Source organism: Chanos chanos, chromosome 9 (assembly GCF_902362185.1).
Source record: "Chanos chanos chromosome 9, fChaCha1.1, whole genome shotgun sequence".
Classification (NCBI taxonomy): domain Eukaryota; kingdom Metazoa; phylum Chordata; class Actinopteri; order Gonorynchiformes; family Chanidae; genus Chanos; species Chanos chanos.
Window position 1 is genome coordinate 20,374,993 of NC_044503.1, and position 72,089 is coordinate 20,447,081.

The window sequence follows — 72,089 nt, forward strand, 5'->3', positions numbered from 1 at the left end:
CTTTTCATAGATAGGTTAATTAAATCTTACAAGCCTCGTGGCAACGTGCTTCATACCATGGCGGCATTTTTGACTGCCAACACCCCCGCCTCCTTGAAACACACACACACACACACACACACACACACACACACCCTACCTTAGCCCTTTTTTGGCAAATTAATCGCACATGTGACTAACACATTTTGCATGTCTGTCCGTCTGTCTGCTAACTCCCACCACATCTGAACGCCTGGGTCCATTCAGGTAACCCGCATCGCGTCGTGTGAGTCACTGCTAATGATGACCAGACACCACAATTAAAATCAATATGCATGAATAACAGTAAATTCAATGCCTTATTCTTAAACATATTAAAAATAATGTGTTCTATAATGCACAGTTGATTAAAGTGTTGTAAAGTATTGTGTGTAGTATTCAGTAACATTACGGTAAACAATTATTCAATACTGAACAGAAGAACAAATGAGTAAATAAATAAATAAATATCATGTCACCTCAGTAACGTATTCCCGAGTCGTTCTTCTCTGAATGGCTGTTTGTTTCATGAGACAAATCATGAGTGATGATCTGTATATTATTACTGTCTTAGCATATTACCACTGACATTGGATATCACTACAGAATTCAGCAGCGCGTGCTTCGCATACACCTGTAGCCTCTTAAGCCCAAAAGCAATCGAGACTTCAGGATTAAAAATCAAAATCAAATCGAAGAAGCTCATTTCGAGACATAATGAAGGATTAGTCTGAAAAAGGTTCAAATGGGGTTTAAATTCTCATGCCGAAGGATGAACCAACACAAGAGCAGTCACAGAGAAAAGATGAAAGTGCAACGACATTTCTCGAAGAAAGAGTACAATCTTATGCTAAACCGTTTTATTCCCCTTCAAGACACATTCTCAAAAAACAACAAAACCACCATACAAATTTGATTTCATGTTTGAGTTCTTTTAAGGAGTTCTTTCTGTCAAGATGGAAAGATCATTCGTTTTCGCTTTGCAAGATGTCAGTTACCTCCATAAAAAAAAGGGGGGGTGGGGGGTACAAAGACTCTAATCTAGGCGCACCATTAAAATGTTTGTGCAACGCAGCTTTCGTCATGACAGACTCACTAAGTGGAACCAGAGGGCTAGTCCTTCATGCGAAAATAAATCAATAGCTCCGTCCATTTGTAACTGCCAACAAGATATGGGACGTGTATTGCTTTGTCATTACAGACAGGTGACTTTCCCATTTGAAGAACTGTAATGATGGGCGGCTGGGCGGGTGGGGGGGTCTACAGCCGAAAATGAGATTTGGCCGCAAGCCGCGCTGATTTCCCCATTTTTCAAAGCTCGTCTGTTTTTATGGGTTGACTGCCTGTTTTGGGAACCTAGTCATATATCAACATCGTAGATGCCTGGAAAATGACTCCGACATTAAATTTCCCACGTGCAATCCAAAGCTTCTTTGGAGATAATCAATATTCTCCAAAAACAATGAAATATCATGTTAATGTTATTCGAAAAAAAAAAAAAAAAAAATTGGTGTAATTTTTAGACTAATGGAAACAGACTTCTATCTCACACTTTGTACTACTCCTCTAAGTCACACTTCTTGTTTTTTGTCTTTGTCTGGTAACCTGTTCATTTGGCCAGAGAAGTGCTAGATAATCAAAAACACCACGTGGCCCAGTACCATATTCATTAACATCTAACCAGAGCTGACATCAGACAGACTTTAATACAGACCCAGCCCCAAAGTGCCTGAGAAACTACTCACAGAGCAAAATGTAATGAACCGCCTGTCTGCCCAGTCCACATTCATCCGCTCGGTGGTCTAGACCAGGACGACTGATGGCTCAGAGTCAAAACAGAAAAAAAAGAAAAAGGGTGTGTTAGTACAGCGAAGTGTGTTTGGGTTATTTTGAGCTTTATGGGGGAATAAGTAGGAGTAGTGCTGATTGGTTGGATTTCCACAGCTGACCCCCTGCAGCTAAGTAAGACTCATCTTCCCAGCCCCCCTACCCTTAACACACACACGCGCACACACACACACACACACACACACACACACACACACACACACAAAGAAAAGTTTCAAAGAAGGATCCACAGGCATGTTAAGAAGGATGAGGAGAGAGAGAAAACCATTCTTCACCAGTGACCCCCTCTTGCCCCCAATCCCAGCATTCTCCCCGCCCATCCTGACTGATTGCCCTCTCCTCAGAAAAACGCTGGACCTGATGAAAAGAAACGCTGAAAACAATTTTCTCTGTCTTCACCGATGATCCAGCTCCTTTGTACAGTGAGGGCTCTGAGGAAGTGGAAGGGGAGGGTGTGTTTACAGCCTCCAGTCTCCAACTGTAAACCCCCACATAAGTGATGACAGCATAGCTTAGGGGTAAGGTGTTAGATTTGGGATGAGCATGTATCATCTGACATTGAAGGCCAGCATCAGGATGAGGAAAAACACTGAGGACAGTGGAGGACTTAAGCAGGTGTGTGGTTTGTGGCAGAGCTGGCAGGGTGTGCAACCAGCTGTTAGAAACAGAGAGGGAATTAAACTGAACAGCATTGTAAAGGAAGAGCCAGTGTGAACTACAACTCCCGTAAACCCAATGGGCACGTGGATCTGACAAAAGGAGCGCCGCAAATTTCTGAATTGTAAAATTGTCAAATTCTTGAGGATCATTTTCTGTATGCTCATTTCTTTAAGAAAAAGCATTGGTTTGAAAGATGCGAGCAAAGGATCTTTGGATCCTGAACCTGTGCCTTATGAAAGAATTCCCATTTGACCCATTCCCACACAATTCTCAGAAACAACTGACCTTCACAAATGCATTTATCTCTGCAAAGCAACAATATTTTCACAACTTTAATTTTCTCAGTTTGACTTTGCGCAAACCAGTATTCTCAGTGAACAACGTTAAAGCAGTCTGTCCATAATGAGCTTTTAGCATGCAAAATGGCTACATTTTTATCTGCAGACTTCAAGCAGATACATATTTCACAGTAAACCAAAGTGATGTTCTCCATGAACAGGACTGGAGGGCTGGATGGTTGGCAGGGGTAAGGCTGACCTTTCGGTGACCTCCCTGTATGCCCAGCTGTGATGGGTTGGCACTGCCAGGCATGTCCATCCACCCTCAGTGACCCGCCTAGCAGGTGGCAGATGTGCCATTCTGAAGAGCCTCGTGCCAAGGTTTCCCCTTATGCCAGTGGAAAACTGTTACATGTTTGTGATGGGCAATTTTGGCTGTCCCCTCCACCATTCATTAAGAGCTTGACTGGTAATGGGCACATCTGATAGGCTTCTCAGATGTCATTAGCAGCCGACGCCCATGGCCGATAGGCTCTTCAAATGACATTAGAGGACTAACACATCATCTCTGAGAGTCAGGGCCTTTACACAGCCAAAACTGTGAAAAGACACATCACTGTGAAATTCCACAGGCGGTCAGTCCACTCTACAAGAAGGCCAGAGAGAAGATCTTACCAACCGAAGGCTTACATATTCAGTGTCTCCAAAGAGGGGAACATTTTTGAACTTATGACATTTTTTATTTTTTTGTGAACTGTGGTGTCTCTGCAGCAGCCCTCTTTGGAGGTTACATCTGACTGAGGTATGCACAGTGAAGGTGTATTTTCCCCCCTCTCTTGGGAGGAAGTTTTGGGAATGGCAGGCTTTGAGAAACCCGAGGCCGCCACTAGGCAGCAGGTGCATAAGGAGAATTTTGCCCCTGGGTTAACAAGAGGCTGGCGGCAAGGGGCTGGAGCTCTTTACAACACAGCCGTAATTAAAAGCTACAGACAGAAAGGCCTGCGGGGGGGGGGGGGGGGGGGGGGGGGGGGGGGGTGTTCCTTCCCCACCAATGTTAGTGCAAAACACTGTAACAAAACCTTGAGAATACTCAAGGGCTTCAGCAAAACATTCAATTAGCTATTGATTTCTACCAACTCACACAAACACACACAGAGGAGAGAGAGAGAGCGATAGAGAGGACACAACACACACAAGCTTTGAGAAAAAAAAGAAACACAGGCAGGAATAGTAGATTCAATGCAGTTTTGTCCTTACATAGCATTGCTCTTCTCACCGAGTTTGCACTGCAGTGGAACTACTGAGTAGCTGCTGTACGTGCGGGTATTTTTTACATTCGTTCACCAACATTGGCAACATTTATTCTCAGACTGGACGATGTTCACATGCTGTTGTCATATTTTAAAAGTGTGCCATACAAGTACAGTCCACTATACAACAAATACTTTTACAGCGAACATACAGCACAAACACTTACTGTATAAATCAGAATTAGGTAGGATATCAAAAACAATTTTCCACATGTATAAGGATATGCATTTGAAGACAGTTTTCCAACTGTATATAAAGATATCGATTTGAAGACAATTTTCCACATGTAAAGGGTGTGTGTTTGAAGACGATGTTCCGCGTTTATAAGGATATGTATCTGTATCTGAGGACAGTCTTTCGGGTTTATAAGGATATGTATTTGAAGGTGATAAAGTGGCCCAAGCCTTAGTGTCTGAGTGATTTTTGTTCCTTCCTGTGACTCATTTGTTTTCTCTTGAATTTTTGATGGATGGAATTTCCTGAGATAATCAGTCAGAGTAATAATCAGATACGACACGACAAATAACACCGTGTAATTATGAGGTCTAATGTAATTTCATGCTTTGCAACTTGGAATCATTTTTTTAACAAACTAGGATGTCAGTGAGAGAGAGGAACTGCATCTCAAACTCATAAATATCTGAAACTGTCCCTTAGTAAACAAGTCATTAAAGTACATAATCTTCCCCTCACACTACAGCAAAGTCACACAGAAATCTGCTCATCTGCTTATCAGCTATCCCAAACAATGGAGAGTGTGTCACTCAAACCAGCCAAGGAACTGCTAAGATAGCGGACTATAAACACACCTTTAAATTACTTCCTCCCCTTCCTCTTCTTCTATTTCTTCTTCTTCTTCTTCTTCTTTTTCTTCCTCGAAAAAGCAACTTTAGCACATTTCCAAATTACTTTTTTTATGATAAATGGGTTCTCCTGACATATCATGCAGTACATTTAGTTTTCCAGTCGACTGCATCCCTAATCAGAAATTACGTCACTATTCACCTCGTCTAACTAGACTTAATCGTATTTAGTAAATATAGCTCGTCTAACTTAACTTCATCGTATTCAGTAAATATAGCTCGTCTAACTTAACTTCATCGTATTCAGTAAATATAGCTCGTCTAACTGGACTTCATCGTATTCAGTAAATATAGCTCATCTAACTTGACTTTATCACAGCTAATCAGACATTACAGTACCATTCATTCAGTTTTCCTCTCAAAGTTTCTAAAAACGGTTATGTGGTCAGGGCCATGTGTTTAAAAACCTTCAGTCATATCCACTCAGGAGAAACAAGCGAAACTGCCTTATCTTTCATTTATTCTGAGTCTCCTCAAACATTTAGTTTTTCCCCATTATGTGACATTAAGAGATTTCAACCTACATTTCAGCCAGGGGCACAGATGGCGGCGGGGGCCCCCTAGTTTCATAGGGACTCTGATCCGTCCCTGTGTAAGCTTAAAAGTTGAGACCTATTGCTTACAGTTTGGCCTTCCCAACTACAAAAATCTCTCCTGTGTTGCTGGTTTCAGCTGTCATTTCTCATATGTTCAGATTCAGCAAAGCAGTGATTAATACAACCTCAGCTTCCACCTGTCTCAATTACACAATTAGTACCTAACTTGAGTGTTTTAAAGGCAATCATTTGACCAGTGGGGAAGAGAATTCCCATATCTCAGCTCTGCTTTGTGTTAACTGCTTTTATAATGCACTGGACATGACTCTTCTTTTTAAAGTTTTTCAAAGAAAGGAAAGCTAGAACCCTCCAAACTTCCAGCAGGCTACCTGTGTGTCCATGTAGTGTCTGGGCCCCAAAATATAGCTGAATTAAAACGTGACCACGTCTGTGAGTATTGATTGTGCTTAATTAATAGTAGGCTAATGATACAGTCAACTTTAGTGACCAGGGAAGTGCAATGACATATTTGTGCAACAAGTTGTCTGACGAAATCTGCATCGCCCTCTTGATGTTAGAGGACCTAATGACATGTCATAAAAAAAGAGGCGACAAACTTGACACTGTTCTCATCGATGCATAACATGCATGAAAGGAAATGGATAAAGACCTTTCTTCCTTCCTTGTGGAGTTATTATTTCAGAGAGAGTGTTCACTCTCTCTCAAGTGTTTTCCGACCTATTATTCTACCCTCGGATACAGGTGGAGACAATATGGTAGCATATGGGCCAGTGAATGAAGGCCTAAACAGTCAAGATCATAAAAAGAGCTCATACATAACTTTGAATATTAAGCCAGGACAAAAAAATATGTTGTCTTCCCTTCTCACGATCAAGACTTTATGCAAAACATGACCATTATAATATGCAAATGAAAATTCTCCGGCCATTTAGCACACAAGCGTCTGCCAAAGGAGAAAAAAAATACTCATGGAATGATTACAACTTGGCACTGGCGGACCATTAGCGTATGTAAATGACTTTCACAGGCAGCACGGTGAAACTTTGGTAATGAAACGATCAGAACCCATCCACACACTTTACTCAAACTACAGCCGCACTAATGACTGCCGTTTCAACACACCTTGATCATGCATTCCCTAAAAAACACACACAGACCAGAGGGAGAGAAACTTCTGTTAACAAATGGGGCAAGTGCTGACTTCCAACACTCCCTTTACTAGAACGGCCTGTCTACAAACTACATCGCTGAATGACCAGATGTTTATTTTTGTAGGTCATGCAGAGTGAAAATCACATGGTGTCAACTTTCCATTCGAAACCGCTGAAATATTCCATAAGACAGACAGGAGGCCATGCTGTTGCCTGGAGAGTCCTTCATATCTGAAAATGTTTGATGCACAGGGGAAAAGTGTTGCTAAATCAACGCCTGTCTGCCTATGTGGCATTCAAACATTTTTGCAACTAGCTTTAGTACTATGACATGCCTGACTTGATTTGTCATCCAACTGGTTGTGCTGAACAAACAGCCGTGCTGACTGGATGAGTATCAGTAGTCCATATCCTGGGTAAGGTGAAGACTGAATGAGTGGCAGTACTGAATAATGGGAAGGGCTGAGTGTATAAGGAAGAGCTGTACTGTACTGTACTGTGTGATCAGTAGTATCAAGTGAGTGGCTGTAATCTGGGATCAGTAAGTGTGTGACTATATTACAGGATCAGTAGTGTTGGGTCAGTTGCAGTACTGAGTGATTAGTTGTGTTGCGTCAATGAATGGTAGAGCTGCTGGATCAGTAGTGTCAAGTGCATGACAGTAAAGGCTGATTGATAACATTGAGTGAATGGGATCAGTACTGTTGAGTGGATAGCAGTACTGTGCAATCAGTGGTGTTAAGTGAGCAGCTGTATTATTGGATTAGTTGTGTTAAGTGAGTGGCTGTATCATGGGATCAGTAGTGTTGAGTGAGTGGCAGTATTGAATCATCAGCATTATTCAGTGAATGGTGGTAATGAGTGATCAACAGAGATGACTGAACAGCGGTGCTAAGTGATCACCAGTGTTAAGGAAATAGCAGTATCTAGTGATCAGTGTTATTTAGGGAACGGCAATAATTTGTGTAATCAGTAGAGTTAAATGAGTAGCTGTATCATGGGATCAGTAGCGTTGACTACTGAGTGATCAGTGGTTTTAAGTGACCAGTAGTCCAGCACTGCAGGATAAGTGGTGTTGAGTACTGAGTGATAAGTGGGGTTAAGTGAAGTGCAGTAATGAGTGACCAGTTGTCCAACGCTGCAGAATCAGTAGTGTTGAGTGAATAACAGTACTGATAATTAATGCCATGTGAAATGCAGTCCTGGATGATTATTAATGCTAAGTGAATCTTGGAGCCGAATAAATGATAGTTTGAAGTGCATTAATTGATGGAAGTGGTGTTTGAAAACATGCAGAAGAGAGGAGACAAGGGAGAAAGAGACACACATACCATTAAATAATTTATGAGACGTTCTCCTAAGGTTCAGCGGTCCACTTTACCCGTTTCCATGGGGACAAGAGAGACAAAGAGCAGTGCGGTGGTGTCCGCTGTACCACCGGAAATCTACTCGTGGGATGGAAGGTTCCACGCCAGTGGGATGTGGAGGGAAGACGTGTGACGCTGGGTGTAAATCCTGGATTAGTATTTAAGTGCTCATTCTTCCCACAGATCAGTCATTTTTCAAGTCCTGTCCAAATCACCTACTGTCCTTATGTGTAGTTTTCCAACCAAGCTCTAACCGAGAGCAGCTGGACATAATTACTCCAATCAGTCAGCCATTGTCAGGACAAACACAGGGACAGAACCGATCAGGGCTCATTTGGAGAGAAAAGAGTCGGCATAGTGGAACCAGCGCAGGGGCTGGACATGAAAATCTGTTGTGCTGAGCCAGTTGGCCATAGAGCTCAAAAACACTCCAGTCCTCCAAGTTCACTGTGAGAGCAGCTTAAAGGGAAAATCTGACCAAACCTCAAACATCTTTCACTCAACCCACGACTCATTTACGTAGGAACCACAGGACCCATCATCATCTAATATAGAGACAAAACCTGCAAATTTTATAGCAGGCAAGCAATAAAATACTTCATATGGAACAAATCTCCCTTTACATGAAACATATCTCCAAGGACACTTGCATCAAAAAGGAGAGATCTGTAGCAGCATTCACACACACTCTTGTTGCTGGAACGGAGCAGTGAGAATACTTGAGTGGTTACACCATATGACAAGTTCTGTCACTTGCATGCTAATCTATGTGACTCTTATTACTCCATATGACACATCCTTAAATGCCAAGAGACTGCACCAAGTTCAGGTCTTATTAAACGTCAAGTAAAATGTTCAGGGTTTTTTTTCCAAAATGAATGAGGGTTATTGTCTTTGGTGAGAGGGTTACATTGAAAGTGAACATACAAGAAGAGATTTGATGGTCATGTGGTCTTTGATGAGTCAGTCGGTAATAACTATTGCTTTGAACTTTGTGAAGAACAAAGCCAACAGATCTATGAGTAAAATATGAACTGCTCATTTTTTCACTACTGCGTGTAGCCTTTTTAAATGCAAGTGTAAAACATTTCATGAACAATTTGGCTGAGTCCTCAGTGACCTTCCTTAAGGTTTTTTTTTCTGGGAAAGGAGAATAAAAGCTGATTTTGCAAGTAGAACACTGCAACAGTTCACTTTTAAAGCAAGTCTCTGCTTTAATGAAAGATATGGGTCTAGACCGAGGAGTTCAGTACACAGATAAATCTCTCAACACATCTGACTCCACGTTGACTTCCAAAAAGCTCAAATGTCTCTGTGATAATGTGGGGGAAGCATTACCATTCCAGATCTACCACATTTTTCTCTGTGAGATTGAACTGCCCAATCAGATCAGCTTCTGCAACTGCAGCCCATGCCCCTGACTCTCACAGAAAGCTCCAAGACTACACACTGGGCACCGTAGTTCAGACAGCCACTGCTGCACAGTAATACAACTGACTATATCGGTACTTCCTGTCTCTAAGAGCAAACATTACTTGTCTTCATTCTGGCTCATCAAAACAGTGATCCATTCAACAGTTTGAATCAAATCTAAGGCTGTTGTGCTGACTGAATTGGACAGTGCCCAAAGCATGTGTGTGTGTGTGTGTGTGTGTGTCTATTTATGTGTGTATTAAAATCACGTGGAATCACATCATGTGAATTATGAACGCCCAGGAGTCTAGTGAATATATTCATTTATTTACTCTAAAGTGAAGCAAGAAATGTTAAAGTATTCTCTCTCAAGGTATAAAATTCTTTTCTTAAATAAGCCGTCTCATTCATATGTAAATGCATTAATCATTTGTTACAAACCCTGCAAAGAACAAATCCCTTACAACCAACAACACCATAAACAGACAAAAAAAAAAAAAAAAAAGACAGTTAAAAATACAAATCCAGCAGATTGCAACCTGAAGTTCCTGGAAGTTCAAATAGTATTGCTCTGTATTTGCCTTTATAAAAAGAATACTTAAATTTTCAAATTTATTGACACAAAATAAGCAGTGTTCTGAATGATATATATCAATATGTACATCAGAAATATGCTATAGTCAAAAAAAGGCCTTGGTTAAAGCTATTTGGGAGAGGACACGACGTTTGTGCATTGGGTCCGCTGATTCTAATGTGGAGATCGTCTCCAGCTCATCCACAGCAGGGCGAAGTCTGAGGCCAGTGCATAGAGGACTGTGAGTACAAAACAGAAAGCATGTCAGAAGAGCAGATGGACAACCCAATATTCTTCATACCTTGTATCTTATTTATTACACAGCTTTGTTGAATACTCTGTTCTGATTGGTCAATTACAGCATTCTACGGTCTGTTATTTCTGTATAGCAGACCGCTTCTATGTATAACAGACCGTAGCTATGGAACGATTTTTTTTAGCGGAAGCAATAAAATCATTTTTAAATCAATAAAATCATTTTTAAATAAATATTTTGGGTCAAATTATTGATTTCTTTAGTAAGTAGCCGTCTAATAAGCGGGATAATGTACAGCTTGTCATTATAAAACCCTTCAGGGTGATTCAAGACCCCTCCACTTTGCGTCGGGGTCTTGCTTCACCCTGTCGGCATTTATTTCGTGATAATGACCGGCTCACTGTACATTATCCTTTACATATGTGTGTGTGTGTGTGTTTGTATGTGTGTGTATGTATTTATGTATGTGTGTGTGTGTGTGTGTGTGTGTGTGTATGTGTGTGTATATATCTATATCTATCTATCTATCTATCTATCTATCTATCTATATATATATCTATATATATATATATATATACACACACACACACACACACACTCATCTTATATATGTGTGTGTGTAGTCTGTTTCTCTAAAATTAAAATCCTATTCTACCAAATGCCTGAAGGGAATAAAAATCTTTTTCAGTGAGCAGGAAAATACACTAAAAGGGTGACCTTTGTGTGTGTGTGTGTGTGTACTGTGTAGTGTGTTTGAGGGAGCGAGAGAGGGAGTAAGATATATTCCTGGCCCTTGAAAGTGAGATCATCATGCTGGAGGGCTTTGGTTGATACACATCAAGCAGAAGGGGTTCTATTCACACCGAGACGTGAGGAGCAGTTATTTAAAAAAAAAGAACATCACACATCAGCAGAAATCATTAGGAGGCCTGCAGGAGTCTCACTGGAACATGAAACAGGGCAAGAGTAGTCCACAGTAAAAAAAAAAACCACATAACTAATGAACACACACACACACACACACACACACAAACAGGTGGCCATCGTCCACAGTGTGTATATATCTGGACCATGTGATCAGAAATGTTCTACATGTTGATATATGTACAGTTATTTGATATCAGAATAACAACACAGGTTCATTTTATTGTCTCAGACTGAGATGATCCAAATGACATGATTCAAGAGTTTATCTGAACATCTATGGCAATATGAGCTGTATCCAACCCATGGGATCTTTGTCTGCATCTCATGTATGGCCATCGAAAGATAATTTGCAAGTAAAATTAAAATAATTAGCTCTTAACGCAGTAGAATGGGCGGATTTACGGGCAAACAAATCTCAACCTCATCAATCACAAATGCATTTTTGACAAGCATCTAAAATCATAAATCACCAGGCGTAGTTGAAATTATAATGGGATTGACAGCAAAAAAAAAAAAAAACATGCGCAACAAAGTGGCAGGAGCAAGCATTTTTTAAGTGCCCTAAACCGCATCTTCCAACCAAATTTACAAATAAAGCGCCGAAAAGTAGTACAATCAATCTAAGACTGCCACACGGCTAATTTGCATGTCCATTAGCAAAAGCTTTTCACTTAAATCGAATTATGAAAAAAACGGGTAATTAGGACAAACTGCAGACACAATTTAATGGTCTGCCTCTAGCACAAACATTAATTATACATACTTAGAGACAATAACGATGCAGCGGGGAAAAACGGATTACTTAAGGAATCAAATATTAACAAACGTTAATCATCTATTGAAAGGCCCCTGCTGAAAACACGCACAGGTTAACAGGGGAAAGGCACAACCGCGCACTGGGGGGGTGGGGCAGTGGGCACGGGAGGATACTTTTTTTTTTTTTTTTTTTTTTATCAACATTGCAAGTTAAACAAACCCCATTAGAATGAGTGCTTGCAGTAATGTTTCTCTGATTGCAAGGATGCCTTTGTATTTTGCTGAGACATCCAACAGCCAGTGTAAAATCACAAAGGCCACTGAACTATCCTAATATGGCGATATTACGGTCTTGTTAGTCTGTTTGTACTTCCAAATCCGAGACAGACACAACTCACTGCCCTGGGACATGGAAGAACGCACAGACACAAACACACCAAAATACCCCATTTTTAGGTCTTTGGACAATGGAAACTCAAGATAAAATGTGCAGTACCAGACTACCACCAACGCCATTCAAATGTCACACACAAATACAAATGTCAATAACATTTTTTGTCACAGGTTACTTGGCCATTTAGAGAGAGAGCAATGCTCTACAACGTTCAGAGAAAAACCATCATACCATTAAAACTATTTCTGTACTTCTCCTCCAGCCCCATGTTCTAATGGTGTTAAAATTGTCTTAATTCGGTCTTAGTAATTAGCTTTGCATTAAAATGCATTATAATCTTATAATTAAGCCTATTCTCCTCTGTAAAACAGACCCTGGAGGGGGGAGGTTGGGTCAAACTAGAGCACCCATTTCTACTTTCGTACTCACTCGCCCTCATCACATTTTCTGATTACTTTCAACCCCTTAATATGCGTGTCAAAAATGACTTAATTAAGCCGAAGTACAAAAAACACGGCCCCAGTCGTCTTCGTCAGCAATTATACGATAAAACTTTAACATCACTACGGTAACGAAAAAAATAACCGGTTCTTCCTTTTCTACGTCAGCTCTTTCAGATGCGCTTTTTCATAACATTGACGCAAACAACTGTTTTCAACCATTTGAAGGACGTGCGATCGTTCACCTCAATATTCATCTGCTGTCTGTTCTGGTTGAGGGTCAGAGTACGCAATAACAACAGTGTATACTAAGGGTAATTGGCGCTGGACTTTTGTCTGTTGTAGTCTATGAGGGATAATCAAATCTATCCCGTGTTTATGCGCATTGAGTCAATTGCAGGCTGGGGTTGCTACTGTGGAGTTGAAATGTGGCGAGGTGAGATAGCAGGCACGTGCCGGGTTTTCTGGGTTTGGGAAGCTCTGTAGTAGCAATGTCCGATCGATCGGCATTGTAAATCCTGACCTCTGACTAACTGCAAATGCAATAGCCCTCCCTCCTCACTGATCACCTTTCACACAGCACTAAATAAGGAAAAAATCCGATTTTAATTGCTTCCTCTCTCCTCTGTATGATGCCAGGTTTTTATCGTTCTCAATACTACGTATAAATAAGTACATCATTTTGATAACAGAGAGACATCAAACCAGGTTACATGATGCTCCGGTCTTGTTGCTTGAAAGATTATGGTGCGCGCGGAGCATTTGTCACGCTGACAGGAAAACGCCGTGCAGCCTGTGGCACGGGCTGGTTTTAAAGGCTTGACTCAGAACCAGCCCCTGCTGAACCATCGATGACCACGGTCCATAAATTCAACTGTGGGGTGGGCATACCCACTAATGCCAAATGCACCACAGGGAATCATAAAACAAAGCGCTTTCTGAAATTCAACATCAGTAGCCTGTACGCTAGCTTTAGCATCATGGACCTGCGGCACTCCACCGCTGCCAAGACGACCATAAAACACTTTAATTTAACTCTTAAACTATGAAGATTAATATAAACAATCTCAGGGAAATCTACACATATAATATTTTGCTCAACCATATGCAGAAAGGTCCTGAAACAAAATACGCGTTTTCATTCAAATTGGAGGATACAGCCTACCGATAAATTAGACAGACACATTTATCTTAGAGGTTGGCTGTGACCCGGCACTGGAATTAATGCAAATGCTATTCACTTTGCTGCCACTGGGTAATTTGTATTTAAATTGTGCTTTGTATTTCGCACCGGTTTCTGCGCCTGCATTTAAAGGGGGCAATTCCTTTCCCCTCCATAGCAGGGCAAACCCATCATAAACAAATTAAACCCAAAGAGCGAGATAAGACGTTGTTGCCATGAGAAATACGTCGTTTGTTGGTTCTGGTTCAGGAAGAAAAGTCAATCAGAAATAGACAGTGTCCATCAAAAGTTAAAGAATAATAAGATAAAAGCTATACCGTACCGTACCACCTGACGCAAAACAGTGGGATGGATTATTTGGAAAAGAAACGTTTAAGTCAATGTACTTTCAGTCTGCCTCGCTGCTTTTCAATCAGATTAACGGCGCAGTGCGTTGGCATTAAAAAAAACGCCACCTGAGGAATTGTTACTGGGAGTTCTAATATATTTTCAGAAATCGAGGTGAGATCAGGCATATAAAGATATATGCCCACACGCTCTCCCTATCGCCCGTCGTTTTGGGGGTGTCTCTTTGATAGCAAACTGTGATTTTGGGGGAAGACGCAATGAAATATGAACTATTAATTTCCTTTAAACATTTATTACAGTCCGATAAAAAAGAAAGAAGGAGAGGACGAGGCTGGCTGAAGCCACATTCAAATCCCTTAATATTAATGAGAAATTGAATATTTCATGGCTTGATTCGCTCAGCTAACGCTATAAGCGGATACCCGCCCCTCTCTAAGACTCCATCGCCACGGCAACCAAACAGGCATATTTCCGAGCAGAAATACGTCCATTACAAAATCGCAAGTGGGACATGCTCTGGTGTGATGTTGGTGTCACGGTTTAATTTTAATGACACGTGGATGGCTAGAATACCAGTGTGCTATTTTAGTAGATGCCTTGGCCTCAGAGAGGCGCTGGATAATGTTTCTCCAGTTAGCGTACCCAGGCACGGGGTCTCAGCCAGCTGCCGCCCGGGCAGCGTGCCAAAGCTAATGAGAGTAGGCGCTTAAGGACCGCAAGGATCCATATTTACGCGATTAGCGCACCGCCGATATCTCATATTCGTACCTGCTTTCTGCTATTGTGTTCACCTCTTCGAAAAGAATCACCCCGTGTCCATATGATTTCCATGTGTATCAATCAAAGTTAACTTGAGCCTGTCCCTTCATTCATTCGTTCGTTTATTTGTATATTTATTCATTCATTCATTCATTCTCTTTCCCTCTCTCACCTGCCTAGGATCCCTATGCGGCTTTCCCCTCTATATCGCGTGTGGTCTCAGCTGCTCTCGCCAAACCATCGGCTATCAAAGCCTCCTCCAGACTTCTCCTGGCCTGGTGTACCTTCAGCTCCTGCTCCCTGAGAGAAGAGGAAAACAAAAGAAAAGAGGATGAGAGAGAGAGAAAGAGAGAAGCCACAGACCAGAGGGGAAAAACAGAGCAAAGCAATCTATTCCCCAATTCACCTGACTGTGGAATCAACCTCACAATCCATATCATATTTCATACGACATTTCATTTGTGTACTGTCTCTCTCCCACTCTCTCTCTCTCTCTCTCTCTCTCATTACTGATTGTCAGGCTGTTGGCACCGTTCCCATGACTAGAGGTTAATGAAGGGAGAGCAAAACAAAAACAAAACGGGGAAAAAAAAAAACAAAACGGTGAGGCGACGAACGGAGGCCACATCCCCTCTGATTTGATGCGACCTTTAGTCCGAGCGCAGGTCTCCTTATGGAGTTTCTCTCTGCGACTCATGATCCCAGATCACAGCGTGTCACGTAAACATCACAATAATTATCAAACACAGCGAGGAGAGGCAAATAAGTCATGCGCGTCACGTGTGTTCGTCTGTCGAACGCCACCTTGTCCTTACGCTACGCAGCACAGAAAACACCTTCCAGTACCAGGCATTCATAGCGTTGTAATCAAATACATCAGTTTCATCTGTCAGTTCTATGGTTCGTTCAACGCGAAAAGGCAAAGGCACTGAGACAAAGCTTTGACATATCAGACTTTTAGACAAATAACAACAAATAACAATTAAAGCATTTCTTTTATGATATAGACATGGTTTACGGCTGTATGTGTAATACATGCCAGGCCCTCCTTCTGGAAAAAATTGCTCTTTTCATTTTGGGCTTCTGCATTCTGCTTTTTTTGGACATGGAATTTAAATGCGTGCGAGTGTGTATGTGTATGCACTGCCATCTAGTGGTCAAAAGGAGTTCATCAACTAAAAGAAAAAAACCGAAGCAGACGATCTTGCGTTTGGTTATGAAGTCATATCGTGAGGAATGATTGGTCTGTATCTAAATCTCTTTTTATTTGGTACTGAAGCCCTAACTGCTCTGCTAGACCTTGTGCAATGCTATGTAAATGCATGCAGTCGTTATCATTAGGCCTTCACTCATCCAACACATTCAGTCAGATCTGTAGAGAATGTAGGAGGACGTGGGGATTCAGAACCGGGTCTGGGCAATTAGCGTGCAGCCCACTTAAATCAGGTCGTCCATTCCCAGTTCCTTCTGAACCACCACAGTGAAACCAACACCAACCTCTCCACACATTAAGCATTAAGTGCCATGATCCTGTAAGCATTTTCTAAGGCACTTATGGTTTTCCCCGGCTGCCAGTTCTCATTTCTGACTTAAACGTGAACTGATGGATTCATCCCCTCCATTTTCAGAGGAGTAATATGCTCAGGACACGCTGAGGCGCAAATCTTTACACATACTGTGTTGTAAACGTCGGCTGAGCTGTTAGCAGTCAGAGACAGCGGGATTTAACCACACAAAAAGAGAAGAGGAAGGTTTTTCTTTTTTTTTTTCTTTTTTTTACAGGGAGGATGAGCTCATCACTGGTGTTTTTGCCCAAAAAAGTGATGATAGCTCCTGATACAACCAAGAAAAAAATAAATAATTAAAGACAAAGCTTAATTTGGCTGAAACACTAAAGCATTTTTTCTTCTTGTCTTACACTGTAAACCCTCAACACTCCCAGACTATTGTGATGGACAGAGTTTGAGTAAGAGCCAAAAACTGAGATCCCTATCCCGAATCTCATTATTTCATAAGGAGAGAGAGAGAGAGAGAGAGAGAGAGAAAGAGAGAGAGAGAGAGAGAGAGAGAGAGAGAAAGAGAGAGAGAGAGAGAGAGGGAGAGAGAGAGAGAGAGAGAGAGAGAGAGAGAGAGAAAGAGAGAAAGAGAGAGAGAGAGAGAGAGAGAGAGACAGAGAGACAGAGAGAGGCCACGTCTAAAGAGGGACCCCAATAGTCCCTCCTCTAGGGAAAAGGCCTGTGTTTTGAAAAGAAACAATAAGACAAGAAAAAAAATAAATAAATGAATAAATAAATAAAAAGCAATACAACTTTGATTAAGCCCCAACCATAACTTTTAAACTGATTAAACATTCATCAAAACAGGTCTGACACAGCAGAACACATCAAAGACACACTTCAAAATGGAAATGCCAGTGGATACTAATGTATATGTTAACACACAAAGCTGAGACAAAAACCGCCTGTAGCTGTTAGCTTTCATGTGAGTATACCACCCAAACAACCTCTATATTCTATACATCAGTTCACACACACTCACACACACACACACACACACAGACACATGGGGACACACAGATACAGGACACACACACCTAATGTCATCGTCAGTAACGATGAAGGACTTGCAGAGCGGCTGGGCCGTGTTGAGCCAGATGGCCGGGTTTTTCTCCGCCGCTGTAGACGTCTGACCCGTGATCGGGGCCGAGCTCATGTGTAGGGCGCTGGCGATGGCTGACAGCAGTGTCTCGTCTGACGAGTCTGGACCCACGCCTAGGGCAAACACACACACCCCAAACACAAACATGCGTAGAGTAGTACAGTGTAATTTAGCATAGCATAGTTTGGAGTTTGTAGAGTAGTGTAGTGTAGTTTAGAGTAATGTTGTGTAGTTTCAAGTAGTGTAGTATACTTTAGAGTAATGTGCAGTTCAGAGTGGAGTAGCATGTTCTTACCTTGTAAACCTTTGGGAAGCTCCATTGTCCTGAGGACTTGTTCTGTGACATCCAGTGACCTTAGGCCTTTTAACCTCTTCTCCCAAAACAGCTGCAGGCAGAGCAGGGAGAGAAAAGAGAACATCTCCATTTAGCAGAGAATGAGAACGATAACATAGTTTTACTGGTTACATAGTTCGAAGGCAAAATCAGTTCTTGGCTGTATTGATGCAGAGACCTTGTCAGTAATCCAAAGTTTTAATGTTAATGTTAGTTTCAGGGCTGTGGAGTCAGTACACAAAACCTTCGACTCCAACCCTGACTCCGACTCCTCAATTTATGGTACCACCAACTCCGACTCCAGTAACCCAGTTTTGTTTCTGACTCTGACTCTGACTCTGATTCCGACTCCATGACTCCATGACTCCAATTCCACAGGCCTGGTTAGTTTTTGGCCAGTGGATTAGATGCTATGGTTAGCATTAACATCGTGTCCAAGGTCTGAGAAATAAACTGTTTTGCCTCCTCTCTCCTCCATCTGTTGTACCAGTCAGGAAGAGGAGGTGGAGGTAAAACTGGGTTGGAGCTGTTGTTGAAGAAGGATGTGCATTAACTCTAAAGGACACCCTCAGAATAACGATATAAACAACAGACGAGACATGATAAGTCATGCATCAGGTCTGTGCAGGGTTGTCCATTCATTAACTGGACTGAGACCCTGCATCCTCTCACAACCAGACACAGGGTTTCCTTACCAAGGCCTTACATGTGAGGGAGACACAGACTCTGTTACACCAGTAACCCAGCACGGTGACCAACCGCCACAGCCAGGGCAATGGTAAGATCAGCCTTGTCGCCTGTGCTAAATGCTAATGCTAAAGGTGTGAGCCGACCCAGCATGGGGTCACATGTAGCAGTAACGCTGAAACTGTCAGAGGGCCCGTCCATAGACTGTTATAAAGTGGTTCCGCTCTGAAGCCAGTTCACCAAGCCCTGGGCCGGTGGATCGTAAAACAAGGCAAGGATTTATTTAGAAGACTGTAAGACTTCAATAAAATCCCTAGTCCATGACTGTTGTGGGGCCCATTCAAATGAATCCCCCCTCTATCTCTCCCTTTCTGTCTCTCTCTCTCTCTCTCCCCCTCTCCTTCTCTCTCTTTCGCTCTCTCTCTCACCCTCTCTTTCTGTCTCTCTCTTTCTCTTACAGCAACAACTCTACATTTAAAGGCAAATAAAGATCTGGGCTTTGTGCCCAAGTCCACAGTGAATTAGGAGGTAGCTGGGAGACTACGAAGACCTAAACAAGATCTACTGTGGTCTCGTAACATTATTTAAAAAAAAAAAAAAAAGAAAAGAAAAAGAAAGAAAGAAAGAAAGAAAGAAAAAAGAAAAATAAAACACAGGGGCCACCCTTGCTCTGGTGTTTAAATTTTGGCAGTCCACCAAGAACACAAGTCACATCGTTATAACGAGAGGCAATTCTCTGAGGTTCGCATCAGCCCCCCACCACCTTCAGTTTCCACTGAAACAGCACCGCTCAATTGTCTTTCCTCCTCTGTCCCTGTGCATGGTTCTGGTCTCGGGCCAAATATAACACACTTACGACACATGAGACCCACACGGTACACACTCTTAGACGCGCAGGCCCCAGACGTCACCAGGAAAGTCAAAATGGGTTTGTTTTTTTATTGAACTGTGGTCAAACAAGGGATTATCCTTCCTTGTCAAATCAGATTGACAACATACTGTAGATAGATCACGATTTTTCTTGAAAAAATGGTGTATTATTTTTCCAGGCAAAAAGACCGCAGATGGGTTTTTAATGATGCTGTTGAAGTCCACCACCCTATGGGTCTATGATCTCAGTGACATAACATTTTTCGCTGTCTGTTCAGACCACTTTGGATAGAAGTTTCTAGGCATTTTCCACTTGCCTGCTACTGCTGGCTAGTCCAAGGTTTTTTGTTTTTTATTTGCATTGAAGTGGCCTTGATGTAAGTAAGAAATCTGCCATCTTTCTCTCGGGTGGCGTAAACTGATCTGACAGGAGGAGAATGGTCTGCTAATTTAACCTGGGAGATGTCGTGTCAAACACTTGACACCTGTCAGTGAGTTCCACACAGCTTTTCATTAGCGGCACGTCTCAGCAGACCATCATATAACGGAACTGACACATTCTTTTGAAAGGAAGGGAAAAAAAAGGAACCCTCTGTTTTCTACCTGACATCTGACGACACCATTTAGTTCAGTTCAATACAAACTCAGTTCTAATTGATCTGCATGGAAAAAAATGGGAAAGAATTAAAGTGGATAAAAGAATCAAATAACAACCTTCTACTTAGTGTTTTAACTTTGAAGCACCTGACTAAAATACACTGAGTGGGAAACCACTCTGCAGTATTCCAGAGGAAAATGTTGACTGTTAAACCCCCCGTGGGATGTAAGGGACTGAAACATCAGTCCAACGCTTTTTAAGGTGAGTAGCAGTATTTTATGATCAATGTTAAACTTTACAGAGAGCAAGAGGCGAGAGGATAGCATTGAGCTAATTTGTTCATTTTTTTCCTAGCAATAAGATTGGCTGCTTTACATGGTATCAGAAGCTAATGTATACATTTAGCGGAGTGATGCCTTGAGGCACATCAGTAACAATAGTCTAGAGTCTAAAAGCATCAGCTGGTTTCCTGCATCCTGCAGAGAGAGAGAGAGAGAGAGAGAGAGAAAAACGAGGGGTCTTTCTAAGCATAGCAATATTCTGACATTTAGAAAAAGCCTCTTCACATAGAAGTGCCTCTTCTGTGAGCATCAAACGACAGATCTGATTGGTGGAGAGTAACTACTGCGGATTTTATTAGCTAAATGCCGTAGAGAAACCATTAAGGCTGAAGGTTAAAAATCAGCTAGGTTTTTTTTCTAGGAGTCCTGAATCATAGAGTGTCATATCTGAGTTTCATTTACAGAAATCTGCTTAGACTTACAAGAGCTTCTGTTCCGTCCGGATCTAACAGGACAAGCATGGACACACAGATGCTCTTTGACGGCCGAGTCTGGATCTAACAGGACAAGCACAGACACACAGATGCTCTCTGACGGCTGAGTCCGGATCTAACAGGACAAGCACGGACACACAGATGCTCTCTGATGGCCAAGTCTGGATCTAACAGGACAAGCACGGACACACAGACTCTTTCAGGAGGCTGAGTCTGGATCTAACAGGACAAGCACGGACACACAGACTCTTTCAGGAGGCTGAGTCTGGATCTAGCAGGACAAGCACAGACACACAGATGCTCTCTGACGGCCAAGTCTGGATGCAATAGGCCAAGCACGGATACACAGACTCTTTCAGACAGCCGAGTCTGGATCTAACAGGACAAGCACGGACACACAGTGGCTCTCAGACAGCTGAGTCTGGATCTAACAGGACAAGCACGGACACACAGACTCTTTCGGACAGCCGAGTCTGGATCTAGCAGGACAAGCACAGACGCACAGACACCCTCAGACTGCTGAGTCATTCATTAGAGCTGTCTCTGTTTTACGGTTTGCTCATTAGCCTCAACGAAATATTTCAAACCTATTGTTTCTGTTCGAAAATTACCGCAGTTGCTAAGCAACAGTTTTAAATAAATTTTTTTAAAAATGTGGGGATGAAGAGAAGAATGACAGATAGGTCTGTAATTTGACACATCACCTCGATAGAGGTTTGATTCCATAATTAGAGGTTTGACGACGTGCTTCAAGAGTTTGGGGGGGGGGGGGGGGGGTGTTCGTGCGCCGTCAAACAGATGGGGAACGGTTCTTTACGTCAGAATCAAACATGCGCATACACCTTTTTAGCATACACTTATTTTCCTAAAATAGTGGTTTTGTGGTACATGAGCTGAGCGTTCAAGAGGTGGAGAGTGAAAACGAAAATCACACACCGTGATGTGACCAAAGTCTGAAAGTGTCAAGGAAGTGCAGTACAACTGTAATACTCACTCATTAGCTAAACCGCTTATCCTAATATTTTGTTATATATAAATATTGCTAAATTAAGTATTGTTGATTTTCCTTATTCATTCACTCACTCACTCACTCACTCATTATCTAAGCCGCTTATCCTAATTAGGGTCACGGGGGGTGCTGGAGCCTATTTCAGCGCTCATAGGGCGGAAGGCGGGGAAACACCCTGGACAGGTCACCAGTCCATCGCAGGGCAGACACACAGAAAAACACACTCACACACACATTCACACCTAGGGGCAATTTAGTGTCTCCAGTTCGCCTAACCTGCATGTCTATGGACTGTGGGAGGAAACCGGAGCTCCTGGAGGAAACCCACGCAGACACAGGGAGTACATGCTCCACACATGCTCCAAACTCCACACAGAACGGACCGTGGCCGCCCGGCCAGGAATCAAACCTGAGACCTTCTTGCTGTGATGGCAACAGCGCTATCCACTGCGCCACCATACCGCCCACCACTGTAATAGTAATAATAATAATAATAATAATAATAATCACCATCATCATCATAATCAGAATCACAATAATCATAATAATAATAATGTTCTACCATTACAGTATCCATGTGTCCAGTCCTGAGAGGCTGGTGGCTTATGGTCCTATATGTCAGTGTTTACCATGCATTGTGTGGACTGATGACAGAAATGTGACAAACTGCTAGAGTTGTCTTAATGAACCTCCCATTAGAGTACACTGCATATTCTCCCATCGTGGCATTTCTTTGACATTAAAAGCAGTGAAATTTCACGAGACTCTTCCTTAATACACCCTCCTGACGTTCGTCCTCGGCTAATCTCTTTAACCTTCGGCTGCGGCCGTTAGATCATTACACAGAATTCCTCTAACGTTTGGATCAGTGGCTCTGGCACACAGATGAACTGCAGACATTTCGGAGCGCCGCCGTAGCCCGGCTTTTCCGGCTGATGGCTGACACTTTAGGACCTGGTGAGGATTACCTGTGATAATGTCTTGACAGGTAATTGGGTGTTTCTGTGGAGAGAGGTTAAAGAGGGAGGGCCGGACTCAGGGGAGAGCCATTATCCTCCCCGCTCACGGAGTGAGGAGCAGCCAGGCAGTACCCTCATTCTTCCCCAACTAATGACTACTGAAGCCTCCCCCTCACACATCGCACAACACCTCCTCTCTCTCTCTCTCTCTCTCTCTCTCTCTCTCTCTCTCTCTCTCTCTCTTAATCTCTCCCTCGCTCTCTCTTACTCTCTCCCTCGCTCTCTCTTACTCTCTCCCTCGCTCTCTCTTACTGTCTCCCTTGCTCTCTCTCTCTCACTCGCTCTCTCACTCTCTCTGTGAAACTTCTGGCACACAGCAATCCTCTTCTCTTCTCCCTCTCAATTACCGTTCCTTCCTCCCTCTCTACTATACTCACTCACTCTCTCGCTCTCGCTCTCTCCCAGACTCCCTCTCTCCTTAATCTGTCTCTTCTCCCACGATTCCATTCTTTCCTCTAACCTCACACGCCGACTGCCGGGAATGAGTCCAAGTGAAATGAAATGGAAAAAATAAGAAAAAAATTAATTGAATGCAACAGAATGAAAAAAGTTTAGATAGATCACTCAACCTGAGGGCCTATCTGAAAATGTTTTGGGAGGAAAGAAAAAACTCGGCTAGGTCCTTGTTTTCAGTGTAATATTACTGTGTTTCACAGTCGGCGCTTTAGTGTAGGGCTTCACTTGCTCTTCACACCGCCTTAAAGTGTGTTTGTTTGTTTGTTTGTTTGTTTGTTGTGACTGACTGACCTTGTTCTGAGCAGCTGTAAATGAGTTTCAGTGGGTTTGGTTTCAGTGCAGGAAAAACCATTCATGCATGACAACTGGACCTTAAGGTCAGAACCCCGCCTTGAGCTTTAAAAACGGATCCAGCTGAGCAGCACTGGAGTGTTCCAGTGCTCCACAGAATGTCTATCAGGATCGGTGAGAAGGAAAAAGAGACTCAGCCAACACACTCAGAGCCCACCGTGTCTCCAAACCTCAGTTAAATACTACATTCGTGTGTGTGTGTGTGTGTGTGTGTGTGTATGTATATATGTGTGTGTGTACTCTCTCTAGAATGACTGAAATTCATAGTCTAACTTCTGGCTCTCATGTCGTCTTACCAAACCATCCACTGTACAATATATAGACATATATAGGTATAATAACATTATGTAAATATATACATATATACACACACACACACACCCCCACATATATGTGTGTGTGTGTGTGTGTGTGTGTGTGTGTGTGTGTGTGTATGTGTGTGTATATATATTTACATAATGTTATTATACCTATATATGTCTATATATTGTACAGTGGATGGTTTGGTAAGACGACATGAGAGCCAGAAATTAGGCTATGAATTCCAGTCATTCTAGAGAGAGTAATGTGTATGCAATACATCAAACATCTTCCCTCCATCAAACATCTTCTCTGATTTGGCAAAAAGCATGAGAGTATTGTCACATCTATTTCAAGTATCTAAAATGCGTATCATCCCATTCAGTGGATAAAAAGGTAAGAGAAGGGGTTAAAGAACGATGGCTTTGTGTCACGGTCATGTCCGCACATGTCGTCTGGGTCTCGGCGAGTTCACCACTGACACAGGAAGTGCAGCTACGGGAGTCATCGCCTTCTCTCCTTATTTAGCGTTTGCTTTTCAGCCAATCAGCAGTCCTGCGTGACGCCTGTACGCTGTGTGTCACAAGTAGAGAGTGACCTGTGTACTTCCATTGCCCTCCGGTGGCAGATATAAGCAACTGCACTCTGCCCTTTTACACAGAGCTTATGCAAATAGCTTATCTCCAGTCAAGCCAACTGACTAAAATTTACTGAGACTAAATCAGACTTTGAATTGTGTAATTTGTCTGGACGGCCGACATCCTATGACCTGTCAAGCATAAATTTCACCCATCAGTGAGTGTGTCTAATGGGTTTCCATGTTTGAAGAGTACATGCAATGCCGTGTGTGTGTGTGCGTCTTGGAGTGTGTGCACCGGCATTTGGCATTTGGTTGTGTCTGTAGGGATCTAAGTTAAGGTTATAGAGAGCACTGTGAGGATGAAAGAAAAAAGAACAGAACAGCAGAGAACAGCAGAGAAGAGAAGAGAAGAGAAGAGAAGAGAAGAGAAGAGAAGAGAAGAGAAGAGAAGAGAAGAGAAGAGAAGAGAAGAGATCACCTGTCTAGGTTGCTCCGTTGCTCTCTGTAAATCTGTCTTGACTTTGTTGTTGGGATGGTTGACCACTTTGGTGACAGGCTGTTTGAATATGGAAGCTGTTTGTCTGATTGGAAGTGCTGTGTTCAGGTCAGGCTTACCCTATAGGACAAAAAGATAAAAAGAGGAGAAAAAGAGAAGGAGAGATTAACACCATAGAATCAAACAGACTATTGAAAACTAGTCCTCAAAAGACAAGCGTTAACTAGAGGACTGCCCTTCATGCTCCTAACTGTACCCAGACCAGTGCACTATGCTAACTGCACAATGAAAGGCAGTGACTCAGAGAGCTCTGTTGTCATCAGGTCAGTGAGTATGACTCCTTCTTCTTCCCTTTACTATTAGTCTAGTTCATATCCTCCTGCACAAACCACACAGCAGGTTGGGGCTGCCAGCATTTCCACACAAATAATCACATTAATGGGAGGTTAGTTTTCAGCCAACAAAACAAAAGGCAAGATTACAGTAAAGATGAAACAGGCAATTAAGTGTCAAAGGGGTCAAAAAAAAAAAAAATAGGAAAATAAAAATGTATTTATACAAAATCATTGTGAACATGGGGAGCAGGGCATAACAAAAGTGAGCTACAAAGACTCCGCACTCTCTCTCTCTGTCTGTCTCTCCCTCTCTCTCTCTCTCTCTCTCTCTCTCTCTGTCTGTCTCTCCCTCCCTCTCTCTCGCTGTCTGTCTCTCCCTCTCTCTCTCTCTCTCTCTGTCTGTCTGTCTGTCTGTCTGTCTCTCTCTCTCTCTGTCTGTCTCTCCCTCTCTCTCTCTCTCTCTCTCTGTCTCTGTCTGTCTCCCCCCCCCCCTCTCTCTCTCTCTGAAACACACCGGATCACATCACCCGCCCACACAAACGCACGTACACTCTAAAAGCAGCGGATGAGAAAGCGAACGCGGTTAATTTCACAGCTGGAGGGTGATACAGTCAGAGGGTGGAACTGGAAAGTAATGAACATGGGCCCAGCGTGGTGGGAAACGTCGATGGTTTTTATCAGTAAAATACAAAACGACGAGAGCACTCTGCCATCTCAGAGACGCAAAGGCACAAAAATATTAAATATTAATGTCACATTGAGCTAATCACCACAACTCTACCAGACGCAGACTTCGAGGGAACTCGGATGAAGTACTCGACTGAATTTCCATGCATACGCGCCGTGAGAAACGAAACGAGACAACACATCAAACAGACCTGAGAAAGTCTATCATCTTCATCATCATCGATTCGATTCCTCCCACACACACACACACACACACACTCCAGTTCTCAGCGGCATCACAGGCCAACACTTCAGAAACAAATACATTTTCTCTCATGAAAATGCTGCCTGTGCACCAAAATCACTTTTACTGCCATTAATGTAGCACAAATGACTCTTTACAGGAGATGTTTCAGTTTAGCAGCAGTGAACTGTCAGAAGGTACAGCTTTCATTCAGCATTAGTGTGAAAGAATATGAGAAAGTAATGAAAGTGGCTGTGTAGTTATCTCCACAGGCCATCTGCCTGGACTGGATTACATCTCCATGTTAGGACAGAGATTATATCGTCAAAGTCTCACCTTACATGCAACGAAGCAAGAGCAGAAGCAAGGAAGAAGTAAACCTCAGCTTTGACTTTACATACAGATAGAGTCAGGCCTGTGTATCAGAGTGCGCACATGCGCACGCACACACAGAAATAGACACACACACACACATGCGCGCGCGCGCACACTCACACTCACACCCACACACACACACACACACACACACACACACACAAAGACACAGGCTTTGGCCTTTACAGCTACTCATAAATCATTCCTCAGTGACGGACCCTGTTCTGGGAGTCAGAGGACCATGGCTATTAGTGCTGGAGGGATCAGATGGGCCCTTTTCAGCTGATTACGCTCCATTCATTCAGCTCATCTGGATTCTGCTGCGTTCACACGTCTGTCACATCGCATGACAACAGCCCTGCAGGGGGCTCTGTGCCACGATCTGATCAGACGTCATAAACAACGTCACCAGCATCCCAGACTGGTGAGAATGATTTGAGGAGCACACGTACGGTTTGAGAAGCATGCATATGGTTTGAGGAGCATGAGTGTAGTGGTAAGGAGAGCGTATGTGGTTTGAGGAGTACGGATATCGTTTGAGGAGCGAGTGATGGTTTTAGGAGTGTGAGTATAGTTTTAAGGAGAGTTTATGTGGTTTGAGGAGAGTGAGTACAGTTTTAAGGGGAGTGTATAAGGTTTTAGGGGTGTGAGTATGGTTTTAAGGAGAGTGCATGTGCTTTGAGGAGTGTGTGTATTTTAAGGAGAGTGTATGTGGCTGAGGAGTGTGGATATAGTTTGAGGAACGAGTGATGGTTTTAGGAGTGCAAGTATAGTTTTAAGGAGAGTTTATGTGGTTTGAGGAGTGTGAGTATAGTTTTAACAAGAGTGTACATGGTTTGAGGAGTGTGGATACAGTTTGAGGAGTGTGTGATGGTTTGAAGAGTATGGATACAGTTTGAGGAGTGTGTGATATTTTGAGGAGTGTGGATACAGTTTGAGGAGCGTGTGATGGTTTGAGGAGTGTGGATACAGTTTGAGGAGCGTGTGATGGTTTGAGGAGTGTGGATACAGTTTGAGGAGTGTGTGATGGTTTGAGGAGTGTGGATACAGTTTGAGCAGTGTGTGATATTTTGAGGAGTGTGGATACAGTTTGAGGAGTGTGTGATATTTTGAGGAGTGGATAAAGTTTGAGGCGCGTGTGATGGTTTGAGGAGCATGCTGGTTTAATCCTCATCAGTCAGTGTGTGAAACATGTTGTGTTGACGCAGGCCGAAGTCGCCAGGGGACAGTCCCGGTTTATTTCATGTTATTTTAGGCTGTGCGGCCCGTCTCATGACAAGACCAGAATAAAGGCTTTAGCAGGAGTGGGCTTCCGGTGTCAGGACTTCAACAGCTCAATCAGAGCAGGAAAAAAAGCAGCTTAAATCCTGTGAAATTTCCTGCCTCTCATTCCCTTAGAAAAGCCAGCTGATAACATGAAACACGCAATTCATCCGTGACTTACGGACCGCTTGCTGTATGACCACGTAAACAACTCAAACAATCCCTTTACGCTGTTGTTTAGAGCACCGCTCTAAACATCAGTCTCAAATGGTTTAAATCAATTGAGAACATCTCAGGCACTGAAACCTCTCTCCCCACATCTGCCACCGCGAGCTGTCCTCCCACCACGTCCTGCAACCTGACGAGTCAGAGATGTTGTTCTGTGCTGGTCACATGACACTGGTCACATTTACGTTCAACCAACACCGAAGAGGCAACTGGTAACTCTGACTGGTTTTGCTTAGAAGACTCTAAGAAGGATCGAGGTGCGTTTTACACAAGCTTGGAATCTCACCATTATTTCAGACTGGGAACAGCGGTTCTATTCAGAGAGATAATCCCACTCAAAATTCCCGACCGAGCAGTAACGAGGACAGGTCCAGAGGAGCCAGCAAATCAAGTTTGTTCTCATGTTACCAAATGACACCTTCAGACAAAGGAGTTGTTATCAAAACAGGAAACGATGACTTCTCCACCGCACAAAAACAGCACGTTAAAACAGATGTGGTTTATCAAGAAGCTCGAGCAGTCTCAACAGGGTGGCAGGAAAGACAGAAATACTGTACATCTGCACACAAACCTCCATCTCTCCAGCTGACTTCACTCCCTCAACAGTCATTCTGGTGATGAGAGAATCAAAGCCCTGACTCCTGGGAGATGACCTGAACTAACGTCACTGCTGTTATTGACACCGCGTCGAAAAACTGACCGTCACAGAGAAGTAAATTAAAGCAAGAACTTCAACATTTTTGTCACTAATTATATATGTGAAGAGTTTAATAAATCTTTCTGATAATTTATTAAATAAGTTTTGAAATTACAGGCCTTGTAAGGTCACAAATAATACAGAGGGAATTTAGAGTGTTTCGAGTGTTTTGAGTCTGTTGATAATGGTTCTACAGGCAAACTGTGGTTCTGCAGCAGTTTGTGTGTGCTCTCTTTAAACTGTGTGGAGAAGAAACTGAGTTCTGTCTGAGTATCTCTAACTTTCCCTGTCTCTCTCTCTCGCTCTCTCTCTCCCTTTCTCTCCCTTTCTCTCCCTCTCTCTCTCTGTGTGACTGGATGTAGTCTGGGGAGCAAAGGTCCTGTGTACAGTTATGCATTCTTCAGATGTTATCTGAGTACAGACTGGCCCTCTCTGTGCTGCTTTAGGACTGATACACACACACACACACACACACACACACACACACACACACACACAAACATACGCGCATGCAGACGCACGCACAGGCAGAGGGGCACATGGGCACACACACACGCACGTGCGGTTCTAAACCCACACAATAATATACGCGTGTGCACGCAAACAGACACAGTAACATACACGCATGCGTACATACACACATTCACACAAGCACACAAACACAAGGAATTACGCAGAACAAACAACAAAGCTTAGCACATCAAATACTTTCTCCCCCATTAAAACTGGGGGCTGTCTTTACAAGTCACTTTCAACTATTCCATTAAAACACCCACTACAGTAAACAGTCAGTTTGGGACGAGCAAGTGGAGGCAGAGTGTAAACACTGTGTGTTCGCCTCAGACAGACAGAGAGGACCAACAGTAACACCACACACACACACACACGCACGCGTGCTCACACACACACACACACACGCGCACACACACACACACACACAGTCAGCGCTTTTCAGCTTCACAGGTTGTGTCTTTCGAGAAGGTTCCAGATGGTGACTTTCAGCCATGTCTGTCTGACTGCCTATTCCCTGTCTGTCTGACTGCCTATTCAGTTCCACGCGGCCCCAGTTTGTTCAGCCGTTATCTGCCCTGCCAGCCTGCACTGTGACACCACCATTACCATTCCCATGCTCCCTCACATGTAAACAAGCCCACACACACACACACACACCCCTATACACACATCTACACACACACACACACACACGCATGAATGCACACATGTGCACACACGCGCAGAGTAACGAAGCATCCAGTGAGTTCCAACTGTGGATAAACATGTAAAGGCAGCGCAGCTCTGATGCAGACTGAGCTAAGCTAACGATTCTATCACACAACTTAAACACACCTGTCTGGAATACCCTCCTGCATTTTCATACAGTTTCAGAGTAGGCCTAAATGTTTCACATCTGTCCACAGCCTCAGTGCATGTCTCATTCTGTGCTCAGCACACTAACATTACTAACGCTACCTAATATTGTCTAATATAATCTAACATTATTCACTGTAAAGTAATATTGTGCTAATGTTCCATCAAACTGCTGGTTCACGTCAAACACCCAGCACGGCCAGCAGAAAACCGCTGCTGTAAAAATCTCTGACCGCTTTCCTTTTGGATACGCTCAGTGTCAAAAAGATTTGTAAACATGTACTGAAGCCATCAAAACAAACACTGAAAGATTTTCCACAAATTCACCATTGCACCATGCTATTTCTCCAGGACCGTGCCATTCAAAACACAGCCCCGCAGTTCAGTTTTCTCTGATAAAACAACACCACGATCCTGCCAAGGTTTTTAAAAAGCACCATAATAGAACATTTAAGACTTTGATTAGCACAGTGACCTCACAGTGGCGTATTTTAGTCGTCCAGTGAAGTTCTCATATGGATAAACTCAGAGAAAGAGCATAACATTGTGCAGTGTAATCCTAAGGCTAGTAGAAAGATACCTTTGACAGGCTGAGGTTCTCACTGCATAGAAAGAGGTGTGGCATTGTGCAGTGTAAGGTTAAAGCAGTGTAACGTTAAAACTGGCGGGAAGATACCTTTGACAGGCTGAGGTTCTCGCTGCGTAGTCTCTGCTTGTTCTTCTGGAGCTTGCTGGGCATCATCTTGCCCGTACGGAAGTCGAAACATGCTAGGTCCACTGTGTTGCCAAGGTAACGGGAAAGCTGGGGTTTGCTCCTGAATTTCTTACCTGTGGGACTGGGGAGGGGGAGCGGGGCAGAGACAGAAACACAACACACATCAGTTTAACAGGTGAGGTAGACAAACAAACCACTGTCAGGCAGCCCAGGTACCAACCTCAGCAAACCTCGCTCATTCAATTTGTCTGTAAACTGGCTGCCAAGTTATGCATCTCCCTCGGTGAGGCACAGGGTCCAAAATTAGCACCCACCACTGACCAAATGCAAATAAAAATCTACGTTGGCTAATAAAATAAGAGGTCATTGGAGGGTCGCTGAAACAGGCCTACTTCTTTACAAACTTTCATCACTACGACACATAAGTTGATTGACTATGTTTCGCAGTTCTTTGATTGACCCTCACAGTCCACCGTCACTATAGCTTGTGACGACAACCATAAGAATAATTCTGAGTATATGGAGTTGAGCACACACGTGTTGTTTGCAGAGTGTGTGTATGAGATGTAATATCAATTAACATTTTAGAATATAAGTTGAGTCTCCTCACAACAGCATCTGAAATTTTCATTACTACAGTTCCCTTTAAAAAGCTCAATTGATGGGTGATTAGTAATTACATTGTTCTTAATGAGATTGTATCTTATGCAGTTCTATGGCCGGTTGAAAGGTATTTTGGCCAGTAAATTTTTTCAGTTTACCAGCCACTGGCAGATAGACCAAAAAGTTCATTTTGGACCCTGGTGAGGGAAAACACTATCTAGATGTGTTGTTTTTTTGTGTGTGTGTTTGAGTGGCCTGAGCACCTCTCCTTAAAATGACACAACACACAACAGGGTTTCTTTACACAAACAATACGTGAACACGCTCGTACTTGAAGTGCAGCAAACTTCAGTCTAGTCGAACTGAAGTCTTTCCATCGGTGGGTGGTCAGGTCTCCTCAGTTACCCTCTGTTAGGACTTTGCTCCAACTCTAATTGAATACATCTGATTCTCATACTGAGACCAAATTAGCTAAAACCAGGAATCTGGGATTTGGAATGTAATCTAGTGAGTGGGCCAAATCCTACAAGGGACGTTCACCACTTCTGTTCTACACGAGGTCTCGCTAAATGTCGACAGTGACTCATCAGCGCTGACAGTGACTCATCAACCAGTATTACAGCTCTTCAATTTGTATTAATTCTTCCCAAAGCACAGTTTAAGGAACGCCAGTGTGTTCCGGAAGGGTTAAATTCCAAAAAAAATAAAAGGAAACAGCTATTCAGAATTCCTCAGAATAAAGTCAGGTGATCAAAAGGTGTTGTCCCATATACCACCAGTATGCAACTGAGACTCAAGGTAATGCATCGACTCTCAGGTAAAACCTCTCTTCTGTTTTCAGACAGGTGTTGCTAGGACCCTGAGGTCACGACACTGGGTGACCTCTCATTAAACTGACCCTTTTACACCAGTGGTCCAAACCCAGCATCTGTGGTCAGCAAATCAATTCATGAGACTGACTGCCACATGGGCCCAGATTAGACAAACTGGAGCCTTACTGAACACCTCCCCTTTCCATCTCTATTTTTCTGTGATCAGCGTAAATAGTATCAGCACCACTACAACACTGGGTATATCAGTGACTTAAACCCCACTCCTGTGGTTTAAAAGCTTTTTTTCATAGTCTAGAGGTGGTTCTTTCACTAATAAGGCCTGATATCCTTCTTCCACATCCTGTGAGTGTCTGAGGGCATTCAGTCAGTAAGCGGTGTTCTCCGATATTAAGCAGGCTATAATCTCTTTACCCTGATCACGCAGGCTGACCACATGTGGAGTGGACCTTGAACGGGCCGTGACGTGTCGTAATCATAACTGAGCCTAATACGGTCTTTAAAAGATCAAGCCAATCCACAGCACCCTCCCTCCACAGATAATCATCCACTAACCATCTCTAGCCTTCACTTTCCTCTCTCTGTTCACGCTCTCAGTTCTCTACACAGTCACAGGGAGGAGAGGAGAGGAGAGGAGAGGAGAGGAGAGGAGAGGAGAGGAGAGGAGAGGAGAGGCTGGTCAGAGACAGTGGGCTGGAACTGGAGATCAGCTGAGGACAGATCAAAGAGTGATCCATTGCGTAATCTGTTTGTTTCACGTACGTCCTTCAGGGCCTGTATCAGAGCGTTCCCCTTTCTCCACTACTTCTCTAATGTTCCCACTCACTCGACCCCATTCTCAACACTCATGGTGCATGCAGAACACACAGGAACACGGAGATCACGCCAAACGGCCTCATCACATGTTCACACAGGAACACGGAGGTCACATTACAAAGCCTCGTCACATGTTCACAGAGGAAGACAGAGATCACGTCACACAACCTCGTCGCACAGGAACACGGAGATCACGTCATACAGCCTCGTCACATATTCATACAGGAACACGGAGATCACGTCATACAACCTCATCACATATTCACACAGGAACACGGAGGTCACGTCATACAGCCTCGTCACATATTCACACAGGAACACGGAGATCACGTCACACAACCTCGTGACATATTCACACAGAAACACGGAGATCACGTCATACAGCCTCGTCACATATTCACACAGGAACACGGAGATCACGTCACACAGCCTCGTCGCACAGGAACACGGATATCACGTCATACAGCCTCGTGACATGTTCACACAGGAACACGGAGATCACGTCATACAGCCTCGTCACATATTCACACAGAAACACGGAGATCACGTCACACAGCCTCATCACATATTCACACAGGAACACGGAGATCACGTCATACAGCCTCGTGACATGTTCACACAGGAACACGGAGATCACGTCATACAGCCTCGTCACATATTCACACAGGAACACAGAGATCACGTCACACAACCTCGTGACATATTCACACAGGAACACGGAGATCACGTCACACAGCCTCGTCACATATTCACACAGGAACACGGAGATCACGTCATACAGCCTCGTGACATGTTCACACAGGAACACGGAGATCACGTCATACAGCCTCATCACATATTCACACAGGAACACAGAGATCACGTCATACAGCCTCATCACATATTCACACAGGAACACGGAGATCACGTCATACAGCCTCGTCACATATTCACACAGGAACACGGAGATCACGTCATACAGCCTCGTGACATGTTCACACAGGAACACGGAGAGCATGTCACACAGCCTCATCACATATTCACACAGGAACACGGAGATCACGTCATACAGCCTCGTGACATGTTCACACAGGAACACAGAGATCACGTCATACAGCCTCGTGACATGTTCACACAGGAACACGGAGATCACGTCATACAGCCTCGTGACATGTTCACACAGGAACACAGAGATCACGTCATACAGCCTCATCACATATTCACACAGGAACACGGAGATCACGTCACACAACCTCGTGACATGTTCACACAGGAACACGGAGATCACGTCATACAGCCTCGTGACATGTTCACACAGGAACACGGAGAGCATGTCACACAGCCTCATCACATATTCACACAGGAACACGGAGATCACGTCATACAGCCTCGTGACATGTTCACACAGGAACACGGAGATCACGTCATACAGCCTCGTGACATGTTCACACAGGAACACGGAGAGCATGTCACACAGTCTCGTCACATGTTCAGATCTCGAGTAAAAAACTCATTGTGACTTCTCTCAGAAATCGGCAGACCTGGCCCTGTTTACACCTTGCATTAAATCCAATTTTGGTGATCCGATCACAAGTGGACAGCTCTAAAGTACGCCCGTTTACACCTGGCTTTAGAATCCGTCTCCACATGTGTCTTGAGTGACCACTTGCGATCGGATCTCACTTCCCCACTCTATAAGCAAAGAAATACACACATCATTTCCGTTTGCAAAGACCAAATCCCTTTACAGTACATTTGGCTAACTGAGCCCATTAATAGAGATAAGAGATGCCTTGCCTGTATACCTCGGCTCAATAAACTGTAGATGACTTGACAAATTGTAGATGACAAGACGATACAAGATAATGTCTATACGAACAGAATTATTGTAAAAAATCTGCGTATTGGCTGCATTTACACCTGTACTTTAGAGCTGTCCACTTGTGATCGGATCACCAAAATTGGATCTAATGCAAGGTGTAAAACAGAGCCAGAGAGCTCTGGACAGAGAGGTTTAGTTCCGAAAAGAGCACACACTGGCTAAATTCTCACCCATTCCAATCATCTGTCAGGCTTTTAATGGCTTTGACACCTGAGCGAGAGCAGTCTTTTGTCAAAGCTAAGAGGAAGGATTGTCTGATGGGAAACTAAAAGCCTACTTTGCGACAATGAGAGAACTATCCTCAAGTAGCAACAAAAATTGTAACACAAAACAACCCCGGATATGGCAGAAACACAAGATTAGTGGAAGAAAAAAAAAAAAGAAACAAAAATGCAGCATCAATTTGTAACTGCGTGCCTAGGATGTGAACAGACCTCACTTTTTTCACAGCACTCTTAATTTGGACAGGCAGGATGTGTCATTAAAGTGAGAAAGCCTTAGGAGCACTGCAACGCTGTGGGGTAGACAGTTGATCTGGTGGCTAGATGCCTATCTCTGGCACTGCTGAGTCTTCCAACTAATTTTCTCCAGCTGCAGCAGTCCTGTGCTTCAGCCGGTTAATATGTGTGACAGAGTGAGAGAGAGAGAGAGGGAGAGATGAAAAAAACAATAGTCAAAAGAACTGTGGGTTTCATAGATGACATGGCTCAAAGATGAGTCAAAGCAGAAAAACACATACATACATGCGCGCACACACACAGACACACAAACACACACACAAGAACACAAACACGAGGCCTTCCCAACAAAACCAGCAGTGCTCCCACAAACACATAAAAGCAAAAAACACACAAATCAGGCCTTTCCAGCAAAACAAGCTGTCTCTCTCTCTCTCTCTCTCTCTCTCTCTCACACACACACACACACACACACACAGGAGCATGGCAATCTATGAAAAACAATCAGGTGCACACATTTACTCACACTCACACTCACTCTCTCTCTCCCTCTCTCTCGCTCTCTCGCTCTCTCGCTCTCTCGCTCTCTCTCTCCCTCCCCACTCTCTTTCTACCCCCTCTCTCCCACACATATATGTGCACACCCAAACACATACACACACGCGCGCGCACACACACACACACACACAGGGCAGGGCAGGGCACGGCCTATCTCTCCGTACCACACACCAGCCAAGCCGCAGCCAAGGTTGGACCGCTAGGCCGAACACAGCCTTCAGCTGAGAGCTATCTCCAGCCCTGATCATGGGTGAAAACTCCGCACACGGGGATAAGACGGGGATTGGGGTGGGGTGGGGGGTGTTAAAGCTTTGGTTTCTTTCTTATGACAGAGCCGTGTTTGAGAGAAAGAGGAAGAGAAGCTGTGAAAAAAAAGCTGAGATGGCTGTTGCTGGGTAGCTGCTGCTGGGTTACATTGGCTCTTTATTTTGAAACAGGCCTGTCTTCCCAAGGCCTGTCTGAGTTTCCCCTGCCTCTGTGAAGCTCCTGTCGCTCTGTTGTGACACAGAGGTGCATGGGTCTGGAGGAAACGTGGAGTTAAACGAGGGAAGAAGGGAAAGAGTGAGAGCACAAGGAAGACTCTCTCTCTCTCTCCCCCGCTCTTTCATGTTTAAAAAAAAAAAACATGCCACAGTTCACCGCACCTGCACACGCACACACTTGCACACTCTCTCTCTCTCTCTCACTCTCTCACACACACACACACACAGTCTGAAAAAATACACAGCTTATTTAAGACACAAAGGATTTGCTAACAGTCCCAATCAAAAGTATAGTTTGCCACAATGATAAACATGTTCAAACATGCACAAAACACACACACACACTGACAGGTTTGTCTCACAATACAATACGTATTTTACAATGACTACTGTATTACAGTACCTGTATTACTGTAACCTTAGTCTAACCAAGAAACATCTATATTTAGGTAAGTTCTATCATTTTAACTTACATTCATTTTGTGGGGGCATGCAAAAATGTTCTACAAGACATACATATACACAACCATACACACAGGGCTCTAAAGTGAAAAGACACTGTGAATTGGCCCTTATGAAAGCAGAGGCAAAGAGAAAATAGCACACAGAGATGGATGAGAGTTTGGTGGGAAAGCACGAGCAGAGCTCTCGATAACGTTATGATTCTCCAGTCTCTCAGCCCGAGCTCATCCCCGGGATCCAGTCTCTCAGCCCGAGTTCATCCCCAGGATCCAGTCTCTCAGCCGGAGCTCATCCCCATGATCCAGTCTCTCATCCCGAGCTCATCCCCAGGATCCAGTCTCTCAGCCCGAGCTCATCCCCGGGATCCAGTCTCTCAGCCCGAGGTCATCCCCGGGATCCAGTCTCTCAGCGCGAGCTCATCCCCAGGATCCAGTCTCTCAGCGCGAGCTCATCCCCGGGATCCAGTCTCTCAGCGCGAGCTCATCCCCGGGATCCAGTCTCTCAGCCCGAGCTCATCCCCGGGATCCAGTCTCTCAGCCCGAGCTCATCCCCAGGATCCAGTCTCTCAGCCTGAGCTCATCCCCAGGATCCAGCGGGCTGAGGATAAGAGTGATCCCAGCAGACAGTTCCACTCTCTTACCTCACAGCATGGTTTAATGCCTACTGATCTCTACACTGATCTCTACAGCCTTGATCGCTATGCACTACAGCAGTATGTGTATACGTACACAGTGTATGTATGTATATGTATACACACACATACACACACACACACGGGAAGCCCAGCCTCCTCTAAAATGTCATGAAAAATGTTCGTCAGTTCAACGTGTACTAGTATATTTACATTACTTAACTCTCTTATTCCAAATCAATGGCACTTTTAAAACGTCATTTCCGGACGCACAGCTTCCATGGGAGTAAAGGAGACTGTTGAAACGGATTTTTGCATTGAAAAAAATATCTGCACGTTCACTGGACGTTCATTGACTTGATTTTGTGCCGCCCGGACTCCGGGCTGATGTATGATGATTGGAGGAACTCTCTAAGGGGTTGGTCCTCTTTTAAATGTCATGGCAATGAATATGACTGACAGTGTTTTAAAATTATACACTGGCATCGTAGGAATTCAAGCTCAGTCTATGCGGAGTGTTGGTGGATGAAGTTATGAGACATAAGCTTCTGCTCTTTTTCTCTGTTATTTGAGTTTGTTACTTGCTTTCGTTTCACTTTAGTGGGAAAATCTAGCAAGCTAGCTAGCTAGCAGGTGCACAATGGCAGATGTTGTTAATGTTGTCAACCTGATTTTGGCAAAGTCCTTTGATGTCTTGCTTACGAGGACAGACTAAGAATTAAACGGCAGGACAGATCATCACCCAACATTAATTTAGGTTAAAGGTCAGGGAGCAAAAAGCGATAGTTTCAGCTCTCCTGGTTTGACAAAGTGAACTGTGAACTGGCGGACTGGAAGTTCTTTGACTGTGAGAATGTTCTGTTGGCCATGTCTCTTAATGAAACCATCTCAGGGATGTATTGTTTGGTCACATATGAAGAACAACAAATGTAATAACTGACTAATTTTATGACATAGGTCTAAACTGTGATTGTCCTATTTCAAAGACAAATACATACGCGCACACACACACACACACACACATATATATATACACACACACACACACACACACACGCACACACACAAATATGACTCCATCTCCTAATTCCCCATCTGGACAGGACACTCTTCTAACTTCCACTCTAAAGCTTTCTCCAACTCAGTAGAGACTTAAAGAGGAAGCTCGTTGTTTCACAGACACACACACACACACACAGGCCCAAACGTAACACTCAGATGGGTGTTCACTGGCGTCGTTTTACATTCAGTACCATTTTTAGCTCTCTCTTTGTCAATCACCAAATGTTAATTTTTCCATTTTGAGAACGTCTGTCGGTACAAACATCATAGGTGAAACTGAACGACTGAAACAGTCCCTCTTTCCTTCTTCCTTTTATGACTAGTGATGGAGCAATAAAACCGTGTCAAAGACCCAGGCTGTTTTCTTTTTCTTCATCATGCGACTCTGAAAATGTCGTGAATGACAGTAAAAGTAACCATGGAACGGTCAAATCACAACACTTGGGAAACACACTGCAGAGTGGCAAATCATCAGAAATGGCTATGCAAAAGTATCCAGAGGACAGAGTCGCGTAACACCACCCTGAACTTAACTAAACTTCAAACTACAGTACAGACTGTAACACTACTAGTATCGGCAATTGGTATCGGTATTGATATCGGTATCAGCATGAAGAAAGTCAGTACAGACTAAATGACAATCATACCCTCATTACTGTCTTCAGCCCAAGCATTGTCATTTTGGCGCATTCCCGATATTTACCATGCTATTTACAGAGACGGACACATCTCTACGGAATTCTCAAAATAAATATTTATTGGATGCCTGAGCGGTTAGCGGCGTCTTTCATTTGTCAGTGAGACAAAATGTAAATCTTTTCTCACTTGGTCATCTCAGACAAGTCTCACACTAATGTGCTTGGTGGATTTCAAAATGTAAACAGCAATAAACACAGGTAAATACTGGTGAGCTAGAATCAGATATTAAGACAATAATTCCATTACTGGGAGCCAGGCGAAATAATGTGGAAAAAATGGGTGAATTTCCCTTTAAGAATTTTCTGAGTCACAAACAGGAAACTTGGCCTTTCGTTTTCTCTGTCCTTAATGATTAGGCGATTAGCACTGCAGACGACAAAGTCTCCTACTTCTGCCATTCGTTATGTATCATACACCACGTGCAAAAAGTCCAGCACAGAAATCCACTGGCTTTTTTTTTTTTTTTGCCAAATGAACAAGGCTACAGTTTTCTTTTGAGAACGTTAAGCAGAGAAAATACACAATCCCATTTCATTAGTTATCAAGGTCATCCTGACCAAATAGCTGTCTGGAACCATTCTTAGGAGCAGCGCTCTATTTAATGCGACAACTGTTACATTCACGTATGATGTCTAGACCTTTACGACATATAGTGATTAAATGACATAAAGGGAATAAATAGATCTTTTGTATTATTTGGCTTAGTTGGTTTGATTCATCCAGTAATTCTCCCTCTTCCACCCACAGCGAACATTTGCGATGGTTCATCCTAGCCGTCAGGACAAACAGTACGAGCCAAAGACTCAGGACTCAAATCATTCTCCAATCGGTCAGCTGATGTCAGAGCTGCTCTCCCAGATGGGACAGCCTACTGCAGTGTGTGTGTGTGTGTGTATTTAGGAAGCCAGGATTACTACAAAAGCTTCTGGTAAAAACAGCACGTCAGGTGACCTTTGACCTCTGCAGATCAAGATCAAGAAATCTACAACACTCTGCATCTGAATTCTGTCAAGCACACACAGACACACACACAAACACACATACACATACAAAAGAAGAAAAGCTTAACAAAAGGAGACTGAGCCATTCTTTGAGTATTCTCTGTCAGGTTTCCACTCACTGCTTGGGCTAAGGGGAAAAAAGGCACAGAAAAACACTCAGAGCAGCTCAGAGGAAGACGATAATGAAAAAGTGGTCGTATCAGCTCTTTACACTCACTCAGACTACGTTTTTTACTCCCGCCTAAGACAACAGAACTGAAAACGTTGATTCCAGTCAAGGCCCTGAAAAAGGACTAAAAAAAAAAACGTCATTTACACAAGGCCTTGCAAATGAACAAGCTTCGGCGAGGAGGACGGTGGGAGGGAAACTGTGTTGGTTTGAATGAGTCAAACGGTGACTCAGTCAAAATCGCTCTCTGAGGCCCTGTACAGACAGCCCTACACTGGACTTCTCCGCTGCGGACCACTCTGCCGGGAAACCGGCCTGTGTGTATGTGCGTCTGTGGGAAAACCCCACGGAAGACCACACTTCTACTGAGAGACCATTTTTACAGGAAGTGCCTGAGAGACCAGTCACTCAGAGACCAGCCACAGGGAAGGCGAATTTCTGCAACCTACATACTCACAAAGACGCTCATATAACTTCACATTAAATTCAACTCAAAGATTCAGAGGCAGATGAGAACTGCTTTTTACTAAAATCCTCACTGACATTTTAAAGCCTGGCCTTACTTAATTCCAGCTGAAGCTGTGTGTTATACACAGTTTAATATTGTAAAAAGCCATGGTGTGGCGTTGACAGAATCCCCACACCATTTATGGAGAAGCTGTCAAATGTTAAACTGATGAAGTTTAATTTAGGCTGGGAATCGAGGGGAAGCAGATCAACACTTAACTGAAACATATATGAAACGCCACCGAGGTGAGCTGTTTGGTGAAAGCTGCAGTTGTGAATCAAACGGAGATATGTGGCAACCCCGATGTGTGTCACTATGGTCGTGTGACTAAGAGGCTCTGACACATTCATCTAGCAGTCATGAACATAACACAGAAAACCAAATGACCCTAACCATGGAGCAGAACACAGAAAACCAAAAGACCCTAACCACGGAACGGAACACAGAAACCAAATGACACTAACCATGGAGCAGAACACAGAAAACCAGATGACCCTAACCACGGAACAGAAAACAGAAAACCAAATGACCCTTACCACGGAACAGAACACAGAAAACCAGATGACCCTAAACACGGAACAGAACACAGAAACCAAATGACCCTTACCATGGAACAGAACACAGAAAACCAAATGTGACCCTAACCATGGAACAGAAAACCAAATGACCCTTACCACGGAACAGGACACAGAAAACCAAATGACCTTTACCATGGGACAGGACACAGAAAACCAAATGACCCTAACCACGGAACAGAACATAGAAACCAAATGACTCTAACTACAGAACAGAACACAGAAAATCAAATGACCCTGATGAACTGAACAAAACGCAGAAAACCAAACCACCAAAGTGACATTTTTGTCAAAACCACAAAGTTCCAGAGAACACTGAGAGCCAGAGTCTGAGACAGATGCCAGAGGTGTATTACCAAAAAAAAAAGGCCAAAGACATGTCAGAGAAACTAGTGATGTATTAAAAAAACACACACACACAAACTATATCATGGAATGGAAAAAAACATGCTCAACAAGTGAGAGAAACATCCCCAAAAAACAAAAACAAGAAAAATAACCGAAAACAGAAAAACACCGCACACTTCAGTAATCACAGTGCTGAAACGCCCAGTTACACGGCTGGAACATACCACTCCCAAACATTCTGTTAAAAAAAGGGGGGAATCCAATCAGGGTTTACATACTGATATGTGCCCACACTACTGTTAAATACATTAAGCTAATTTAACATTCTCATAGCATTTGAAATCTGTCAAATGGAAAAGTTTGTTTTTCTTTTTCTATGTAGTCAGAAGACAGAGAAATACCAGACTTGTAACGATGAAACACTTATCCACTGTCAGCCCGTGTGTATAACAGTGATGACAGAGCTGTTGATGTGTTGTGAGAACAATACATCAAAGAGGAAGAGTTACAGACATTACAGTCAAAGGAAGAGCAGAGAGAGACAAGATCAGAGGCCCAAACTGACACAGAACACATACAGCCTCTGATGTAATTAACCTCAATCCAAACACCAGCTCCTTGTGACAAAAGTCAGGAGTTTGGTCTGTGCACAGTGACGGAGAAACAGAGAGGAACACGCAGCAAAACTGGGGCTGCGTAGAAGGGAACAGTTGGAGAGAAAGTTTTATGCTTAGCTTTGACTAATAATTCTAAATTCTGCACGTGGACAGTGTACAAGACCTTCAATGCAAATTAGTGAAGTTTTTCATTCTGTCTCCTACAAGCCGTTTTCATAGAAATAACTTCTTTTGTGGTAGAGTTGTGAGGCGTGCTGAAATTCATGTTTTGTATGGTTTCATGTCTGAATTGTTCCTGTGAAGAGGACTCATTATTTTACATTAAAAGCCATCCCAAAAGCGAAGAAAAAAGAACTCAGCCATATCAGCAAGCACCCTAACACCAACATCATAGTTAGACTTTGCATAGTGTTTTTTGTTGGTTTGTTTGTTTGTTTTAATACAATTTAGCCTCCAAACCCCTCCCTGAATAGTATGAGTCGAAGCGAACCAGACCTCAGCCAAGCAGATCAAACCAACATCCAGCCCGAGTCAACCGGACCTAAGCAAAGCAGATTAAACCAAGCTCCCTGAATGAACAAGACCTAGGCAAAGCAGACCAATCCAAGCTCCTCCCTGAGAAGCAGGCCTGAACCTCAAGGAGTCTGACACCAAGGGGACTGGGTAATGCTTCTGTCTGACCAGCTGTGAACGTGCGAACGATGAACAAAACCATGAGGACGTTCTCTCGTCCTCCTCAGTAACGGTCACCAGAGAGCTGGGAGTGATAAAAGTACTGATTCTAGCCCATGTTAGAGTACATATCAGTTTACAAGCCAACACGGCACCTTGAGCAAACCACAACCAAACACCCCTCCCCCACTACGCGTGAAACACGTCGTGCATTCGGAGAGCTAGGAAGAGGTGGGGGGCGGGGGCTGAAACGACAGAGGAGAGCTTCACAGCTTTTGTTTTGCATGCTGCTCTGTTGTTAGGTCAAACATCAAAAAACAGCATCATAAATCTGTCCATAAATCCAAACACCCCCCCCCCCCCCCCAAAAAAGAAAGCCTTTCACGTATCTGATAATCTGACAGACAGGAAACTATTTCTGTCATAAAAGTGATGCTTTTACTGGACGAACTTGCGATCTCAAATTGAATTTTGACAGTGCCTAGACAGCTTTGGAGGGAAGGTTAAGGCAAGCTCCTATACTTTTCATTACTGTAGATATGACAGAACGGGCCTGTTAAATAAACGACACCGAAAACATCCAGACCGGGAAAGCTCTCCAGTGTTCACCTCCACTCCACTGTGAATGCACCTATCTCCATGACACAGAGAGGAGCAGTGTTGTGTTTTCAAAGGCCAGCAGAATGCTGTTCGGCATTCCACGCAGACAGAACAATATGACCTGAGGTGACATGGACAGAGTCAACACCGCTCGGCCGACCTGCAGCTTCAAGGTTAGGTCTCTAGAGACTGAGCTAAAAAACTTCCTCATCGTTTTGTCCAGGAAACTGGGAAGCACACGATCAAGACTAGTTCATCTGGAAGACTAAAGAATCATTTTTTTCCACAAGCACCACAACCAAGTGCTTTGAGAAGTAATTCGTGGGTTGATTTGTAGAGTCATAGAGATTAGACAGCATGTTAGAGAGCATGTTACTGGACGTGCTTTAAGTGACGTCTCAGCAAGTTCACACACATTCAACCTCTGATCTAGATATGAAAGGAAAACGCCAACCACACGGAGCTGAAAATGTCTAAACCTCCAAGGATGTTTCAAATAATCTCGTTTGAATTTTTTTATCTATTTATCTACCGGGAGGCAAAGCGCCTCTTTTGATGAATCACCACTTTCATTTTCCAAATGACTTCGCCGCTCAAGTGAAGTTCCGAGGATCTCGCTCCGTTTATCTTTTTACGAGGACGCATAGCAGGTTAATGACAGCAACAAGAGTACAGGACACCCTATTGCTACTAATAAAATTCACAATTTAGAGGACCGGGCTGTGCGCTCAAAAGCAGATTGATTGGTACGCGGTTAAGAGGCCACGCTGTGACGAGGTGGCTCGATCTGCCACTAGCGTTAGAAAGTATACAGCTAGCACGGCGAAATGCACTTGCTCCCAGTCAAGTTGGAAATCGCGACTAAACTTGCTCCCTCACAAGGTACTTTGTATCTCTTTCACGCAACACCCTAGTTTAATGGCGAGTGGATAAGTATATTCACTTTGAAGTGTAAAAGTGCTGGCCTTTCGAATGACACTTCTGAGAGTTCCGTTAACTCCAGATTTGAAGAGAAACACATGCGCCAGCGAAGCGTCACTGAAAATAAATATTTATACAAATGTTAAAGAGAACCATTCTGTTACCTGTAGTAATAAACATCGCTCTTGCCAGCACTGAGACCCGACTTCCGGATCACCTCTTCTTTCTTCCAGCCCGGTGGAAGAGCCGGGCAATCCATCCTCTTCCTCTCCATTATCATAAAGCTAAGTAGTATCTGTTTAAAAGGGGAGCTCCACTCCGACTGATAACACACTCAGAAATGTCTGTTGGAATATCCACAGCCGTTATATGATAACTACTTAAAGCTAGCTGGCTCCTCTAGCCTTGAAGAGTAAAGTAGCTAGATGACAATCTAAGTAAATCCTCTAAGAACTACGTTAACTTTCGCGATGTAGTCGATACAAGCCGGTAAAATCCACGGTTTATCTTTGTCTTCTGATATGTAGAGCGGGTCTTTAATCGATCATCAGTTATGTCTGGCTACATAACCATACCCACGGTACCTCTTGTAATCCACGGCGGTGGCAGAGTAGAGCTGTGACGCTATGAAATTTCAGCACTTCCCACACACTGACCGAGCGCCTGGCAACCGCACAGGCTCGAGTATCGCCCCGCCCCAATGGAAGCCTCCCGTCACTTCTCGCCACACAGGACTCGCTCTGCTCACGGTATGCTCGTGATGCAATACCACAGAGCAGACGTAGTGTCCCGGGCCAGAAACAAGGACCTAGAAAACTAGACAGTTATAATAAATAAACAAATAATTAAATAAATAAATAAAAGTTGGAAAACCGAGAATAATGTTCAGACAGTTTATTTACAGAAAAGTACAAACAAAGAGCGGCCTGGATATGAACAAAGTTGTGCGTGAATTTTAGTTTATTTTTGTTTTTGTTGTTTTACACATTTAAACACGTAAATGGTGCCTTTCCGAGTACAAATATGACTAACACATTCTCCATAAATTTTGTTTGACTTTAACCCACATAATTTTCATCTTCTGCATTAATGTTACCTGTTATTCACACTGAATTTGAATTATATTAACTTCAAAATGTTTAACTCAGCTGGCTGTATCTCAGACACTGTTAAGACAATGGAAGTGTATTTCTGCCTCCTAACATCCGTACCTTACATTACCTGTTTTGCTCTGCTGAACCTGTGTACAGTAGCTTTACTGTACATAAGCCCAAAGCAGAATCAAACTGTTAGCTATTTCACTAGACCAGAACTTCTCAAAACTTTGCAGTCAGACTTTAGGCATAGTTAATTGTTGTCTAACTTCATGTATGTCCACAGATTGCATGAGAAATCATATGGAAATTGTGCTTTGCTCAGCACTGAATCAAACTTAGCATGTTTGAAAAAGTCCCAGGGACACCCTCTGTGAGAAAAGCTGACATTATTAAAGGTTAGCAGTTAGCTTTTCATGCCGCAATCCATACTCTTTGTTATCGTATAATCTCAATGTGGTATCTTAGACATGGTATCTTGTGTCATTTTTTATTTTGTAATGATTAAATATTACATCCTGAAACTAGTCACTACTAGACAGCATGTCACCAACATAATTGTTGCAAGTTTGACATGTCGCCGCCAAGTGTTGATACGGTGACATTACAACCTGTGAGTAATGATAAGAGGGGAGCAGCCTGATTACTCTAAATTCGGGAATTTTGGAATACCCTCTCTCTCTCTCTCTCTCTCTCTCTCTCTCTCTCTCTCTCTCTCTCTCTTTCTCTCTCATGGTTCTAATTTTGTCTTTCTATGCTTCTATCACAGTCAATTTAGCGTATAGGTTTTATTCTGTATGTTTTTGTATAATCACCTTAAGGACTTTTTAAAGGGAATTACAATTAACTTACTGACAATTTTCACATAACAAAGCTTTTTTGAAAATGTTGTGACTAAAACTACACTTTGAACATTATTAGGATTTTTTTTATGTGCAATCAGTTAATGAACACATCACTTTGTATGACAAACACTTATTTCAGTTATTGTGACTTGTATCCTCCTTTTTTGACAATGTTGTGTTTTTCTGTGTTCTTTCCTTTTTTTTCTTTTTCTTTTTCTCCGCTCAACAGATAACACAATACAGACATATTTAAGTTCTAGGCTGAAGAAGCAGAAGAGGTAAAGTACTTTTCATATCACTACTAACTTCAGTACACATATTCCACACTCATTCAACACATATTCTACACTCATTCTATACATATTCTATACATGTACTACACATACTCCACACTCATTCTACACTTATTCTACACTTATTCTACACAGTTGGGGCACAGATGACTCCACTTATAGGCCTAGTGAGAACTCCCAAAGTGATCATAAGCCTTATGTCAGATGAATTCATTCTCATGCTGTTTACAAGTTTACAAGTCCTGGTGAATCCCAAACATCCTACACAAGTTTGTAGGCAAGCAACCAATCCAAAAAAACACACCTATTTCAAAACATCTGATTATAATCACCAAGCACGTGGTTGGCTGGCTGGGATACCTACGGAACTGTGATGTCCTGTAGGTTCTCTGGAGACTGGACAAGAAACACCACTAGAAGTCAGTTAATGTGTTTGATTTTTTATACCAATATGATGTTAATGTGTTAATACGACTAGCATGATGAACAGATGTAGAAAAAAAGAACAAACTGATACAAATCCATGTGTTGATTAGAATGGACCAACACATGGAGCAGTTTAGTTCCTCCAACAAGCTGCAAAAATTACTCAGATGTGATCTTGTCTACATCTTACCCTCAAAATAACCTTCAGAGATTAATGCAATTTGAGTCAAAGTGGTAAAATAACTTTCTGAGTGAGTTTATTAACCAACATTCATACAAGGACACAGAGTGATTATTACCATTCAACTGGTCTGTATAACCTATATAACCTTCATATTTATTCTTATCTTTCAATTAAATGTCTTAATCAGAAAACAAGTTCTCATGGTCTCAGAATTTGTTGACTTTTGCTCTGATCATCTTTAAAAAAACCACACAGCCACAAACACCCAATGACATTTTTTTCCAGTCAATCTTAAAGCATGACTATGCCATGAGAAGAAATGGGACATAACATGGTGAAAACTGGTTGGCAAGTAACTCCCCACATGGAAACACAAAGACCTCCCTATAGGACTTTGAGACCCATCTCTTCTTCCTTTGACAGAGGCCTAAACGACCATTTCCTTACTCTACGCATACACATCAAAGGAGCTTACAACGGCCCTGCTCAGTGTAGCGCAAGCCCGACAACAGCTAATGACTACAGGGGGTCACTGGTGCTTTTGTTGTCAGCTCACAGTTGGTTTGAAAGACTACTGGACCACAAAACCAAAGACACTGAGGGAAAACACACACACACACACACACACACAAATTACATTATCTGTATTCTGCCTCAACAGTCTAAAGGTTTTGATAGACAGACAGTGATACATTTCATTTTTTGTCATCTGAGACATCCATGAAGAAGAGCATTTAGATTCTGGAGGCATTTTATACTGTGGTAATTTTAAAATGTGGTATTTTATTTCATCAGACAAAACTATTGTTGTTTGAGCTATTGGACTCTTCTAAAAACATGTTCTGTGTTGAAAATTAACCATTACCCAAAAGCCACTTTAACTGAAATACTGTAACTGAGCCTACAACCGCCTCTCACCAGTCCTTACTTAACTTTAAATACAACAATATCTTAATCTCAGAGTAATACCTAACACTCAGATTTCACAGAAATTAAGGGTTTAATAAAATAGCTGCAACCTGAGGTCTGGCGTCAGTTTTCAGAGAGCCTCTAGGTTTTCAACAAATAAATACACAGATTGAACAGAAACATGAATCTGTGAGACGTTAGAGTTCCGTCTGGTAGAATTAGTGTCCAAGATCCCTGGAACTGAAAACCGAGGTAGTCGTGAGGGTTTTGCGAGGAGTGTTGCTATTTAAACTGTGTTTTGTGTAGTGTTTCTTAAAGGTGCTTGAGATGTTTTCACGTGGATTTTAAAACTATTTTTTGTCGAAAGCTAAAGGGACCCCAATGCAGAAAGAGTACTAAAATGATGTAGCACTAAAGAGTAAAAAATTGCTGGGGTTTGTGAATGGCCTTTCTTTAAGCTTCCTTTAAGCCTCTTGGTCAAAGATTTCGCACGAGTTACCATTAATTCAATTGAAATTTTAAACGCACGTATCCAAATACATGACCTGGCAAGAGCTACATAGGTTGGAACCACTGGAGGCCGCTGTTTAAATGTATAATAAACTTGCTTACGCTAACATTGCGCATGAAAGTCTTATCAGATAATGCGCAACATATATCACAGTAAAAACAATTTCAAAATGATGTGTCATGCGGCGTGTTTTCCCCCGTCGACGTTCATATATGCAGTTATTTCGTATCATTAATACCAGTTAATGATTCCACTGCATAGAATGTGCGCGAATCCAATAGGTATTCTCAGTTTGGACTACGCTATGACGTAGCTCGAATTTCCGGAGTGTAGCCTCTGTTGATGCAATCAGCTGATGAAAGTGCAGCTCAACTTCATGACTGTACTAAGGTAACTTGTCACGCCATTTATATCGCTGCGTCGAAGCGGAGGACTTCTTTGATGAAACTTCAAAGGTATTTCTGCTTTTTATTCTTCAAACTCTTAAATACTGACTATAGTGATCACGCAGTGGGTTAACATCAGGCTGCCTTAGGTATCAAGATGGCTAATGCTAGCAAACTACGATTAAACCCAAGCTCTTTTTAAGTTATTCATTAGGTTGACAACACACCCTAGTTAGGACTGGTCGGTTTCGCTAGTGCTGGGACAGGTAATGTTTCGGATCATGTGAGTTGGCGAGCCCTGCTGAACGTGGAAGTATGTCGTTGTGATTGTGTCATACATGCCATGCCTGTGTCTTTGGATTCATAAAATAACATATGTATTGGCTTTGACTTTTTATGAAGCGTAAGTGCAGCATATTTTTTAAAAGCCTTGAAGTAGCTAAGTAGCTAGCTAACGAACGAGAAGCAAACATTCCTCTGCACTTAAGATCAGCGAGCTATGCTTTGCGTTAATAAAATAAAGTCTCAATATGTGGAGAAACGAAAGCGACAACCCCGTCTCATATCGTGCCGCCATTGCGAGAACTGTGTGTCACCATCCCGCGGAGATAACGAATGTGTCGATAATTCGGCTGTAAAACTGAGGTATGAGGAGGCGAGTGTGTGGTGTTTTCATTGTTAGCACGCTAAATTCTGCCGAAAGATTCAGGTATCTTGTTCGACGTGTTTACATGAAGCCTTTGAATTAGACAGTCGCAGAGACAACGAACAAAAACAACTTTTTTTCAGTTTTGTGTGTTGTTTTAAGGTGTACTATATATATTGTTATTGAAATAATGACTGGATTTGTATTTGCACTCTTTGTTTCACTCCGTGTGCAGGCATCGCAGTGGCCATTCGCGTAGCATACGTTCCTCGAGTTAAGGAGAGAATGGCCAGTGCTGCACCGCCGGCATCCGGCTCCGCGGCCTCCGACAGCACAGGCCCCGGCTCCAGCTCTAGCTCTGGCTGCGGCTCCGGTGGCCAGACCTCCGGAGAGAGCAGCGGTCAGGACAGCACATTCGAATGTAACATTTGCCTCGACACGTCTAAGGACGCGGTCATAAGTTTGTGTGGCCACCTCTTTTGGTAAGATATGCTTATTTAAAAACAAACAAACAAAAATATTAGAAAGAAAAAGAAATTTTATTGTCTGTGGATCTATAAAACAGTTGTTAATTGTTTCTTATTGTGCATAAAACAGTAATTGTTCACTTGACTCATAACTTTATTTGTGTTCCCTTTCCCCTGATGCACCTTTCCCCTGCTCTTCCATCACAGCTGGCCCTGCTTGCATCAGGTATAGTGAAAAAAGTTGACCATATTCTTCTGGGCTACTGCAAAGACAATTCCAGTTTTATGCATATTTGAAAGTCAGTGGATTTTCTTCTTCTTTTTAAGAGGAAAGTGTTTTTTTCCCCTGTGTGTTTGCAGTGGTTGGAAACGAGGCCAAACAGACAGGTATGTCCAGTGTGTAAGGCGGGAATCAGTCGAGACAAAGTGATCCCGTTATACGGAAGGGGAAGCACAGGCCAACAGGACCCCAGGTAAATTAGACGTCTCCTACCGTCTGCTGTTTTTTCTGTCACGTTCTCCACCTGGCACATCCGTTTTTCATACAGTGGCTGAATGGAAGCAGTTATGTGTCTGCGTAGGCTGCAGTTAAGACAGGGAACAGTTCCACTGTGGTCTACTTAACGTCCACACAATTTGTCTGTTTAAGATAAGCTGACATGTTCCTGCTGCTTTATGTCAAGTCATCAGAAATAAAATTTCTCGACCCTTATGTGAGAGATTTTTTTTCGTTTTTCTTTTTTTTTTTATTTTATTATTTGTTATCTTCTTATTTACCCTTATTCATGTTAGGGAGAGGACACCTCCCCGACCACAAGGACAGAGACCAGAGCCTGAGAATCGGGGTGTAAGTAATTGTCATCACATCCATCCATAAGTGTCAGAGACGATCAGGACTTTATTACAACACATTATGCCCTGTGTTCTGTTAATTACATACACAGAGGAGCCAGTGGTAGCCCTGCTGCGCTTGAGGAAAAGTTTGCAACATTGGCCCCGTCGTTGCTCTAGCCCTTATGTGATGAAAGGATTACGTGGGATGAGGTGGTTGGGGTAGCGTTAAGCTGTTAGTAATTCATTAGCAAAATGCTATTCCCAGTGAGACTTATTAAGGATCCTCTCTTAAGGACGAAAAGGGAAAGTGCTCTCTGGTGCCCTCACGGATGATGATAACATTTTGCCTTCATGATTGCATCACATTGAACTCTCTCGTATCTTTTTGGCAATAAGAGCTTCATTTTCAGATGTCTGAAGTGAAATAGCAGTGTAAAGAGAGTGTAGTACTGAGCCAGTTCACTTCTTGTATTGTATTTTGATAGTTAGAAGACTAGAGCGCCGTTTGGTTTTAGCACTGGTGAAGATTTTACTGGTCTCTCTTTTTCTGCATGTGTGTTGTGTTGTTACACTGCATTTCCACTGCTGGTTAAAGAGAGCTGGGTTTGTTTTTTTGTTTGTTTTGTTTTTTGTTTTAATTTCCTGGTAGGGATTTCAGGGATTTGGCTTTGGAGATGGTGGGTTTCAGATGTCTTTCGGTATTGGAGCCTTCCCCTTCGGTATTTTCGCCACGGCGTTTAACATTAATGACGGAAGACCACCGCCAGGTACGTCCACAGCGAAACCCCGCAGACAATCCTAAATGACCCTGATTACTGATCTCTTTGTCAGCCCCTGGTAACGTAAACTCTGTGAGACTTTTCTCGACATCCATCCCTTGACGTAAGATCAGTAGCATGTTACACCAGTACTGCTTTGTAATGGTCCCACTGGGAGACTCTGGTCATCTACAGTTGGGAATCGATGTAAGAATGATGCATAATTTTCATGTCATCTCATACTACTCGTTTAAGGAAAAAAAAAAGTAGCTGAGGTTTTAGTGTGTCTCTCAGACCAAATAATCTGATAAATTTTTGGCTGTTCCTTTCCCAGCTGCCCCTGGGACTCCACAACACATGGACGAACAGTTTCTGTCACGACTCTTCCTGTTTGTAGCGCTTGTGATCATGTTTTGGCTGCTCATCGCCTAAAACAAGCACAACCTCTCCATCGAACGAACATGTGTACAGGCATCTCTTTGTCTGGTGACGTGACTAATAAATAAATGGACGTCAGCCGCAGAGTTTGCTTATCTCTAAGTTAAACTTTTGGAGAGCTCACTGTGTAAACCTGTCCATCTTCGGTATTGGTCATACTTTTTTGTGTGCATTCAGGTCATTATAAAATGGTTTAAGGAGAAAGGTGTGCCAGCCACTCTTGGCTCACAGTTTGTGATAAATACTCGAGACATGTTTCTGTACTACATGTATGTTACAACAACAACACAAATGTAAAAAATGTAATTTTATGAAATCATATATTGTTCTGTTCTTGTACTGTTTCAATCCAGGTGTAATTTTAATAAAATCTCATGTCTTATTTCTCAAAATATTTGATGGTATTCATACTTCAGACCTTTATGGTACAGTTACGGCAAATGACAAGGGGCTGCTCTCACACATACCTACTTCTCTACCCATCTGAATAAAGGCAGGTTTCACCTGCCAACAAGTTACTGCGTCAGATTATTCATATTCCTCTCACGAATGCACTGATTGCATTTAAAAAATAATAGTGTAATTTAAAGTGCCACAATGGCACTCAGTTACCCAAAATATCGGCTTCCGGTTCATGAATCCAGATGAAATTGTACCATTCACTGTTTCACAGTATTTCACCTGCATTATATTATGTCACCTCAGATCTCTGGTCGATGTATTAAGTTTATGACATAGTTTTTTAAGGTCCAATTGGCGTAAGAATACACATCCTTAATTTACTCAGGATTCACTTGTTCAGTTTTGTCAGTCAGGCAAGAGCAATATTTTATATGAATGTTATCATCCTCTGTCCCCTAGTTGCTAGTAATGTGAGATGAGTTTTTAACTGTGGTACTTTTACGGTTGTTTTAAAGCTGAACCCTCCGGTGAGCAGCTCTTCAGAAATACTCTTAATGGCAACACTGTGTGTGCACATCCTGCCCTGGTCTTATTTAAACATAGAAACAACTCCAAACAGCTGGTAAAGCCAGTGAGTTCGACTCACCAGTCTACTGAAGCTGGGTTATTATCTCATTTGCAAGAGTAAATAATGAGGAATGAGTTGTCATACTCAGCTGGTTTATATAGTCATGAAGTTCAGACCTGAAAAGACTAGAGGGGAAAAAAGTGGGCAGAACAATGTTTATTACAAAAGAGAAAATGAAATGTTTGTTTCAAAAATGAGTATTTTTGATCACTGTCTCACAGTCGTAGTGCTCTGGAGAATAAAACTCAACAGAAAATCTCGAACCGTTGACTGAAGCTTTTGTTCCACTTGGTGTCTTTTACTCATCAAATTCCACATCATACATGATCTGCTGGATTTTGATTTTTGCCGCACAACTTTTCTGCGGTGAGAGTCTCTTCAAAGTGGGCACAAAACTCAACAGGAAAAGCTCATCTTCATCATGAGGCCTTTCTAGCACTCTCAGTTCGTCTCTTGCAATGACGTTTTTGGTTTCAGACTTCACACTACACGGAGAACCCATGCTGTTGTTTGTCTGGGACTGCTGAGTTAAAACCGGAGCTTCCTCACATTTGGTCTGGACTTGGTTTGATGCAGGAGGTGTCCCCGGCGCCTCCAGACATTTTGCCTCGTATACAAGTCTGTGTATCTGGAACTTCAAATCCTGCCTCTTCCTAAAGGACAGTGTCCTGAAGTCTTCCAGGAGGCTTTTAAAAAAGAGACTGTCACTGTCCTCAGGAGGAGGGCTGGGAGGGCTAGCTCTTCTACTAACAGCTTCCAAAGCTGTAAGCAGCCTCTCTTCAAAATCTGTGCCATGTGGCCTCTTCTTGTGTATGTGTATGCTTGTGTGCTCTGCCTGACCCTCAAGACTCCACTGGCTCTGGCTCGCCGGTCTTGGACTCGGGCTGTGACTGAACTGGCTCCGCTCTCTCTGGCTTGCCTCATGGTGGTGTGCTGCCTGACTGTGCCCGGTCATTGCATCTTCTCTTTCTTCTGGGGTCAAGGCCTCCCTGACCCCCCCCACCATATTACTGGAGGTTGGTCTATCTTCCAGGAAGGGGTTGAGGAAGCCCATGACCCCACTGTAGCGCCATGGCCGGGCACTGCTCGCCCCTGTGCCACTCCTCCTCCTCTCCGCTTCCTTCCTCTTCTCTCTTCTGTAGGTGTCCCTGAGTGATTTCCACCTTTTTCTGCATTCATCAGCTAGTGAAAAGACAATACAAAACACATATTCAATAAACACCTCATTACCCACACCTCAGAACAGCTTGTTTGCAAGCTATGTCTAAAATGACATAGCTGTATGTGCTACCGTACATATATAAGCCTAATGCCATACATCATTTTTCTCTCCAGCTAAGCAAAGGTTATGGGAGTTCTTGGCCACGTATGATGTGCTGGTAAAAAAATAAAAGAATTGGATAACAATACCGGTTACATGAACGTTGCTAAAGTAGCTAAAGTTTAGTATGTGTACTTCAAATGTACTGCGAAATAACTCACTGTATGATAACAACACAGACTTTACAGTATGAAATGCATGAAACTAGCCCAAATTATGTATGACCACTTCCCGTTTGACAGTACCATCCATACAAGTCAAATGTAAATAAATGGCTGTATCATGTTGGTTCTGGTTGCACATTTAATTATGTTAAGACAAACAATTAGTAACGTTAACGTCGGAAAGGCGGTATACCGACTGATTCCCATCAACCAACACTGTTTTGCATGCCATGGCTCTAAACTTAGTATGCAATTCCCTTCTGTTTTCACAAAATATATTATGCAGTTCACCTGGAACGTCAAGGATTTCAGACACCTTGGTCCATGCAAACCGGGATGTCACATAATGGGAAAACCCGCCACGACAATTATCAAACTCTTTTTTGTGCTTGGGAACTAATGTTAGATGGGAACAAAAGTTTACACGGTGGTGTTCTCTAGAATTCCCTACAGCGGAGGACTTCTAAATTCCGATTGGTTTCCGCCGAGCCGCGTCATAACTCATAACCATCAAGTTGCCCGGACTTGAAGACGCGCCGCAGACAGACGCTGGCTCACACAGAAAATGAATGACTTCCGGTCGCTTTGACGCTCTCGCCGTTCCCGGTGTGAATGCGACAAGAGAGTCAAATTTAACTTCGTCTCTCAGTTATCAAGCTCTGTGTTAACAGTACCCAGGCATGGTATTATTAGAGCACAAAAACTCTAGGTCTTCACTGTACCAAACATTCAGAACGAGCGACCTCGTAACACAGACAGAGGATTACAATACAAGATTTATTCAATATTTGACAGCGGAGTAAATATTCACACTTCACGCGGTTTATTTCTTTATGATATTCATCACAGGGTCCACACAGAAAACTGAAACACAATTTTTAATAGTTATAAAACAGTCACTTTTAAAACACATTAGAAATATGTTCGGTAGACTGAAAAACACCTGACTCCTGAAGTGCGTCATATTAAAGTAGTTTCCTAACTAACGTTTGTGCTGCCCAGGTCGTCAAGCATGCGCACAATACTCACCGGGGAGACCAACTGAGGCGCTGATACTCTGCCATGCATTGACCCTTTTTTCGGGGTTTCGGTAGTCTTGCAACGTAACATTGTAAAGTTCTGGATGATTGGACACTGTTTTGATTAATATTTCCACTATTTCGGCCATTTAGTAAGTATAAGTGACTGGTCTGAAGTTATGCTGTACCGCGTCCACTGCGCGCGACACGCATAGTTCCCGCGTCGAGTTAAAGACCAAAACGTACAAGACGGTCAACACACTTCTACTTCCGTATGTGTCTTCCACGCAGTCTGAGGGGCTAGAAACCATGAGTAACCTAACCCTGGGTTAATTTACATGATGCAAACCAAACAAGGTTCAGAGTCACGCCAATATATTTATTATAAATTCTTGTGCAGAAATAAAACTAGCATATAACAAGATTCTTTGAGCAGTGTAGCTGCAACTACAGTCAGTGTGTGTGCGTGTGCGTGTGTGAAGCATGTCAAATCTGTTCATTGTTTGCAAATCAAGCTCCTTTTAACGTGTTCATGTCTCCTAAACGCAGTCGTCGCATCTTGAAAGAACGTCTTTGTCGAATCACGAGTAATTAAGTCTGTCAGCGTGCGCGCAATAGATATAATATACGGACATGATGGACTCGCAAAATGTAAAGAATATAAAGAATTTATAAACAAGTTAAGTCGACACTCAATGTATTACCTTTACTGATTTACTTAACCCATGGTAAAAAGTAATAGTATCATGTTCGTGTTATTTAGTCTTTTTATGCAGTGGACTAACCGTAACGGAATTGCAATGAACAGCAAAAATAATATTTGGGGTTTCTTAAAAGACTCTGGGGTCTAACTGACAGAACATAACGGATAAGGAATTCCACATTTCTGAGTTCACTTGCCGAAATACTCTTTTTTTTACCACACGAGGGCGACATACCTCATTGTTTGAGGGTATTTACAGTTAAACGAGCACTTTTCACGGACTGTAGCTCTCATCCAGCCTTTAAATCGGTTGTTCTGTGTACTTCTACTGCGACATGGAATCGATAAAGACGTGGACCGTGACGTAAGAGCAAGCAGCCTTTAAACTGTATTAGTAATACTGTTACATCTATAAATGAAGTCTTAGTGGCCCCGTCCCAATTAACTGGTGGAAAGGGAGGGAATAAAATTAATGTTTTTTAACGGAGGAATCAGATAAATAATTTTGGAAACCAACTGCAGAGTATTAGACAAGCGTCCTTGCATTCTAGGAACAGGACACATGGTTACGTTTATTACAGCCCTGACTGTGTGCATGGAGTTCAACAAATATTCCATTAGCAGCAATATTGCATCCTTTTTTTTGCCATGCAACTTTGAAATCTGTTGGCTAAATATTATAATATAATCCAGATGGCAACGTCCACGACAAGTATAAAGGCTCTGAAACCAAGACCGAAACCGCGACACAAACGTCCACAGTCTCCTGTCGCGGTTCCGGAAGATGGAACAGCCATACCCCAACCCGCTACTACCGCTGCACGTGCAGCCAGTTGAGCTCTAATTACGTTATTAATGTAACAAAACTCATTTACACTGTACACAATACACATTTACACCATTTACACTATAACATGTAGAAATCACGAAATTATTATGCTTTCTAAACTTAGGGCAAGCCGTATATTTTGTGTTAAAGTTGGAGCAAACTGTATATTTTGTGTCAGGGTTGTAAGGTTCACGTATCTGGTAGAGGAGATATGGTTTGGTGCGAATTGTGAGCCAAGTGAATATAGTCTAGCGTTAACCACGTAGGCCTTCGTGCATAACTTTTTATGTTCTGATGTTCAGTCGACGAAAACGTTAGCGAACAAAGTGATACTTGACAAGATACAGTGCACCCTCTCACTACATTTCTATATGCGGAACTAAAATTAAAAATTCAGTTTCGTCTCCGATTCCATGACGGAGCCGTAATTTTGCGCCTGAATTAGCATACGTTAAACTATGCAGCCTCGCAAGTATGGCTACTACAAAACCAGAGTTTGGGGACCCTCCCATATCCTTCAGGTCTCTTGTTTGGGGACATTTCGGGTTTCCAGTTAATTGCGATTTTTGTCAATTAGTGGTCAATAAATGCATTGATTTACAATATTTATATAGCACGCCGACATGTGTATGTAGTTAAATCAGTATGTTTTTTAAGTGAAATTCGGTACGATCTATCATTAATTTCAACCTGTTCCTGTTACTCACAAAATAATTAACATCAATCGCGTAAATAGAGTAAATGATTACTAGAGTCATTTTGTGATAGTGTGGGAGAGAATTCTCAGTCTTGGCCAGATATGGCTAAGATTCTAAGCACACTGTTCACTTACTTTCAAATAAATAATCAAAGTCTTCAGAGTCTGATGCAGCATACATTTATTGCATGAACTCAATGCAGCATACAACAAACGGAGCCGGTTGTGGCAGTGGCTAAAGCAACCTTCACAAAGCACCAATTTTTAAACATATTCTAATCAATTCCATAAACTCTTCTTCTTCTTCTTCTTCTTCTTCTTCTTCTTCTTCGTCTTCCCCAACTCGCTCTTTTCAGGCATCAGAAGAGTCCGCCTCTTTTTTGGGAGCATCACTCCCGTCCCCTGTGTCAGCTCCCTCCTGTTTGGGCTCTCCTCCTGTTCCTGGGGGGGTGTCCCGATCGGCCACGTCTGGCGTACACTCGTCTGACAGATCGCAGGCAGGGTTAGAGAACGCAGACATGGGGAGCTGCATCCGCTGCATCTCCTGTTCATAGGCCCTCTGTTCCTGCTGCTGTCTCAGCTTCAAACCCCTGTACACACACACACACACTCTTTGCCCTAACCACCCTGTGATGAGTCAGGGTGGTGGGGCCCTGTTTAAAATACACATGAGACGATCGGGCCCTTAATCAGTTTTGTGTCTGAACGTTTTACACAGGCCACTAATGTACCTCAGTGACCCTGCTGATGCATGTTAGTAATGCTGTGAGGGAGTCAACCTTTTTCTCCACTGATCTTTAATGTGTGTCTCTTAGACCTCTGATGCTAAGAGGTCAATGAAGCCATGTTTTTTGGTTGTTTGTTTTTTTAAACAATTTACAATAATTTCATTATAACACGATCAGAATAGTATTGATGAGCAGTGATTCATGCTTAACTACAGCTTTATAGCACAATAAGGTTTTACAGAATACTATGAATGACACATTAACATCATTTAGTTCTTGACATAGTTTTTTAAGGTCCAAGTGTCGTAAGAATACACATCCTTAATTTACTCAGGATTCACTTGTTCAGTTTTGTCAGTCAGGCAAGAGCAATATTTTATATGAATGTTATCATCCTCTGTCCCCCAGTTGCTAGTAATGTGAGATGAGTTTTTAACTGTGGTACTTTTACGGTTGTTTTAAAGCTGAACCCTCCGGTGAGCAGCTCTTCAGAAATACTCTTAATGGCAACACTGTGTGTGCACATCCTGCCCTGGTCTTATTTAAACATAGAAACAACTCCAAACAGCTGGTAAAGCCAGTGAGTTCGACTCACCAGTCTACTGAAGCTGGGTTATTATCTCATTTGCAAGAGTAAATAATGAGGAATGAGTTGTCATACTCAGCTGGTTTATATAGTCATGAAGTTCAGACCAGAAAAGACTAGAGGGGGAAAAAGTGGGCAGAACAATGTTTATTACAAAAGAGAAAATGAAATGTTTGTTTCAAAAAATGATTGATTGAAGTATTTTGAACATTGTCTCACAGTCGTAGAGCTCTGGAGAATAAAACTTAACAGAAAACAGAAAAATCTGAAAATGTCTCAAAGTATTGACTGAAACTTTTTTCCTCCACTAGGTACCTTTACTCGTTAAATTCCACATCGTACATGATCTGCTGGATTTTGATTTTTGCAGCACACCTTTTCTGCGGCGAGAGTCTCTTCAAAGCGGGCACAAAACTCAACAGGAAAAGCTCATCTTCATCATGAGGCCTTTCTAGCAATCTCAGTTCCTCTCTCACGATTCCCTTTTTGTCTTCAGACTTAAAACCGCACAGAGCACTCATGCTGTCGTTTGTCTGCAATGCCTGTGGAGTTAAAACCGGAGCTTCCTCACATTTGGTCTGGACTTGGTTTGGTGCAGGAGGTGTACCTGGTGTCTGAGGCACTCTCGAACCAGGCGGAAGTTTAGTCACTATCGCTAGCTGGGTCACCTGTGGAACCTGCTGTACTGGAGCCAGCTGAGTTACAAACGCCAGCTGTGGCATCTCGTTCACCTTAGGACCCGTGTCTTTAACTTTAGCTCTACTTGCAGGTGATGTCTCATTCACCCCACCAAAAATGTCCTCGGTGTCCTCCGTGACTCCGGAATCACCCGCCTTCTGTTTCTCCTTGACGAAAGGCTCCAGAAACGACATGGTGTCTCTGTGTCGCCAGTAGCTGGAAGACCGTTCGCCCTTTTTTCTTTTGAGCTTCTCCAGTCGCCTCTCCCTCATGTACCTGTCCCTCAGACTCTTCCATTTTGTTTTGCACTCTACAGCTGCAGGAGAATACACATGTATTTAAACTGTCAAATAAACCATTTACATAAGTTTATCACATTAGCTGAACGCCAAAAAAATGGACAACTGTAAGAAACATTTCAGTCACTGAGATGCTATAAATTCAGTGCTAAGCCTATCTTCCCTATTTTTATTTATTATCTGGCAGAGAATTAAATCAGTTTTTTTAATTATATTTTTCTATTTATACAACAGTCATCTACTTGCGTAGGTCCTCGGATTTTTAATTTAATAGCCTATGTTGTCTGAGCCTTTCTCTCGCTCTTTCGAGTTCATAACTCTCTAATCCCGAAGATCATGTTGTCATACCTGACTACGGAGGCCATTTAAGGTTAGCACGCAGTGGAGTTTAAAAAAAAAACAGGCACGTTTCCTTCAATACATTGTATTACCTTATATAGGCCTATATATACCGTATAGATAGATAGATAGATAGATAGATAGATAGATAGATAGATAGATAGATAGATATAGTGGCAAAAGTAGTTAGTGGTTACTTGTGAAAACGAAAAGATTTCTAAATACTTTGCCTCGCGCAACCACACGTGTTACGTTTTTACGCGTCACGAATGCGAGTCAAATTTAACTTTGCTCGAATCTTCTCTCGTGCGTCAAGTTCTGTGTTAACATTAGCTGACATGGAATCATTAGAGCACAAAACTACTAGGTATTCATAGTACCGAACATTCAGAACCAGCGTCCTCGTAACACAGACAGGAGGATTAAAATACATCATTTGACTGCGGCGTAAATGTTCACACTTCACACGGTTTATTTCTTTATGGTTTTCATCACAGGGTCCACACAGAAAACTGAAACACAATTCTTGATAGTTGTAAAATAGCCAATTTTACAGCACATTACGAATACGTTCGATAGACCGAAAAACACCTGACTCCTGAAGTGCGTCATATTAAAGTAGTTTCCTAACTAACGTTTGTGCTGCCCAGGTCGTCAAGCATGCGCACAATACTCACCGGGGAGACCAACTGAGGCGCTGATACTCTGCCATGCATTGACCCTTTTTTCGGGGTTTCGGTAGTCTTGCAACGTAACATTGTAAAGTTCTGGATGATTGGACACTGTTTTGATTAATATTTCCACTATTTCGGCCATTTAGTAAGTATAAGTTACTGGTCTGAAGTTATGCTGTACCGCGTCCACTGCGCGCGACACGCGTAGTTCCCGCGTCGAGTTAAAGACCAAAACGTACAAGACGTTCAACACACTTCTACTTCCGTACCAGTCTTCCGCGCAGTCTGACGGGCTAGAAACCATGAATAACCCTGTGTTAGTTTACATTATGCAAACCGAGCAAGGTTCAGAGTCACACAAAAACATTTACTATGACTCTTGTGCAGAAATAAAACTAGCATATTTCAATTCCGATTCTTTGAGTGGTGTAGCTGCAAATACGGTCTGCGCGTGCGCATATCGGGCATGCCAACGCTCCATTCAACGTGGTCGTGTCTTCTAAACGCAGTCGTCGCATCTTGAAAGAGCGTCTTTGTCGAACCGCGCGTAATTACGTCTGTCAACGTGCGCGCGATAGATATAACATACGGACATGATGGACACGCAACACGTTACTATATAAAGAGTGAGGTCACGGCGGCAATCTGGTTAAAAACAATTTATAAACAAGTTAAGTCGACACCCAGTTTATTACCTGTACTGATTTACTTAACCCACAGTAAAAAGTAATAGGAGCATGTTTATATTATTTAGTATTTTTATGCAATGGACTAACCGTAAAAATTACAATGAACAGGTAAAATAACATTTGAGGCTTCCTAAAAGACTCGGGTCTTATTGACTAAACATAACGGATAAGTAATTTCTGAGTTCATTTCTGAGTTCACTTGCCGAAAAACTCTTTTTTTTACCACACGAGGGCGACATACCTCATTGTTTGAGGGTATTTACAGTTTAACGAGCACCTTTCATGGACCTTAACTCTCATCCAGCCTTTAAATCGGTTGTTCTGTGTACTTCTACTGCGACATGGAATCGATAAAGACGTGGACCGTGACGTAAGAGCGAGCGGCATTTAAACTGTATTGATAATACTGATACATCTATAAAGAAGTATTAGTGGCCACTGTCCTAAGCAATTAACTGGTGAAAAGGGAGGGAACAAAATTAATGTTTTTTAACGGGGGAATCAGATAAATAATTTTGGAAACCAATTGCAGAGTATTAGACAAGCATCCCTGCATTCGAGGAACAGGACACATGGTTACGTTTATTACAGTCCTGACTGTTCACAAATGTTCCATTAGCAGCAATTTCATTGCAATCCTTTTTTTCTGTTTGCCATGCAACTCTTAAATTTCAAATCTGTAGGCTAAATATTATAATATAATCCAGATGGTAATGTCCATGCACTGTCTTGCTGACAGCAATCTCAAGCCAGGCCTTAATAGCAGTATCCCACTGCACAGACACCTGCGTGGACTGAAGAACAGACACTGTAAAACAGATTCAGTGATGTTGTGTGATTGAACAGAGTAGCACAATTCCATTGAACTAGAATACAAAAGCACTGTACCCTCCCCACTAGACCAAATCTGAGCCAGTTCAGTCAGCTGTTTACGCTTAACCTCTACTGGAGGATCTCTCAAGTCACAGGAATTCAAATAAAGCACCAAACGCTGCATCTTCCAAATGCTGACGAGAGGGGAAGGGGTGCGGCATCATAAACGTTTCTTTTTCTTCTCCTTTTTTTCCCCCAACTCGCTCTTTTCAGGCACCAGAAGAGTCCGCCTCTTTTTTGGGAGCATCACTCCCGTCCCCTGTGTCAGCTCCCTCCTGTTTGGGCTCTCCTCCTGTTCCCGGGGGGGTGTCCCGATCGGCCACGTCCGGCGTACACTCATCTGACAGATCGCAGGCAGGGTTAGAGAACGCAGACATGGGGAGCTGCATCCGCTGCATCTCCTGTTCATAGGCCCTCTGTTCCTGCTGCTGTCTCAGCTTCAAACCCCTGTACACACACACACACACACACACACACACATACATACACAGACACACACACACACACACACACATTTATATACATGTACACACACACACGCATGCACACACTCAGGTAGTCCATCAGGAAAACCAATAAAAATCGCTTCTTATACACATTAGCTCTTCCAAAATCCAAGGGTTTTGTAAAATCATTTTAAAACTAGATCACTGTCCGTGGCACTGGACAGTGGGAAAAACAGGTTCCTTTACGGTGAAATAAATCCAGTTAATTAAATAAAACTTCTTATAACACTGAATAGCATTTCCTCCTAAATCCTTCAATGTTCCCACAGAATATCATGTTTAAGCAACAAGGAAAATATTTGTAAATATGAGAAATACATATGAACTGTAGTGCATCAGCTGAGAAAGAGCAGTATAATCCAGTCTACATTCCACATGCAAATTCACACAAGATTCCTTAGTCCTTCTGCTGGGAATCAGGCCTATTATCCGAACATTCGTAACAATGTAACACTGTAGCATTCTTAACATTTCAGTGACACAGCAACTGTCTGCAAAGTTTGAATATTACATCATGTTTACAAAGACTCCCTGCCATTTTAGATCTGTGTAACATAAAACGGAAAAGTACTGCAATGGAGGACAGAAAAAAGGAATGCGTCTATAATTATTTTAATCCCACATAAATCCACTGACAGGGGTCTACACCACTATGTTGCTATGCTGAAATATTCCGTCAATCCTCTCATGACTGTGTCAGCTGATCTGAAAACTGCCAAATGTGACCTCTGTCAGAGTCAACTGTAGCCACAACAATGGGCTCCTCCACCACAAGTCAAAAAACAAGTCTCCGGTTTGTTAGCCTCCACTGATAAACACCCATCAGCTCTACTGTTCTGAGGTTCATCTGGACCTGAGCTCAAATTCAGTCCTCAAGACAGCAAAGGCCATGCTGTTCAAATATGGTATTTGGGTGAATGTATTTTTAACCATGAGGGCAGAGATTCAGGGTAATGCCAGAGAGACATGTTTGGGTGGGCGTGTGAAATATATACACAAGTACAGCTCTGTCACTGGACTATAACACATACACACAAACACACACATCAGCCACTGACGCCCACCACTGCTGCATCACAGTGACAAACAACATATAACAACACAAGCCACAGTAGGCAGAGTGTGGAATACTCAATAGTAAGAAACCAGGGGGGTGTTTCAAAAAGCGGGTTTAGTGAAAACTCAAAGTTAGTCAAGTCAGAGTAAGAAGTAAACCTTCTAGAAGAAGAGAGCTATGGCTTCATTCTCCTAGCAAAACAAAGTCATAGGACTCCTCTATTAGGAGGTTTACTACTTGCTCTGAGTTAACTAACTCAGAGTTTTCACGAGACCTGCTTTCTGGAATACCCCCCAGGAGTAGATTAAAGTGTAAATTGTACATGTCAAGCATTATGCAGAGACAGATCCTCTGGACTCCCCTTCACAAAGCCGAATCATGTCTTACATACAACACATATACATAAAACGCCTCATATAAAAACAAATATACACGCCATCAGTGCTCTGATAACAGAGCTGGGTTCCAGGTTATAAGCTGTTTAGTCAGTAGAGAGTGTAAATGTCACAGATGTCAGTGTCGTAGAAAAACAGAAGCAGTTTTGAAATTTACTGTTAAACTGTACGATGTGAAACCCTCCGTTAAAACAGAGGGACTCAGTCGCATGGTAACCTCCATGTTAATATCACACCATTCTGGACACTGGATTTTTCACAGACCTTTTGTAGAAGTAGCCGACCGTTATTCCCGATCCAAGAAATACAATGATGGCCATTAGGAGGATCCCAAGAACATAACCTATGAACACACACACACACACACACACATCATAACATACACACAGCTGCTGAATATAATAACACAACCATCACGACCAGAAAACACACATTTAGAGACTGAATAACTTACTATTCTTTGTCCTGACCACACTGTAACAGTAACACACAATGTCGTGTCCATGGTATTTAATTCCCATAAAGCAAAGTGCTGTTGCCCTTAATCAGTTTTGTGTCTGAACGTTTTACACAGGCCACTAATGTACCTCAGTGACCCTGCTGATGCATGTTAGTAATGCTGTGAGGGAGTCAACCTTTTTCTCCACTCATCTTTAATGTGTGTCTCTTAGACCTCTGATGCTAAGAGGTCAATGAAGCCATGTTTTTTGGTTGTTTGTTTTTTCAAACAATTTACAATAATTTCATTATAACACGATCAGAATAGTATTGATGAGCAGTGATTCATGCTTAACTACAGCTTTATAGCACAGTTAGGTTTTATAGTACACTATGAATGAAATATAATGTGTTATAAGTTTATTTGTAATACATTTATTAGGCGTCACATAGAATCTGATGTAGGGACATGGCTGTGATAACAAATGTCTCTACATTCCTGTCAAAATCATCTGCCCTGGGCATGAATAAGAAAATACTGAAGCGCTTAAAGGTCAACTGCGCAATCCGTGTAGAAATGTTACAATGCCTGCATTCCCTGTTTCTGCAAAGCTATGTGAAGGACAGAGATTGAGAAGTTAGTGAAAGGAAAGACTTTTCCGGAAGGTTTTTACCCAGAGCTCCAAGGTCTTTTTTCTTCTTGGGTCGGACGTGGACGTGTCTGCTGATGCCCGAGTCAGGTTTCACTGCGACAGTTTCACCCTGGACGGGAAGGGTATCGACCGGCTCTGTCTGGGTGTCTCTGGACCACCCCTCTGTTACAGTGCCTGGGAAAGGGACCTGGTCTAGAAAAACACACAGTCCACAATCCACACCACACAGAAATACACACACCCACACACACACATACATATGGAGGCACACAGAGTAGAGTAAAATAAGCATTTGACAATGTTAAAATGCTTTTCATGATTAATACAAAAGCTCTCCCATTTTCGTTGGTCACAGTTTTGTGCTTTTAAAGGAGACGATTCCCTTCATTTTAACATTTGCCTTCTTTTAATAAATCAAGATTCCTCTGAGGCATCATTTCACATGGGCAATATTTCCTAAAGTTTGTGTGTGTGTGTGTCTGTAACATTGAGCAGGGACATCAATGAAAGATTTTCATAAGCTGAGACCTGCATTACATCCTGTCTTAAAGACCGTAACATTAAATAATAGCTTCACCCTGCCACCTATGAGAGGGAACTGGAGCAGGACCGCCTCAGAGAAAGACCTTATCACAGCATAAAAAGGTAGTAGTCTGTTTTAACTATTTGACATCTTAAAAACACTGGAATTTCTGTGTCAACCACTGTATATTGGTCTGATCACATCTAAGATCATAAGGAGAATGTGTATTTGTAAAGAAAACAACTTTATAAAAGAAAGTATTTACCAAATGCCTGGGTAACTTTTACACTAATGCCACTCACAAATGAATGCGAGCTTGCTAGTGAAAACATCTCAGAAATATAGTTTACAAAGTACAGTTTGTCTGTTTCTTTTTTGTTGTTGTTTGTTTTGTTTTGTTTTGATTTCTTATAAAAAAAATTAAAAAAGCCTGACCTAGTTTCATAAAACTATGATGCAAAGCCAGGTTTTTGCAAAGTGATGTCTCGTTTCTTAGATCTAAGGCTGTTGTCCTGTTGTCTGTCAGTGTACCTTGGCAGGGATCAATGCCACAGTCTTGTCTTTCAATGTCCCCTCCCCCGGCGTCCACGTAGCACCACGGCCTCACCGACCCATCAAGACTGCGACAGTAGTTGTGGTCCCAGAGCCCTGCAGGGGGAAAAAAATAATAACCACAACGATGTATTTCACACTGCTGCTACAAATATGCACTCTGCACACAACAGTTTTCCACTGACAAACTCTTCCATGTAATTTAGGCAAATTTGAGGGGCTCTCTCTCCCTCTCTCTCTCTCTCCCTCTGTGTGTGTGTGTGTGTGTGTGTGTTGTCAGTAGATATGAGAGTGTTTTTAGTAGTGTTGGAGTCATAGGGACACAGAACCGTAAAGAATAAAAAATATGGAATATAGTATTCCTCGGCTCGATCTCTCCAATTTACTTTTATCGATATTGAACTTTAAATGAAATGCATCAACACGATCAACACTCTGAGTGGAAGGAAAGGAACATCGGAAGGAAAGGAACAGGGAAATCCTGAATGGTACTGTCATATATGTGACATAGGCTGTGGGTGAACACCCCCGAAGTCTTTCGTTAACGCTTTCTCTTCAAGCTCGCGCCTATCACTTATGCAAGTGTTAACAAACGCGTTGCCAGTTTTTTCACGGACAATATAACAATTCACATTTAAATATCAGTTACCGGGAGAGTTTTCGGTGAACTGCTGAGAGTAACACATAACTGGAAACTACTTAGCGGAGATAACATCCCAGTTAGCCTTCAAGGTCCACAAAACATGCGTTTGCATTTGGCAGTGTACAGTGAAACGGCCATCCTTTCTGTGCTTCACATCTGGCTGGCAAATTCTCAAGTTTCATGCCCAAGTCCACCGCTCGTACTAGATGAAGGTTGACTATGGAGGGTTCTGAATAGACCACGTTGGGTTGTAACGTTCCCTTATGTGTGTGTGAACAATTTGAGATTTGATACCCGCCCGCAGGGCTGTTAGTAACAGATCGACAGGAAAAGGTTAGACTTAAAGTAGAATAGGTCTTAAATTTACCTGCATCGCTGCCAAGGTCAGTGGTCAAGTTGTGGTCCCTATGTAAATTTAGCCAGTTTAGGCATCGCTCCCCTGTTGAACTGGTCATTTGCTTTCCGTAATACTGCGTTCCGTTCGTCTGAGAGCAATCTAGACCGACGAAACGAAGAAAAATAAAGAGGATGACAATTAAACTGCAACATCACGCATGTCGCCACTGTCAGTAAACAGAGTGTATCTCTCACCATGCATAGTCAACATAAACCCGTGGAAGCAACCCGTTTAAACCAGCCTCTGGGCTCCAGGTTTTTATTACTCTGTATACTTTCTAAAATTATTCGACGACTGCAGCTGAATGTAGCCATCACAGATTGTAGTAATTCATTTTTAGTGCGTTGGATGACAAACAAGTTTGACAAGAGATCAGTAAGCAAAAAAGAAACGCAAATCCTTACCCCGAAAGACCGATGCACTACTAACGAACGCAACAGTAAACAACAGATGTCCTGGTAACATGTTTTGAACTGGTAACGCCAATGTCCAGGCATGCATCTGTGCGAGATTTCCGTTAAGGTGCCAACTTTAGACGCTCTGCAGAGACGGTCATAGATCTGCGTAGTCACCGCGGGCTGACCTGCCTTAGTAAACAATCTTCCCGGGGGACCAGTTAGGACCAGTTAACTCCTAAGATTAAAAGTAAATTTGTCCTGTCCTCAAGGTCCTGAAGACATTGTGGATTACGTTATACAGCACCTCACACCACATTGAAAATAGGTTAGTTGAGTTTATTTAAAAAAAAAAGAAAAGAAAAGAAAAGAAAAGAAAAGAAAAGAAAAGAAAAGAAGAGAAAAGAAAAAAATTGCGAGAGAAGTTGGTAGGCTGATTTTCTATGGAAGCTGGTAGGATGGGAATTTACTGTTCTTTTTGTTAAGATGGCAAGACAAAACATAGCAAAGTTTCCTGCAATCTCAGAGGAATTTGATATTAACCCAAACTGCAAGAACATTGCATGTCTGAGAAGATAAATGGCAGAAGAGATCCTTCTTGCATCAGGTAATTTCCAGACTTTACTTCACAAGTACTTTACTTTCCAAATGCCAGCAGGTTTTTAAATTTATTACAAACATAACACTATTTGTGTTGAAATGAATCATTGGTCATTTACACACAATATCTGTGCACCAATATTAGTAGCTGTAATTTTTTTGAAAATTATTTTCAGAGTCTAAGGAGGACTTCTGCTCCCACTGTGGATTGAGGGTACCACTATCATTACAAATCGGATCAAGAAACATTCTTTGGGTAAGTATCACAACTGCAGAATGAATTACTTCAGTTTAACCAGAAACACAAGAGTTAAGAGTGTCTACTTCTTATGTTTCCTTGTACAGATCCAGTGTGAAAAGTGCCAGAGATGGATTCATGCTTCTTGCCTGGGACTAACAGCGGACAGGTTTCCAGACAAACGATACGATATATACGATGATTGCAACCGCCATTTTTAAAGATCCGTACGAAATATAAAGTCTTGGACCGTATTACATTTAGTTTTTGATATCGTGTCTTAAAATGTCTGGAATTGTAGGAGGGGAGACGTGGTTTTTATGTTTTATTTTACCGGTATTTTATATCTCCCAACAATGACCATTTCTGCAACGTCCATTGTATATTTTCACATTGAAGAGGTAGCGTACATTCCGCTTCGGTAGGTGCTTGTGTGTCCCCTTGTGTGGCTGTGATCCGAATTGTAACCTAAAATAAGAATGTGTTTATCCAGCTTACGATTTGAGGGCTGCGGCGGGGAAAAAGGAAAAAAAAAAAACAAAACACGATGCTACGAGCAAGCAAAGCGCTATGCTAGCACCCGAAAACTACTATGTCCACCGAGTCATTCACTGCTATTGCGGTGGTAAATGCATAAATGCAGGGGGACATTTTTTTCCATCGGACAGGTACTGTCGCCATACAGTTTTATTTTCGTTAATGAGAAGGCAGTTATATGTCTAATGTGCACTCAATATTTCTGTCATTCAAATTCAATAAAACTGGTTAATTGTGTATACTGTAGTCTTGTTTGTCGATTTCTTTTGCCGCAGTAATGACATTTTTTCCCTTTTGGAGGTATTTAAAAGGTCTTAAAAGTCATTAAATTTGTACTTCAAAATGTGCAGCTATCCTGGTTAGTCGTAAACAACAGCTCTTAGCTGCTATACCGTCGGCCGGCTTACGTCACTTCAGCGTTCCTACTGGTGGTGCGAAAGCAAACAGAAAAAAGGCCCTAGAACGAATGTAGTTCTAGGGGAAGCTCCACAGGGGGTAGTTCCTATCGAATTAGACCCTAGAACTGTGCGGTCCGAAAGCGCCTAAAGATGCCACATGGTGTTCTACATTATGCTCCTTTTGAGAACAAACCAAATATTGATAAAAAAAAAATGTAAATAATTTGTAGATAGTTTATATTTACAATAGACATATGATGTATAAGTTACTGTTGTTGTATTTAAATGTTCTGAAAACAACTGATGGAGGGATTTTAGTGCAACAGTATGACAGGCCTATATGAACAGGTACTTTAAAGACATTCACCAACAGCCAAATGCGAACATGAGCCTCAAGTTCCATATTAAAGTGTGTTTTAAAAATAGATCATTCCATGGTCTGAAGATTTCTACTGACTTTAACTGAACTTATGTAGCAGGCTACCTTACTTAAAGTACATCAGACATACTGAGACACGACTAAAACCTTTCAGCAATGTCTTTGCTGTAGGTTGCATGGTCCACTGGGGAATTACTACACCCTTCAGAATGTGAAAAAGGCCAGGTTTGTTTTAAGTGACTAGTTCATGAATTCACCCATCTCAGTGATTGGTTGATGCAAGCAAGTAAGACATGCTTGGCTTGGTAACTGGAAACTGGAAAACCTTGCTGGCATCCAGCTAATAAGTACGAAGGACTAAACCCCTCGGCAAAGAAGTGATGAGAAAGGAAATGAGAAAGGACGCTTAGCTATGCCAAAGCATGTGATGTTTTTATCCCCCGTTTAAATTTCCTACCAAAAACGGAATATGCCACATGTCAATTATTAAGACAATCTCCCCCCACCATTCCTGTTCTAACTTAATTATATTTTTATTCAAAAATATTATTTTATACTCCACAAATGGGAACTACTACAGTCTTCATAAAAAGAAAAGGTCATATAGTTGATTTTTAATTAATCTTTTTCAGAAATAATTTACTCTTGTTTTCATATAAGTTGACAAAAATCTCACCTGTTTTGTATGATTGCTTACACACTTGTTGCAGAATTTCGCTCATTGTGTCAAAACTCTACACACAAGCCAAATAAGACACAACACTTGGAGATAAACATCTCACTTCTATGTCAAAATGAAACTCTGCAATCAAAACCTAACAATCCTTTTTCAAAATGGCATTTTTGCGGCAAAATGATACACGCATGCACCATTTGAATTACTCTTTGAAAGCAGCAACAACACACTGGTGTACTTTATACAAAACAATTCTGTCTTAAGTATTTCGTATACCTTTTT

At 42.4% G+C, this 72,089-nt stretch overlaps 4 protein-coding genes across 5 annotated transcripts; 1 reads left to right on the forward strand and 3 right to left on the reverse strand.

Moving 5' to 3' along the window:
• Nucleotides 1-9,296: 9,296 nt before the first annotated feature.
• On the reverse strand, nt 9,297-45,618 carry mbd2 (methyl-CpG binding domain protein 2). The gene is made up of 7 exons (XM_030783822.1): nt 45,165-45,618; nt 31,089-31,248; nt 25,219-25,356; nt 18,057-18,147; nt 17,697-17,874; nt 15,276-15,403; nt 9,297-10,279 (listed from the first exon to the last, which is right to left on the reverse strand). The coding sequence occupies exons 1-6, from the start codon at nt 45,278-45,280 to the stop codon at nt 15,289-15,291; spliced, it is 798 nt and encodes a 265-aa protein (XP_030639682.1). The 5' UTR covers nt 45,281-45,618; the 3' UTR covers nt 9,297-10,279; nt 15,276-15,288.
• A 4,004-nt stretch (nt 45,619-49,622) lies between these two features.
• On the forward strand, nt 49,623-53,183 carry rnf185 (ring finger protein 185). Of its 2 annotated transcripts, none has more exons than XM_030784040.1 (7): nt 49,623-49,717; nt 50,530-50,776; nt 50,969-50,987; nt 51,122-51,234; nt 51,554-51,608; nt 52,245-52,362; nt 52,688-53,183. In XM_030784040.1, the coding sequence occupies exons 2-7, from the start codon at nt 50,580-50,582 to the stop codon at nt 52,783-52,785; spliced, it is 600 nt and encodes a 199-aa protein (XP_030639900.1). In that variant the 5' UTR covers nt 49,623-49,717; nt 50,530-50,579; the 3' UTR covers nt 52,786-53,183. The 2 variants fall into 2 exon arrangements, with proteins under 2 accessions (XP_030639900.1, XP_030639901.1); XM_030784041.1 differs by having other exon boundaries at nt 52,254-52,362.
• A 5,723-nt stretch (nt 53,184-58,906) lies between these two features.
• LOC115821461 (uncharacterized) lies at nt 58,907-62,000 on the reverse strand. Its single transcript, XM_030785287.1, has 3 exons — nt 61,862-62,000; nt 60,190-60,862; nt 58,907-59,144 (listed from the first exon to the last, which is right to left on the reverse strand). Exons 1-3 carry the CDS (start codon nt 61,998-62,000, stop codon nt 58,907-58,909), a joined length of 1,050 nt encoding a protein of 349 aa, XP_030641147.1.
• A 1,629-nt stretch (nt 62,001-63,629) lies between these two features.
• Nucleotides 63,630-68,785, reverse strand: LOC115821462 (phosphoinositide-3-kinase-interacting protein 1-like). The gene is made up of 6 exons (XM_030785288.1): nt 68,779-68,785; nt 68,555-68,683; nt 67,524-67,640; nt 66,491-66,661; nt 65,643-65,721; nt 63,630-63,867 (listed from the first exon to the last, which is right to left on the reverse strand). The coding sequence occupies exons 1-6, from the start codon at nt 68,783-68,785 to the stop codon at nt 63,630-63,632; spliced, it is 741 nt and encodes a 246-aa protein (XP_030641148.1).
• Between the last annotated feature and the right edge of the window lie 3,304 nt (nt 68,786-72,089).

Bases quoted from the DNA above. Each gene is read 5' to 3' on its own strand.
- mbd2 (XM_030783822.1), bottom strand. From the start codon at position 45,280: ATGATAATGGAGAGGAAGAGGATGGATTGCCCGGCTCTTCCACCGGGC. The intron at 31,249-45,164 runs GTAACAGAATGG...CCCCCTCCCCAG, and splicing joins AGCGATGTTTATTACTACAG to TCCCACAGGTAAGAAATTCA. The intron at 15,404-17,696 runs GTGTGTGTGTCC...CTCTTCTCTCAG, and splicing joins GTTACTGACGATGACATTAG to GGAGCAGGAGCTGAAGGTAC.
- rnf185 (XM_030784040.1), top strand. From the start codon at position 50,580: ATGGCCAGTGCTGCACCGCCGGCATCCGGCTCCGCGGCCTCCGACAGC. The intron at 51,235-51,553 runs GTAAATTAGACG...TATTCATGTTAG, and splicing joins ACAGGCCAACAGGACCCCAG to GGAGAGGACACCTCCCCGAC. The intron at 51,609-52,244 runs GTAAGTAATTGT...ATTTCCTGGTAG, and splicing joins CAGAGCCTGAGAATCGGGGT to GGATTTCAGGGATTTGGCTT.
- LOC115821461 (XM_030785287.1), bottom strand. From the start codon at position 62,000: ATGGCCGAAATAGTGGAAATATTAATCAAAACAGTGTCCAATCATCCA. The intron at 60,863-61,861 runs GTGAGTATTGTG...ATTCTCCTGCAG, and splicing joins CGCCTCAGTTGGTCTCCCCG to CTGTAGAGTGCAAAACAAAA. The intron at 59,145-60,189 runs GTAAAGGTACCT...GTGTGTGTACAG, and splicing joins TACGATGTGGAATTTAACGA to GGGTTTGAAGCTGAGACAGC.
- LOC115821462 (XM_030785288.1), bottom strand. The intron at 67,641-68,554 runs GTAAATTTAAGA...TTCCCCCTGCAG, and splicing joins TGACCTTGGCAGCGATGCAG to GGCTCTGGGACCACAACTAC. The intron at 66,662-67,523 runs GTACACTGACAG...GTGTTTTTCTAG, and splicing joins TGGCATTGATCCCTGCCAAG to ACCAGGTCCCTTTCCCAGGC.